The sequence below is a fragment of the Ixodes scapularis genome, unplaced genomic scaffold (genome assembly GCF_016920785.2).
Source record: "Ixodes scapularis isolate PalLabHiFi unplaced genomic scaffold, ASM1692078v2 PGA_scaffold5__190_contigs__length_132052651, whole genome shotgun sequence".
NCBI lineage: Eukaryota > Metazoa > Arthropoda > Arachnida > Ixodida > Ixodidae > Ixodes > Ixodes scapularis.
Window position 1 is genome coordinate 27962788 of NW_024609880.1, and position 71038 is coordinate 28033825.

The window sequence follows — 71038 nt, forward strand, 5'->3', positions numbered from 1 at the left end:
CTCTCGACGCTTGCTTCGTTCCAGGTTTTGGTACTTCCCACAACATGTCTGGATAAATGCAATCGTAACCTCTGGTGGTTAGCAACATCGACATGGTTCCACGTTTTGCGGATGCGGTTCGGATACGAATACAAAGTATGCAGATGCGGATCGAATACGGATATAATAATGTAAAAAATATGCGGATCCGGTTCGGATGCGGACACAGTCTGCGGATGCAGATACTCAAACTGTTATCCGCGCAGGGCCTAGTTATATGTACAACGTATCTACATGTCACTTAAATACACTTGGCGAATGTGTTTTCTTTTCTTTTTTTCCTTTTTAATAAAACGCGAAGCCGCCAGTTATGCGTAAAACGTATTACCTCTACATTCCCAGTCCTCAACGGAGTCATCCTTCTCGTCTGTGACCTCTTCACGTGCTGGATGATCAACCATTATAAGATCAGTCAAATCTTCTTAAAAAAAACCAAGGTAAAAAACGTTAACCTACCTATTAGTACGGAACTTAACTAAGGCAATACTAGTTTATTTACCGACCGGTCTTTCCTACAAACTAGTCGGTGCCAACACAACAGAATATTTTAGCATTTGTTGCCCGAAACGCTTTTGAACCACATTCTAAAACTTTTCCTCAATGCACCATTCTAATGTTTACAAACCCACAGTCCAGCATGCACATATTCGCGGCTTTGAAAAGCGAGCAAACCACGCGCCATATGCGCGAACTTAGAACATGAAGCCTGCCAGAGAATTTTTTTTTTTTTTAACGGATCTAGATACTTTGTTAGAGAACAGCAGACATGACAATTTCATATGGAAGCACCGAACGGAACTTACCTATTTCATTGTGTGGAGTTGGAGGATGTCCACAGTAAGCACACCAGTCGGGCTGCTGACTCCTACTGGTTCCTTCTCTCAAAACGTCCATACAGGAACAGTCGTGGCAAGCGCCACGACATATTCCCCGGGTATCCACGTTGGACGACATGAGTTCATCGACATGTGCATGTAGCTATAATATCTGCATAACATGCAAAAAAAAAGATAAAAAAAAAAAAACAGACCCGGAACACGCTTACAAACTGCCAGGAGCGCTCCGCTCTGGAAAAACGAAAAACTCGCCTCATCCAAACAGCAAAAATCACGGTTTTTCAAACTACCAAAAGCGCGTGAGAGCCGTTAGTTACGACGGGAGGCGCGCTAATTTAGAAAAAAACAAAAAAAACTAACGACATTCAAACCGCAAAGAGCGAGGCTTCCGAACATACCAAAAGCACGCGACAGCCGTTGGTTACGACGGGAGGCGCGCCACATGAAAACGAAAAACTCTCGAGATCTAAACAGCAAACAGCGCACGGCTTCCGAACATACCAAAAGCGCGCGAGAGCGGTTCGTTGCGACGGGAGGCGCGCCAAAGAACGGACACAAAGCGAAGAGCGGAGGCAAAGAAGTTCTGTCGCTGCATCTCATCCCCATTGAACTACTACGCAACAGCAAAAAGAAATGAATAAAGCTCGCGGCTCTCGTCACGGAAATGCAGATAATTGAATAACTCACCTACGATTCGGTGATCCGTATTAGTATCAGCGGGAGCCAAGACAAATAGCAATGGCATCTCAGTTCCGCCAGGACCAACAACGAGTCAACGACTCTGGAGTAAACTTCTTGGCGAAAAGCGGGAAAGCGCGGTACCCCTTTCTTCCTCCGAGAACTTTTGTGCGAGATGGGTAATTGGAACTTTTTGTAGAGCACCTATAAAGAATTCTCTCGTACTCGACGCCGGACTACATGCCAGTTCAAGGTCTCTCCCTTCGGCTCCTCGGGGAAAAAAAAAAAAGTCGGAGGGACGTTGCTTGACGTTTAAGAGGGATGGTTGCCTTTTTTCATCTGCGTTTTTTAAATCTAATTATGTCCCTCTTTACTCCGCTATTGTTCCCTTGAGAAACCCCGCCTTTTTTTGGGGTGCCCTCTTAAAAAAAAAGGTCCCTTTTATCTCGCCTATTTCCCTCATAAAATAAGAGGGCTTGAGAGTTTTAAGAGGGCCCAGTTTTAGAGTGTAGAGGGTCCTCAGGTGAATGCTGTGTTGCGTAGTTCCCGAAACCACGTGGCTCATCGGGGAGGTTGAGGGAACCTCCGGGAACGGTTGTGGCGGTAGCGGGACATGTCGAAGGTTCGAAAAGAACGAAAAAAATAATCAACAGTTGTCTCTGGAGAGGCTTCTACAAGAAAGCGTCGGTAGCGTTGAGCGCGGCAATAGACTAGCTAAATTTGCGAACACACTATCGGTGTCTGTCGCACAGAACTAGGCGCACAATCTGTATGGTGCTGAAACTAGTTCTCGCCAAAGCCTATTGCAGCACGTATCTTCTTAGTCTTCGTCTTCGTCACCAACATCAAAAAGAGTTCTCGCAGAATTGAGTTTATTTTTAAGTATAACCCGGATCGCCATCACTCTCCACCTGCGAGAGAAGTTCGTCATCCGATGCATAATACCGTTTGAGGTTGGTGACATGAACAACAGCGAGTCGTCCACACTGACAGTGAACGAGCGTGTACGTAAGGCGTGAGGCCTTGTCTCGCACTCGATATGGACCATCCCACCTGTTCACCGGGGAAGCTATGAAACCTCTGGGAGCGTCACTAAGTGGGTATGTCCGTCGGAGTACAAGGTCTCCAGCTTCAAATTGCACGTCCTGGTGGCCTCGATTGTACTGCTCAGCCTGCTGTAGACGTGTGACGTCCAAGCTATCCCGGGCATCACGAACGATGTCCCTGAGTCTGCGTCGTAGGCTTCCTGCACACTGACCATATATATGAGCGAGCAGCGCCAGGGTTGTTGGTGGGGCAAGTGTTTTCCAGCGGAAAAGTCAGCTCCTTTCCGAAAGGCAAGCTGGCGTGAAACCCAGCTTGCCTTAATTTCCGGTTAACGGTTGTGCGCGTTGCGAACGCGAGTTCTGGGAGCTTTGTGTCCCAGTCATGGTGACGTTCGGTGTGAGCTATTAATATCCATTTTAAGTTCCGGTTCACCAGCTCTGTGATGATAGATTGCGGATGATAAGGAGACGTGCGCCTGTGTTGAATGCCCAACACGGCACATGAGTCTTGGAACACTTTGCTGGCAAAATATGTAGCTAATCAATTTCGCCGGAAATCCGAAGCTTGCGAACGTGCGAAGTCGGCGAGGCATCACGGCTCGAAATGGAGTGTCTCTGGAGCCACCCTCCACGTCGTCGATGATCTGAGGTATGTACCGGAGCAGCAGACCGTCTTCGGCCAGCCAGTACGAGTCGAAACCCATGTCAGCGTCTCTGTTGCCACGTCGGTCACGTGAAGACAACCACTCGGAGACCCTGCGCCAAAGTACATCGTTCTGCTGTGCTGCACGAAGCTCATCTCGGCTCATCAAAGTACCACAGCGCGAGCCAACATCTATCGCAGCCACAACATTGGCATTCTCGTGCACGTGCTCTTTGCCAAGTGGAGCGCGTGACAAAGCGTCTGTGACTTTGTTTTGGGAACCTGGCTTGTGCACAAGGGTATAAGGAGTATTCACTGGGCGCCGTATTTGTGGGGGCTGTCTAGAGCGCATGCTGAGAACGAGCCCATGCCCGGAAAGCATTTTGCTGTGCCTCCGTCCAACGCCACTTGACGCCTTTGCGCAGCAATTCGTTCAAAGGCCGCGTTATCTCTGCACAGTGGGGGATAAACTGGCGGTGAAATCCAACCATGCCAAGAAATCGCTGCAAACTCTTTGCATTATGGGGGGGGGGGGAGGAAACTGTTATGGCCTTCAGCTTGTCCTCGTTAGGGCGAAGCATTCCATCGCCGATTACAAAACCGCGCGGGGTAATCTTGGAAGTTGCCAACTGCATTTTTCCTGGATGAACTGTCAAACCAGCATTTCCGCATGCGCTCGAGAATAGTCCGAAGGTGTACAAGATATTCTTCATTCATATTAAAAATAGCGCAAAAGAGACGGGACAAAAAGACGAAGAAGCACACAGGACAAACGCTAACTGGCAACTAAACTTTATTGAAAGCTTCCAACTTTGCTATCGCCATGCACGCGCTTAGTCTCGTTCAACAGAGACAGGGCGTAGCGCCAAATCCGCACAATCATACCGCCCACCGCCTGTTCCAAAAAGTCAGCAAAACAGCTACATCACCCCGCCGCACAATCCGAACAAGAAGAGAATAGAAAAAAACGCCGCGTTTTTTTTCTATTCTTCTCTTCTCGTTCGGATTGTGCGGCGGGGTGATGTAGCTGTTTTGCTGACTTTTTGGAACAGGCGGTGGGCGGTATGATTGTGCGGATTTGGCGCTACGCCCTGTCTCTGTTGAACGAGACTAAGCGCGTGCATGGCGATAGCAAAGTTGGAAGCTTTCAATAAAGTTTAGTTGCCAGTTAGCGTTTGTCCTGTGTGCTTCTTCGTCTTTTTGTCCCGTCTCTTTTGCGCTATTTTTAATATGAATGTCCATTACCAACTTGCCCAGCAGACCAAGCTTTTTAAGATATTCTTCAAACGAGCGTGAGAAGACTACTACGTCATTTATACACCGACACGCGGGCTTGACGTCACGGAGCTGCGGCGGCGCTGCGATCGCGCCGGAGCCGGGGGGTGTGGGCAAAGGCGCGCACGTTTCGCATGGGCGTCATAGCATTTCAGCATGTCGCGAAGCTGTGTTGCCGTTAGTTGCACCGAAATGTACAAGAAAAGCAGCGGAGTGAGTTTCCACAAGTTCCCGGCAGACTCTGAAAGGCATAGAAGGTGGATAATATCCGTGGATCGAAAAGAATGGTCGCCTCGCGCGAACGACCGTTTGTGCGGCAAACACTTTCTTGGAGGCAAGTGCGGCTTCCATTTCAATCCCCGTCGCGAGGCTTGCTTATGTGCAGGGAAACCGTCGTCTGATCAAGACCACCCGGATTTTGTTCCCACGGTGTTTGCGCACAACGCACCGGCCAAGCGCTCGTCGGAGGCTCGCTACGCACGTGCTACCGAGCAGAAGGGGATCGGCGACAGAACGGCAGAGTTGTAGGCGTTACCGAAAAAAAGTAACGAAATACGTCACTCGTTACTTGCAAATAGAAGGTGCGCGTTACTGAGCTAGGTCATCTAAAAATAAAAGCAACGCGTTACCGCTACTGATAAAAAGTAAGGCACGTTACTTCTGCGTTACTTTTTTTAAATTATGATTTAACACATTTTACGGTTTTGGCGATACAGGTCATATATCAAGCAGAAGCTGAACATAAATACTTTATCTCTTTTTACGGTTTCACCTAAATACTTACAAGAAAAAACGCAAAGAAAACATGGCTTGACGCCTAAAACACGGAAACAACTGAAATGTAATTTCTTTAAGACTTGGGAAGTATTAACGACTAACGTAACTACGTTACTTGGAATAGTAGGATAAGTACGTTACCCGCTACTGTGTCAAAAACGTAACGAGTAGGTCACTACGTTACTGAAAAAAGTAACGCGTTCCTGGTAACGCCGTTACTTGTAACCTGTTACCGCCAAGACTGCAGAACGGACAAACCTTTACTGGTTGTAATGCCTTGTGGTCACGAGGGTATGAAAAATATCATACCTTGACTTGAAGACGATCTGTGTATTTAATCAATTATAGAATACACACACTTCCGCACACCCACAGTCTGCTGATCCCGCCGGCAGTGCGGAAACCGACTCGATGTAATCGTAGGCCTCGAGAGACTTGTAGGCCTGCACCATGTCGGCCGTGAACTGACTTGGCGAAAACTAAATAAACGACGACCTGAGCCGTCGACTTCCGTGGCAGCAACTTTACGTCGGAAGTCCAGCATCTAAGCCTTGTTTACGGCGTACGGATCCTCGTAGGCAACGCCGTCCACGCACAGTTTGTTTCGGTACCGCTACCGTTCAGGCTCGGGCAACGAGCTCAAATAGTCGGGCATAGCATACGACATACGTTATGAGGAAATACGACACACAAATAAAGATACAAGCGTCCCTACAACGTCAACAACGAGCGCACGCCATAGAGCGCAATGGCGAAAACACGGAGAGCCGGGATGCTTTTGCCCACATAGCTACCGCGCATGCGCGGCCTCCTGGCCGTGTTGGTAAACAGAGCCGCTCCGCGTGTCGGTCTATATATGCCATGGCGTAGTTGTGCTGTGCGTCTCCAAGCACGATGTCCATAAGACGTTTTAATGTGGCAGGAAAGTTACTCAAGCCAAAAGGCATGCGCACAAACTCGTACAATCCTCTGTAGCATGTGAATGTTGTTTTCTCGATGTCAGCGGGGAAAAGTGGAGAAACTGCGACTGCAGTCAAGAGTCGTGAAAAAACTCGCGTTTCCCAAATTGTACATGATCGACTCAATCGAAGGGTACGTGTACGCGTCATGAACGGTTACCGCGTTCAGGCGCCGATTATCGACGCAAAGCCGAACCGTTCCATCCTTCTTGGGGGCAAGGACGATCGGGAAGGCCCAAGGGCTCTGCGACTCACGTACGGCACCTGCGTCGATCATCTCCTGGAGCACCTTGTCTAGTAGGCCTCGCTTGTGTACGCTGGTCGGTCGAGGGTTGCAGCGTAGAGGCCGCGTATTCCCGGTGTCAATTGAATGCTTTAAAACACCGGTTCTACCGGGGTTCTCCGTGAACATCGGCGAAAACTCGCGTCTTTGTAGACGCCGCTTTTGCTGATCCGTAGCAGGATACTTCTGCAAAAAATCGCTTACCGCACATGGAAGTCACAAAGCAGGCGTTCTAACGCCAACGTTATCGACACTGACAATACAATCCTCTCGTCTGGTAAACGGGATCAGTTTCGCGTCACTACCTAACCGGTAGCCTTTGTTCGGAAAGTCAAGAACCAGGTTCTCCCCGAAAATGGAATCTCGCCCCAAAATAATCGGTACCGTGAGACCAGGTAAGCAAACGAAACGCTGACGACGTTTTTTCTCGTTAAACCCGATCTGTAGCCTCACGGCATGACTCGCAAGCATATCTGGTCCCGACGCTAGCTGTAAGCGCACGTTAGTCTCGCGCAGGTTGGCTTTCTGCTCTTTGCAGCGTGCAGTCAGATAGACTCCAATAAGCGACAAACTCGCACTGGTATCAATCAGCGCTGTTACAGCTACTCCGAGCACTGTAACTATCATACGAGGCTCAATTAGCTGAAGGTCAGGTATGGATTCGACATACTGATGGAAGTTTTGCCGGGTGGTCCATGGTCACCGCGGCCGGCAGGCGTTCAGGGGCCAATCGTTTCCCGAAGCTGCAGAATGGTTGCGCCGCAAGTGGGGCAGTCACGCCGGAAGTGGCCATGGCGACCACAGCCGAAGCACCGCACTGAGTCATACCTCGGCAAACGCCACTCATGAGGGCCCTCACTCACCCTCACTCACCATCATCTTCACAGGTGAGGTGAGGGTGAGTGAGTTTCTGAACCACGAAAATTCATGAGTGTGAGGGTGAGTGAGGGCCGTGAGGGCTGTGAGGACCGTGAGTGCGTGAGGGCCGTGAGGGCGGTGAGTGCGCGAGGGGCGTGAGGGGTGTGAAGGCCATGAGTGCGTGAGGGCGATGAGTGGCATGAGGGCCATGAGTGCGTGAGGGGTATCAGGGCCGTGAGGGCGTTGAGTGCGTGAGGGGTGTGAGGGCGTGACCGTGAGTGCGTGAGGGGCGATGAGGGCAGTAAGTTTGTGAGTGGCATGAGGGGCGTGAGGGGTGTGAGGGCCGTGAGTGCGTGAGGGGTGTGAGGGCCATAACTGCGTGAGGCCCCCTTCAGACGAAGCAACTTTCCCAACAATTTTTGTTGCTGGCGGGTTCTTCACTAGCATTCCATAGATCGACACGAATTGCTGAGATGGGGTCCGGCTCGAAGCAAGCGAGCAACTCGGAGCAATTCGAAGACGTTTGAAGCGGCTGCATCCAATCAGAGACGCGATATTTTCACGTGATACCTCATGCCTGTGATGATGGCAACAAAAGAATTGGTTCTGGTTTGAAATTGATCGTTTTTAGAAATAAACTGTTTCAGAAAGATGCATTATAGCATTCTCAACGAGATTTAAATGCATAAAACACGTTTATAACGCGTAATTGTGTCTAAATTGTGCAAGAAAATAAAATTGCATGATGACGATGCAAATTGCAGCAATTGGCTGCTGCGTGTGAACGCGGGCGGCCCGTGTTGCTGGTGTTGCGACGTCAAGTTTCTGTGCGAAATTGCCCCATCTGAAGCGGGCCTGAGTGGCGTGAAGGGCGTGAGGGGTATGAGTGCGTGAGGGCCGTGAGGGCGGTGAGTGCGTGAGGGGCGTGAGAGCTATGAGTGCGTAAGGGCCGTGAGGACGGTGAGTGCGTGAGGGCGTGAGGGCCATAAGTGAGTGAGGGCGGTGAGGGCCATGAGGGGCGTGGGGGGTATGAGAGCGTGAGGGCGGTAAGTGCGTGAGGGGTGTGAGGGCCATGAGTGCGTGAGGGGCGTGAGGGCCGTGAGGTTCAGTGAGGGCGAGTGGAGGGCTCAAAGTGAATTTGATTGTGACGATGAGGGTGAGTGAGGGACTGAAGGTGAGTGTAGCTGTGAGGGTGAGGGTGAGTGAGGGGCTTAGGTGAGTGTGGATGTGATGGTGAGGGTGAGTGAAAGCGACCTAAAATGCCGACCTCTGCACTGAGTTGCGCCGGTCAGGGCCGTGCGTCGGGCTTGCCTGCGCTTGTGTTGCGGCCCTTCTTGGTGTCCCTCGTTGGACCAGCGATCGGCGCCCCGGTTGGCATTGCGCGGGAAGGGCCTTAAACGGCTTTCACCCTGCCGTAGTCTTGATCCAGCCGGCCGGGCACGTAGCCGGGGGTCCGAACAATCAAGTGGTCTCCCGCGCTCCCATTGCCCGAAAACGTAGGAGTCCAGCGCACGGGGGGGGGGGGGGGGGGGGGGGGGGGGGGGACGGACCGCGCCATCCAGGGTTTGGCGCTGAGTCGGACTTCTTCTGGGCCCAGGAGCTCGCCAGGCACAGGACGGCTCGAGAGCTTTTTCAGGCGGTGGCGGAGGCCGATACTGCAGCTCAGCCAGGAGCGTCTCTTGTATGCCGTAAGCGTCCCGGGCCAGGTGCTCCAGGGTGGAATGCGTGCGGCCATGCAGGTAGGGCCGGAATCTTGGGTGGCTGTGCTGCATCACCCGAGCAACCCTGTCCGACTCCGACGTCGTTGGGCAGGCCCTGTCATAGAGCTCCTGCATCACCCGTACACATTCGACGCGGGTCTCGTCCGGGTGCTGGGTCCGGCGCTCCAGTTCTCGCTGGACTCGAGACTGGTACCCAGGTGGAAGAAATTCATCTTGAAACTTCCGCCGAAAGTCTTCCTAGGTGAGGAGGGGGCCACGATGCGCCACCAGCGCAAGCGCTCGCTTGGAACGCCATGGGCAGAACCCGCGCGAGGGGTGTCACAAAAAAAAAAAATTACACGGTCTTTCTTACCGCAAAAATAAACTAGGCATCGCCGAACGCTCATTCTCCGCCCAAAGGTAGCGCTTGAGGTCACAACCAGATGCCTAAGTTTTAGCCCGATCTGATAATTTAATCGAAAGTTATAAGTGATTTTAAGCAGGAACGGCCGAGGCGCCGAGGGGATCAGTGTGCGCCTCGACCGTTTCTGCTCCGGCGTGGGGACGCAGCGGCATGGGGTGACACTAACTGAAACTGACGCGCGGCGGCTTCCTATCACTGCCGTTTCGGGTGGTTTTCTGCCTGGCTTCAAAGCTGGAATGCCTCAGATCGCGGCTTCGGGAATTTATCTGCCGTTTGGCGCGGCTGATGACGTCGGCTCGCTCCATGTAACAGTCTATGCTTTCGCATTAAAACAAGTGGTCCGAGGATACTTCCCCTGGGGAACTTCTGATAATATATTTAAAGGTGCTGATCTCTGATTTTTAATTGTCACAATTTGGAAGCGATACACAGTATGACTTCATAAGTCTGAGTATTAGGTCGTGAATGTATTAAGAAAATAATTTACCTAGCAGAAATAAATGATTTACGCAATCAAATGCCTCGCTAAAATCTAAAAACAGCCCAAGCGTCATTTTTTATTCAAAATTCCTGAGTATATGATTATTTTGAACTAATAAGGCTGTTTCTGTTCATCATTTTTTTCTTTGGAATCCGAATTGACAGTCAGTAATGAGCGAGTGTTTATCACAGAAATTAATAACGCGAGAGTCAATAATTTTTGCTAACCCTTTTGAAGACACTGGAAGAATGGATATAGGGCGGTAGTTTCCTAACTCATTTTTCTTTCTTGAATTTAATAAAGCTATATAATTTTCGCGGTTTGCATTTTTTTTAGGAAAAATACCGGATAATATTGCGAGGTTTCATAGGTATGTTAAATATGGGGCAATAATATATACTACATATTTTACAGGTTTAATTCGTAAATCATCCGCGTTACGATTGCCAATGTTACTCAGACACGTACCGTATTTTCCGGGCAATAGTCCGCACGCGGTGAGTGGTCCGCAGGGGCCCGTTTAGGTGGGAAAAAAAGATTTTGCTCAGATAGTCCTCACCAGGTGCATTGTCCGCATGCCGTGCATACTCGGCGCCTGGTGCTTCGCCGACACGAAAATCTTAGCATACACTGCACACCTTGAACAATGTCTGTTTTTTTAGCTCGCATAGAAACTTGTATTACACACAAATCATCCTTAACATACTGTTTCATTAACAAAAGTGATCACGTGTCGTCATAATGAACGATCTTGAAAACAAAGTTCATGTATAGTCGGCAGGCGTAGATAGTCCGCACAGTCAAATATTTCAATTTTTAAGCACGCATAGTCCGCGGACTATAATAGCCCGGAAAATACGGTAATAGAGGAAGACACTTCGGTCTCATATGTGGCTTATATAAAGAGTGATTTCGAGATTGGCCTAATATTTTCTGACGCCTGATGATAATAAGAGTTGCTCCCTATGTTTACAAAATAGTTGTCAAATACGTTTGCCAGATTTGAAGCACTAAAGACCTCTCCCCGTTATGTTTAAAGTTTTCAAAATGTTCTGACTTGTAAGACGTTTTATACGTCTTACAAGTCAGAAACACTATTTATACGTTTCCATAATATACCGGCCCTTTTTAGACACTCAGCATCAAATAGAACAGAGTAATAAATTATTGTAGACTTTCTCATTTCCGCGGTTAGTGGGTTTCTGTATCCTTCGAAATTGGCTAATGCAACTTCCTTATGTGTCGCAAGAAATTTTTTATAAAGTTTATATTTTCTACGCGTCCTTTTTTGGAGAGCTAGGGTCCATCCAAGGCTTTCGTCCTTTTTATAGAACGAAAGCCTCGTCGTCACACAAGATAATTGTATCGGTGGCATTTTGGTGCGTTTACTGACAATTTTACCGTGACTTTTCGCAGAAGTTGTGTGACGACGAGGTTGGGAATGGTAGCACGGAGCGGCCGCAGTCACGATACGCGAGTTTCGGTTTTGATGCCTCATCAGCGCAAGCCTGCAAGTATTTTTTTTTTTTTTTTTTTTTTTTGTAGTAAAGGCGGTAACACTGTGTTCTTACTTTCTCTGCGAGTCACCGCTTCGTGCGCGAAAATGAATGCAGTGGCCGCTGAGCCTTCACCAGAAGAGAGAACATTATTATTGTAAATATGCATGTTTTTTTCCGATTTGAGTCACGTGACACCAACCTTGTATGAAAGTGTGTGTCCTATATTCGCAACGTCTCGTTTTTAAGCTTAAAAATGCTGGTTTCTGGTGTTACGACACACGCGGACGTCCAGGAAGATGGTAAGAGTTAAGAGTGTCGGATATGCAACGTCAAGCATAATCGTTGTGTTTAGTTTTAGGCGGATAGATGAAAACCGCGAAATAACGCTAAATAAAAAGCAATATTATTTTTTTTTTTTTGCGCAAACTACTTGTGAGCCGAAGACAGGGTTGCTATAATGGCGAAGTGTGCTTTAAAGTATTTCTCAGTCAATGTTGCAACTGCCTCGATGCATTACTGGAAACATCAAATGAAGGTCGTCACTTGCGGAGTGGACTACGTCATTTCCTGGTTGCTCTTCTGTATTTGAGGCACAAAATATTTCAGAGACTCACACTCACAAAGGCTGACAAACACACAGTTACCATGTCACCTGCTCCGCACCTCCTCGTAACAGCTGGTAGTACTACCGGTACAACACTGCACCATGGTATCATGGTAATCGCACGACAGCACAACGTACATTTACAATCCATATCCCCGTAGCGCTGTCGCACGTGTACAGACGTTTGACGAATCTTCGCCGAACTCTTCTTCAAAAGTTCGGCATGTGCCGAACTTTGCCGAATCTTAAATTCGGCGGATTCGGTCCATCACTACCGCTCACCTCTAATTCTGAGACTGCAGGAAAGCTACGTCCTCGTTGGACCAGTCACACGCATCTCTTTCGCCACGTCATCACGCTCTCGCCCATACCCACGCGCGGAGAGCCGGGTCAGGTGATAACAGGGAGGCGGCTGATTGCTCCGGCGACCACGTGGCTGACGGTATAGGTCCAGAAACTGTAGGTAAAACTCAAACTGAAATCGCACGTATAAGAAATGTCTTTAACCTTACCTAACCACATCCTTTTCCTTATGGTGCTTAAACAAAAGTGGAAGGTCATCAGCAAGTCGAAACGCTTTTGTCACGGGGGTAGAGCTGTGGGAAAGTACAAGTGTGCAGTTCTACTCTAGCAAGGAAAATGACACTGAGAACAGGCACTACACTAGGTCTTTGTAACAAAACAGTTTATTTATCCTATAATGTAGAATAGAGGTTAAAGTTTAAGAGTTCCAGTAAGCACTCTGCAGAGACACCACTTGAGATCCAGAAAGATAGTTTATTATTAGACTCAATACAGGACTTTACAAATGCAATTAAAGGACACATGCAAAGGAAAAAAACATTTTTGTTAGACAGCTTAGATGGAAAAAGGATGTCATAAAACGATTTTACAACGAAGAAAAAAAATTTTTAGAGCTATATTTACGGCGCTATACGAATTTGTAGTTGGCGCTCGCGGGAGCCGCCGCTGGTCACGTGGTAGGCCCGCGCGCCGCCGCGCTGCGTCGCCGCCGCACGCTGAGCGTTGTGCGAACGCCGCTTCAACGCGTTTCTCCACGCCGCCGTCGCCGCCGCCGCACAAGTTCGTCTGCTTCGGGGCGCCGCCGCCGTCGTCTGACCGGCGCACAGGTCTATCGCGTCTGCTTGCGCTTTTTCAGGAGTTTCCTTTGGGCTCTAAAAGTTACTTATTCATCTTAGTTTTTTGTTTTACTTCAAACAAAGATGAATAAGTTACTGTTAGAGGCCATAGGAAGCTTCCGAAAGAACGCAAGCACCACGTGATAAATAAAGACCAGTCACGTGATAAATACAGACCACTTTTCCGCGGTGCCCGCGGGCGCCAACTACAAATTCGTTTTGCGCCGTAAATATAGCTCTAAAAATTTTTTTTCTTCGTTGTAAAATCGTTTTATGGCGTCCTTTTTCCATCTAAGCCGTTTAAAAAAAATGTTTTTTTCCTTTGCATGTGTCCTTTAAGGTGCCATGGAGAAGTGAGTAGAAGAGGTCTTAAACATCAATGCTAAAGAGGCCATGGTTGCCAAATTATTATAGTCGGTTACAAGTCAAGAAGGTAGGAGAAGCTCCTCCCACAAGTGTGATGCGCCCGTTTCAAATCTCTCCGCAGTCGAAAGAAGAGTTCACTGGAAACGCTCCTTGTTCCGCTTCAATAGATTCCAACTTGTCTCCGATCCTTTGTATTCATCGTAGAGGGAACCGAGCCCCTGAAAGCAGCCTTTGTATGCATCGGGGGGGAAGCTAATCCCCGAAAGTCGCATTTGTTTCCGTCGGTGGGGCAGAACTCTAATCTCCCTCTCGTGGCTTCCACAATGCTAAGTCAGATTCGAAAAATAAAGCAAATATGTACAGAAAGGCAAGACCGTCCTCGCGCGTTGGCCGCAACGTCACGGAAACGGTGGGACGCTATTGGATGCGGAGGTGGCGGAGGGATATCTGATTCCCTTTGAGGGGCATTTGCCGCTACCTTCTTGACCTGTAACTGACTATAGTTTTCTAAACTTCCACAACCATCCTCAAAGTTGTGTACCAGGTTGGTGTACTGTATCTGTAAACCAGAGAGGTGCTTTTGCGCAGTTCATCCCCATGTCCTGAGGGGTCTCCCGAGTTCCCGAATTTCCTTGATCATCCCTGCTTCCAATTAGTGTTTTCCATGTTCCGCTCAACTCCGCTAAATTCCGAAGATTTCGGGATAATGAGTGACTTCGAATTAAAAATCCCTAGTAAAAGACACTACGTCATTTGCTTCGCGAAAATTGGGTTATATATTTTTTAATCTAATTTTAAACACGAGCAGAAGTCAAAACCAAAAAATCGGCTCCGTCCGGCAACATGGGCCTCGGTCCGCCAGGTACATGGCCATTACGTGGTACGAGATGTCACGTGATCCTCGGCCCAACGACGGGCGGGATTGGGGCGGACGTGTGGCAGACGCGAGTGTCGTCTGCTCCACACTCTTCGCTACTTTTTGGTGTCTATGGCATTCGACGACGTGACAATAATCAATAAAGACAATAATCACAAACGGTGAGACGGCGACGGTGGTTGACCCGGGACAGGGCGGCAACGGTGGGACCACGGCGGGCGGCCGGACGGTTCCCAAGAAGCGCGCTGCGCAGGCGCGTTACGCCAATCACGTGGACACCGCTGAGCGCCGAGAGGCAACTTTGCTGACGTCATGCGCTACGCTCGCCCGGAGAAGTAAAAACAAGCAAAAAGGGGCCACAATCAAGACGTTTAGCTCAATGTTGGCTCCGCCCATGCCGTAGCCTTGACTGCGCTGTTAGTTGCGCCTGAATTCGCCCGCTCGAGTCAGCCGATTTCGGAGCTTGGCGAGTTGCAAGGTTGGCCGGACCGTTTAAGAAACACGATATACAGAACTGTGTCGTAATATTTGACGAGTGGTTTTCCTAGGCGATACTGAAGAGGACTGCATTGTTTTTTTTTCGAAACCAAAAATGAAGCGAAGTTGCCCTTTAAGGGGCCCTGCAGTCATATTTAAAGGGACACTGACACCCCCCAAAATTTTTTTTTAATTTTTTGCCAGGCGCTTCATTATGGTGTCGGAGGACTACCTAATTAATATTTTGCAACAGAGTAGCGTATTTTTTTAATAAAACCAAAAGACGCAACTGCTCGAAACCGAAACCGAAACCCGACGGAGGTCGGAGAAGTGGAGAGAAGAGAGTGAGTGGCGGAAGTCACGTGGCTACACCCGACCGTGTTTTTTTTTTTTTTTTTTGTTTTTTTCTCCTTCCCGGTAGCAGACGACATGCGGCGTATGGGAACTGCTCGCCGTGGGATTCTTTTGCAGTTATGTATGTTCCGCTCGTTGTTCTGTACTCCAAGATGAGTTGTTTTGTATATTGAGGAGTTGGAGATGAGTAGTGAGTGCCCGTGGTGAATCTTGATCGGCTCCGAAAAGAATACACCCAAGATGTTGCGTGAAGAGCTGGCTCACATGTCCCGCGTCCGAAACAGAAGTGGCATTGTGCGACAGAGTTTCCGAAAGATCAACGGGATCGGGACCAATGGCTGGCTGCAATTCCTGTAGACCATTTACGGGCACCTCGGAAAGCGGACGCTACCTGATTTATATGCTCCTTGCATTTTGTGGAAAGTGATTACATTGAGTTCGCAGGTGTCAAAAAGGAAATCCCATACCATTTAATTCAGCGACGTGCCGTTTACAACATTTGTTTCTTATATTTCTTTTTTGTTTGTTTCTTCAGTAATAATTGTAAAAAAAAAACAGAAATGTAAACATCAAAAAATATTTGAAAAAAAAAAAAAAAAAAAAAATTCGTTTTGCGGGGGATCGAACCCGGTCCTACCGCGTGCGAAGGGGACGTCTTTCCCACTGAGCTACTGGGGCATACCGAAACTGCTGTATCTCTTTCCTTAGTAATACTTCAGCCGATAAACTGTAAGTTGGAAAGTTTTCTGCCGATTTTCTTCTAGCAAAAGCACTCCCGGGTCGAAGTCGGGATGCACCACGCATTGGCGACATTCTCACCTAGTAAAGAAATCGTACGCGTGCATATTCAACTCGAAGTAGACACGTCGCGCTTGACGTTTGCGCGAGCGATGTCTTCAACCTCAAGAAGGGAGCGACGGCTCGGCGACGTCTTCGTGCAAATCAGCTTGGTGGTCGGGCGTGTCGTACGGGATGAATACCAATTCTTTTGACCAGTCCCAAATTTCTCTTTTAAAGGCAGACAAAATTCGCCGGTACCGCGAACGACAGTTCTGAAATAGAGGTCCCACGCCCGTCGTCCGCTGCCATCGCCGTCCCCGCGAGTCCCACGATACGCGAAACGACGCACGCACAGAATGTTTCCGGTTGTCTGTGGAACTTTTTTTTTCAATCAACGTATTTGCAGCTTTTTAGAAGCCGCAAAAAATGGGTTTCATATTTTTTTCTATTTTTAATATTGAGTGTGTGCCTTCAGTGACCCACGACTTTGAATAAATTTGGTGGTCGCATCGATACCTTAGAAAACGGTCCGTGACCGCGAAAAAGAGAGTGAGCGAGACTCGAACCGGCCAGTTCTTGATCGGCGGTTTTCGGGCGGAAAGAAACCGAATTTCGAGCCGCAAATTCTGTTCTGGGTAGTTGAGCTCTCATATGTCACGTACAACTAAAAACCTCGGCGAGCATAAATACCCTGTCAGTGTCCCTTTAAGTGTCTACCTTTTTTACGGTTTCCACGTCTCTCTAAGTTCGGACAAGCCAGCGGGCACGGAAAGAGTAAGTAAATATCGGTGCGTAATATTTTAACCGGACGACGGGAAAACCTCCTCCACCTACGGGGGCGACCCGCGGTGCCGAAAGCGCGTAATATGTGGGTGACGACATCGTGACGTTTTAGGTCCTGGCCTTTTTACTGATCAGAGCCACCAAAAGCTTCTTTTTAGTCGAAAGACAAAATATAAGTGGCGCGAGCCGTTTCAATTATTTATAAAAGTAGCTCTTTAGTATTTCTCCCGTCGACATACCCGCCACCAAGCGGTGGAAAAGGCGGCGCATATTAGAAAGGTGTAGTGGGATCAGGCACCGACGAGCGGCGAGCGTAGAAAGGTTCCGGATGTACGCGGCGGTGCTGCAGTCCAGGATCCGACCGGTTCCGAGCGTGCCGAAGGCCTTCGGCGAGCAGCTTGGGCTTGCGGTTTGGTCCTTTGGCGGAATGGCAGCGCGAAGTGGCTCCCATTCTGAACTTATCTTTACCCCGTGCTTGCTGTTGTTTGTGACCAATGATGTGTCATGCCGAATTAATGTTTAATCGCGCAGCAAATGCAATGCTAGCCGCCCTGGCTACCCGCTTCATACAGCCTATCCAAAAACACACTTCAATGGCGCCCTCTCAAGCCGTCAACACGGAGTGCGGCAGCCGTGAGCGCTCGCTGAGCTCACTACCGCTCCTCTTGTTCACGACCACTCAAGCAACCAAGGACGCCATTCATGACGGAGGTTATTTTTTGCTTGTTTTTGTAATATTAATTTACCTATAAATTTTCAAATTAAGTTACTGCGTTCAGTGCGCTCAGGTTCGGTGCAAATTAAAAACCAGTAAAAAAAGTCCTCGCAGGGCCCCTTTAACACATATAATCCAGCTACAGATTCACAACTCTGTGCCACATGCTCCCTGTAGCAACGGAGCGCAAGTTCGTCTGCCTCTTTGCACATTTGCGATGATGTCAGAACGCCAAGCTGTTGTTAGCTGATCGAAAGAAAAATAAAGACGTTTGCATTTACTTGTAATGCCGAATTAGAATGCAGCTCTTGAGGAGGAGGGGAGGGTATGGCCCTCCTCCTTTTCCGTACCCTCTCCCCCTCCTCCTCCTCTCTCGTAACGTCACTCGTGAAGATCGTAACCTTCACTGTGCAGGTTGTGACCTTCACGAGTGACCTTCGTGACGCCACTCGTGGCGTACGTGTGACGTCATTATGGGAACGTCCCATAATGCAACGCGCGGTTACGCGTGACGTCACTCGTGACCCTCGTGACGTGACGTCATTATGGGAAACGTACCATGATGCAACGCGCGGTTACGCCGACGGCGACGCCACGCAAGCCGGAGACGGGCGCCTAAGAGCTGCACTGTAAGAAAATAGTGGGTAGACCTCAAGGCGTCTAGCATTGAGGTCTACCCACTATCCCTTCAATGAAAGCCAATCAGAGCACGACGTGTTGTGACGTCACTGCAACTCCTGCGCTAGAAGCAGACAACTTTCTCACCACATAGGCTTCTGTACCATTTTATTGCGCTAATGCTGCGATGTATGGGTGGGTCCCCCGGCTATCGAAATATTCTCAAGACAGGGATGTTTGAGAACCATGTTGAATAAACCTGAGACTGACGCAGAAATTCCAAAAGTTTTTTTAAGAATATAATTGTTTGAGCGGTGTCGGCGTCACCGTAACCGTAATGCGTCGGCGTAACGCTTTTTCGTGACGCGTCGGCGTCGGCGTAACCGCGCGGTGCAATATGGGACGTTTCCCATAATGCACCGCGCGGGAGGGAGGTAGCAGGGGAGGAGAAAGAAGGAGGAGGAAGACAAAAGGGGTGGAGGCGAGGAGTAGATGAGGAGGAGGAGAGGCATGGGGTTGTAAACGTCTTTCATTTTTTAGTACGGGATGTGTGTACTGAACACCTTTGCCCCGTTTTCCAGGTTCAGTGTGTGTCATCCCTTCATTGCTGGCATAGGGTAATGATTTTTTTTTTTTTTGAAGGGGGAAGGAAGTTGTTTTTTTGTGGGCGCTTTTTTTTTTTTTTGTGCGGTGGAGAGGGCACCGTTTTTTATGTGAACCTTGGTTAGAATAGAACCGGTACTGATCAGGCACGTAGCCAGGATTTTGGTTCGGGGGGGAAGCCCGCCCATGACAAGGGGTGAAGAGGTCCCAGCAAAATGGGAGATTTTTCTTTTTTTTTTCCGGGGGGGGGGGGGGGGGGGGGGGGCGGCCCCATGTCCCCCCTGGCTACGTGCCTGGTGCTGATCCTTTTGTTAAATTTGGGGGGAGATTGCAGAGTTATCTTTGCGAGTCGGCCTGAAGGGCGGTCCATTGGAGGGTTTGACGTTTGGACTGTTCAGAGGTCGCCCCTTTGTGTCGCTGGTCGCTGGTTGGAGGGTTTGGCGGTTGAACTGGTTAGATGTTGCCCCTTTGTGTTGGTGGTGGCTGATTCACAGACGACGTCTTGTCCTTTTCTGCTCTTTCGACTTATATGTTAATTTCTGTCCCAGTCTCAGGTTTATACAACATGGTTAACATTCACCAGCTCGCCTGCTCGAGAGCGTTTTGGGAGTTCATTTTTGTTTTAGATTCGGTGTTAACTTTTGGTTTTGGAGAAAAACTGGGCATTTATAAGGGGCTTATGTTGAAGAAAGCAGGACATGGGTTCCCCAACGTCCAGAGAACTTGCACTTGACATTAGATAATGTCTCGGTACAGCTAAAGAAGCAAGGGGTTCCAAACAAATTCTTTAAACACATCAGTAAAGCTTGTTTTTTTTGTTTTGTTTTTAAGGAGATTTTTAGTTTTGGGTTTGGTTTTTCACCATTTTGATAAAACCAGCTCGGGGGTTAATTTTCAGGGTGGTATGTACCGATAACACAGAATCCTGTAGCGCCCAGCCAAGGGCACATATGCAAAAAAAAGCACCAAACGATTAGGCACTTATTCGACTCTTGTCGAGAACCAACAAAAGCAAAGACTGCGATAACATGTCATTGGCTTTATTCTCGAGTGTCTTACAAGCTTACCAGAGCTTCAGGCACATCGCAGCACACTGTCACCCAGCGATTTGATATCGCATACGTCGGAATACTCTCTTCGCACGGCGTTGCCGTTTCACGCAGGAGCCCCACACCGAACCGACATGTCCCCAACGCAGAGTTGACACAGCAAATGTCCAGGCGTCTCTCACTTAGAAAGAAAAACAGTTCCATCATAAATTAAAAAAGGGAGCAGTATAAAACTATAAAAATAGCAGAAATACTAGCAAACTATGACGATAAAAGGCAATTACGAAGGGGAAGGGGCCTCAAATGCATGGCAGAATGTCCGGCAAGGGGAAAACCCCTACCAACAGGTGAACTACGTCTTGAACCGCTGTAGCATACCCGAACGGCTTGCCACCACAAAGGTATCAAAGTCAAGTTGTGTATACAGTTTGTTACAACTAACCAGTATACAATGAGACAAAAATAAAGGGAAACCAAAAGGCTGCGCTCAATTTCTCTCTAGATGTTCTAGGACCAGACGACATTGAGAAAATCGGAAGAGTTCCAAGATTTAACCAAGCGCCCGTGGCTGCGAAACAGCGGCCTTGGATACATGACATGCATGCCATCCCCGATCTACCCTACAGAAAGAAAAAGGAGCTGGAACGACATCCTGTATGTTGTGTGCAGAAAAGTGAACAGAATCGAGACCAAGATAAATTTGCTATTGGTTGATGCATCTTCTTTTCGTGTTGGCACTGACAGAAAGTACTCAATATTGCCTCCATAAGCAAAACATCCTGCACATTTAAATGCCGTCGGTCGGTGGCAGCTGCGAAGGCGGTCATAACAATTCATGTCTGTGCTGTTGTGGCATTCTCGATGGACACAGCCATTAAAGCAGTTATCCTCAAACAAGTTTGCGAAACAAGATTCTAACAAAATTGGAAGCACTATGGCACGCTTCGAAATGGCAGTCAGCAATGGCAACCTAAAAGTGACCAAACACTTTTTGATTTCACCCGTGTAAAAAAATGAATGGACCATAGAACAGAAAAGCATGTGTCAGAGATGGCAAGGCAATATGTTATGAAGTTTCCTTACAGTAATTGTCTGCTTGGAGAGGTCATCCAGGATCTTACTTTGCCTAATTTTTGGTATAGATTTCACGTTTATGCTGTGCAATCTAAATTTAAAAGCAAATACATGATCTCTTTCTGTAGAACTTTGGATAAGTGCTGCGGCATGTCCCCTTTGCCTTTCCCAAATACCTTCAACTGTCCAGCGTCTCTTGAAACACATGCTTCCACATCTAGCAGTCAGCCATGCGTTATGATCAGGCATATTGAAGCACCGGCCACGCTTCTGAGAAAAAGCAAACACGGCAGTTCAAGAAAACCTGTCTCCACCATTCCTCTTTGGGCAAGTTGTGTATGCTTAGGAATTTCACAACAAGAACAACAGTGATAAAAGTGACCCAACTCTCAGAACAAGGAAATATAGATAGAACATCTCGAGGCCTGTACCGTAGCCATTGCATGACTGTTACCTTAGATGTGAAAGGGTTTGAGTAGATTGTTTGGGAAACCAGACTGCTCCTCACAGATCAAATACATCCGGCAAGTCATGCTTGCTTTTCTGAGTGAGCATGTGAAAGGACAGCTTAAAGAAACTTTGGAATCTTTTGCACAACGGCAAGAAATGGTTTCCCTTAAAGCAGTCCTTAAATGAAACTAACAAAGTGCTGCTATCATTTAAAATTAAGTATTTGTTGTCAGTAGTGAAGAATTAATTAATCTTAGTTTTTGATTAGCCTAAATATAGATGCTTGCACATAACAATCTAGTGTTCTGCACTCATTTCTGCTAAGCTAAGGAGTTCTTGGATAATGAAGCATTGGTAAATTAAAACTTGGTGATATGCGGTTGAATTTGTTTTCTACTAAGGGAAGATACACGACTTTGTTCCTGAAACTTATACGTCAAAAACTGTTGGAGCTAACCATAGCTGGAATTTCTTAGGAGACACAGAACATGTATGTACAAGCTCACGGACACTTATGAGGAAATGTGCACAATGACTCGCTAATATTTGTGCTGTTGATTTTGCATATTGAGACATGCAGTTCTATTCCATCAACATTCTCCACTCACACCAAGCAATCTTTTCAAATACCTGCACATGTCAATACAAGGGTTTTCATGCCTGAGGCTTTCCAGATAAATTTTATAAATAAATCGTAAACCGACTATTATTCAAATTATGCACTAGGTTTTCTAACAGATCCATTTGAAGTCAACTGTAACAAAAACTTTTAATGGTACTATTTTCTAAAGATAGTATATTGAACCTAGAAGAATGATGTGACCTAGAACACACAAGCTTTGGGAGGAAATGGCACACTAGAGAGTGAAGAATAAACTAAATGTGAGAAAGGCACCCACTCAATACAGTTGTGTGTAAAGCAATCGCTTGATGCACAAACCCACAGCTCCAGCCAAACCAGTGGCATATACATTAACCAGGAAACAGCTCTTTTTTTTTGTCATGACTAATGACATTCCAATAAGTTCATATAAAACCTAAAGAATTGCAAGCCAAATGGAGCTCCAAATGGGTTTAAACTTGATGCCACGCTACTTATTAAGTGCAAGATTTCAGTCAATTAGCACCCTCCTAAAGTTCTTTTTTATCAAAGACAGAGCTGACAAAACGGATATTAAAAAAGTTCCCACATTTAAGAACCAATTAGAAGCAAGATCATCATACTTTTCATAAATGACAGCTTCCTTCAATACCTGGTATTATTCTTTTCACATTATGATGCAAAAAATAAGGAAAGACAAACAAGCTACAGAAAAAAAAGCAGGTGAAGAGATCTGAAGCTCAATATAAAAGCCATGGCACAAAGTAAAAACAAAAAATTCTTTCGAGATTTTGAAGATTGCAAGAGCGAATAAAGTGTTTGTGGAAAACAAAAAACTGCTATCATTTAAAAGCCATCCGGCAAAATCCAATGCGCTTTCGATCTTGTGAACATCTGGTTTCCTTCTAAGCATTCAAAAGCCAGCTCATTAAGATCCTTACTTTCAGCACGAAAAACACTATGTGCTCCTTTGTTCATTCCAAAAGTCCAGGCACTCCACACACAGTTGCATACAATCTAGTTAAATAGGATATTTTAAAGTATTTCATCACCCCCCAAACCGAGTACACATTCCTTCCAATGACCCTCTGGCTGCGCAACCAGCAACTTGGTCTGTCTATCGGTTGGGTTGGTGAACGGGCTTAACCTAATGCCCCAAAACTGGACCACGCCTTTCCTCCAAATGGCGCTGGTACCAACGACAACCTCCTCCCCACGGTGCTTCCCCAAGGAAAAGTGGACATCCAATTTGCAGAAACAGCAATGACAAGGCTGTCGTCGCGTGCAACAACACCTCAAAACAGGCAAACAAGCAGCCTCTGCGTGGCACTTCAGTTCCTAGAGCACTGTGGCCGCTCAATGCGGAGGTTCCACGTTAGAAGCAAGACTAGCCCTCACGTGTCAGTCCCTAAAGCCTTCATGCCGCACACAGCTTCCACCCGTTTCTTTGCACTTTCAGCTGGCCGTAAGTTCAACTGAAAAAAAAAATGTGTAACACAACAAACGAGGCTAGGTGGCTGTGGACAGTCACGCCTTCACAATCCACAACGAACGGCGCTCGACGCCCTTCCGAACTTTCCCGAGACCGGCTCGTCGTTTGGAGGAGAATGGCGGCCTGCGCTTTAGGCGTTGCGTTCGGAGTCTCTCTTTCCCAGCATCAACACACCTTCCGCGAGAGGTGCGTGGCGTCACTCCGCTTCGGAGGCGGCGGTGGCGCTGTCTTGCGTCGCAGCGTTGTGTCCGCGCTGCTCTCTTCTGGCGCCAGGCAGCGCGGGTCCCTGAACCCCAGGATCTCGTGCGGTGTTGCCAGCGGTTCTGACGACAGCTGCTGCGCTACCTTCCACTTCTTCTCCATGACCCTGTGCAGGTCCTTGAGGAACACGTCGGGCGGACAGGGGATCTGGCCCGGGCCGGCCGGAGACGAAAACGAGCGCCGCGCCGGCGACGACAAACGCGTGCTTTCGCTCCGCTTCGGCGGGGGCGGTTTTCTCTTCACCGCAGGGGGAGGAGGTGGAGGTGGAGGGGGGGGAGGTGGAGGTGGGGGAGCCACTGACTGTGTGTCCCTACGCCGCTTGAGGGTCTCGTAGCCATCCACGATAAGCTGCGGGTCCGCGTAGATGGAGCCGGCCGAGACTTCCGAGGGCCTCCGGTACGGACATAGGGATCTTTGCGGGGACGTCGAGGACCGGTTTGAGAAAACTGGAGACAAATCCGGGGAAATCGGAGACCGAGGCGACTTTGGCTTCGGCGGAACGGCGGGCGGACTGTTGGTGGGTGTCGTGTGAGCGCTGCCAGGGGGTGGGCTATTTGTGGGGGTCGTGAAGGGGGACGGAGGGGGAGGGAGGGAGTTAAGGCTGGACGTGCTGGGCCAATAGGCCTCTCCGAGCTGCAGCGGCGGAGGAGGCGGTGGCAGAGAGTCCAGGCTCAGCGTGCTTCCGGCCAAGTTGTCCTGCCGCTCCGGAGAGTGGCACGGCGAGAGCTCGGTTGGAGACGGCCGCTCCAGATTCGGCGGAGTCTGAGGCGATTTGGGCGGAGAAGGGCTCGCGGGAGTCTCTTCTCGACTGCTCCTTGGCGACAAAGAGCGGCACTTGATTTCTGCCGCGGCCGAAGAAGATGGCAGGCTGCCCTGTCTGCTGCGCAGGAGCGTCCCACTGACGAACGCCGAGGCCGATATCCTTTCGTCCGTGTGCGAGCGGCGCAGACTCATTCGGGCGCCCGCATTGCGGCCCAGGCTGCCGACGAGGAGGGCCCCGCTCTTCCTTCCGATCGTGTCGTAGAGTCCCGCATCGTTCGGGAGTTCGTCCACCGACTGCTTCGCCAGCGTCCGCGTTGTGTTGGTCAGCGGAATCTTCGGGGTCATGGACGGCTTCCGCTTGATGGTTCCCACGGGCAGGTCTGCGTCGAAGAAGGCGATCTGCTGGTCTGTTGGAGTCGCGGCATCGGAGCGCTCCGAGGGGAACCCACTGCTCCCGCTGGAACTCGAGGCCACAGACTCCTGTCGCGCGAGGCCCGCACTCCGGCCTGTCGGAGGAGAGGGGTCCAAGTCGCTGGCTGTGATGGTGAGGCCAGAGTCCGAGTCCTGGCTTCCTCTCCGCTCCGGTCGGAGTCCTCCGAGCCCGTCCGAGGCCGGACTGGAGGGCCCCGAAGAGCCATTCTCGGGGCTGACTGCAGCCAGTGTCTTGGCCATGGAGCATATAGAGAAGCTCCGAGCGTGGGCCAGGGTTTCCAGGTCTTCCTCCACGATGTCCCGCATCAGGTTGTCGTAGTTGTCCTTCAGGTGGCGGCCATACTGCAAATGGGAGCAATGAATTCTTTTTTTAGTCATATTCAGTAGAGACACCACACTTTTGTGCGATGTTTTCACCCATGCTGTAAATAGGAAGAGTCAGATACCTGCCAAGCATTCTAGCACCACAACTTTGCTGGCTCCAACACCAAAGACATCTCTACATACCGAAGCACCACATAAACTGTAACTATTGAGCTGAGTAGTGGTCCTGAAATGAGGGTCTTCTCGCTCAACTGTTAAGATATTTGTAAACCACCGACTTATTGTATCAGGTGTACCCAGGTAAGGTACTACATAGCACGAGGCTGTTAGCGTACAGAAACAGTTGCTTCTGTAGTCTATGTTTCTCTTACAATCAAAAGGCTGTCGTCAAAGCTACTAGTGGGGTGCGAAGTGCTCATTTGGTGAATTAGGCTAAGCAGCAAAATTTGGTTTCCTCAAAGACAGTTTTCAAGTGAAACATAAAAAAACACGGCTGTTGTATATGCGACAACAGTGTTGCACAGTGACAACTGAGAGGCTGGTAAAAGTACAGATCCTACAATGCTGACCTCTCCTGTTGAGGAACTACTGAATTCACAAGCAATGACAAATGTCACAAAGCATTGGTCGACTAGCTGCTGCCAATAATATAAGACCTGGAAATCACTCGGCGCACAACCAAAAGAGCTGTACGGGTAATTGATGGGTCAAGCGCAGCGATCAGGATTTGTTTCGAGGATATATCCTCTGGATGTGCTACTCGGCATAGTCATGACCTAACAATAATTGCTTTTCGCTCGAGTAATAACTGCTTTATGTATTCCTTTTTCCCGCTAACAGTAAACGACTAAAATAACCTTACTACCGATATACCGTATGTAGTAAAGAATAAGACAAACTTTTTTTCCAGAAATGGGTGTCTCAAATTAGGGGGTTCAACCTATATGCGGGTTTAGCGGCATTCCGAGCGGAATGAAGGGTTCGAGAGACTTTTCCCTACATAAAGAGATAGTTTTGTATTCCTAGTCTAAGACAATGTCTGGATGACTTTATTTTGGAACTTCAAATGTATTTTAAGATCTAGTGATATATTTAAACAACAGAGAAATATTATACTGGCACGAAAAAGTGTTCATCATTGCCTGAGATACTGAATCGAGAACTTCGCAGGGAAAATGTGAGATTTTGTACCCAGGCACGCTGATAAGAAAACGCACATATCATCGTTGCAATTGCTTCTTTCTTCCCTCGTTGTCAAGTCTGCGTGGATCACGAAAATGTCACTGCAAGCTTGCCGCCAGTACAGCGGTGTGTTCAAACGGAAAGTCATCTTCTTTAAAAATTAAAACAGCGCAAGGACATGGACAAGAGCAAGAAGGTAGACAAACAAGGTGCTCTTCGTCTACCTTTTTGTTCTTGTCCACGTCCTTGCGCTGTTTTAAGTTTTAATCATGAAATACCAACTAGCCCAAACTTCTATGTTAGTCATCCTCTTTGCCAAAGCGGAAAACAACGTAGCAGCTCAGCGGTACTTCGGCGTCTCATAGAACTGTGTTAGAGGATGGCGGTGGCAATGCAATCAAATCTTCATACGCGCGGGTATGCGACACTCTTTTTGGGGGCCCAAGCAGGGACAGTATCCTGCCGTCGAAGAGGCTGTCTGAAAGTGGGTCGTTGACCAACGAAGCGAAAGCCACAGTGTTTCGTACGAAGATATTCAGTGCACGGCACATGCAGTCGCTACTGAACTGAACATTGCTTGCAGTGAGTTTAATATTTTGAGGAAGTGGATAACAAACTTCATGAAGCGCAACGAGCTAAGCCTGAGAAACCGAATGACTGTATGCCAGAATCTGCCGGATGCCTACGAGGAAAAGCTGCAGAGTTTCATCGCTATGTTGCTGACCTCCAAATGCGGAACAGCTTCATGCTCGGCCAGATCGGCAACGCCGATCAGACGCCGGTTTGGTTCGACATGCCGAGCAGAAGAATCGTCGCCGAAAAGGGTTGTCGCCAGGTGAACTTGCTAACCACGAGGAATGAACACAATCGCTCTACCGCGAAGTTGTGCTGCACGGCCGATGACCACAAGCTGCCCCCGTACCTGGTGTTTAAGTGGAAGACAACGCCGACCAATGAAAAGTTTCTGCCGAAGGCCATCATTTGCATCAATAAGAAAGGCTTTTTTAATGATGAGATTGTTTTAGGGTGGTTTCAGCTCGTCTGGTGTAGGCATTTGGGTGCCCTCTTAAAGGGATACTGAACCGAAATTTCGAGCTCACTAAACAAGGCCGGGTGGATAAGCGGGAAGCTGCAAAACCAAAAAATATCGCTGATACGGTGATATATCCAACGGATCGCCGTATTTTTTGGAAAAGAAATGCGCGATTGAACCCGGCCGACGAGACAAGGCACGTCACGATTCCCATTCTCTCTCCTCCTTGCTACGTTCCGTCAAGCTGGTGAACCGAAGCGAAGAGGAGAGAAGCGAGGCCGTTTCTCCTCATTCTCAAATTCTCCCAGGGGACAGTTACGTCAAAGAACTCGCTTGATCGTGCCCTTCTTTCCCTAAAGTACGGCTGGCCGTTTGAGATATCGATGTACGAGTGATGTTTAGGAGTTCGTAGCGTCCCGTTCAACACTTCTGCAGCCTTACTTTGTGAAATCCAAATTTCGGTTCAGTATCCCTTTAAAGTCCCGAAGCATGCTCGTCCCGGATTCTTTCCGTGGACACATCCCAGACCGTGTCAAGAAGACAATCGTGAATGAAGGATGCAATCTGGTGGTCATCCCGGGGGAATGACGTCCATCCTTCAACCTCTTAACGTGGTTCTCAATATGCCCTTCAAAGACCGCATCGGGGCCTTCTACAACGAGTGGATGGCCCAGGAGGACAACCCCAAGATGCCGGCAGGTCGTGTGAAGCGTGCCTCGTTGACCACTGTGGCCCAGTGGGCGAACGGTGCCTGGTATGGGCTGCCGGCAGACATGGTCCGTGCATCGTTCTCCAAGTGCAAGATTTTGAAGCCGCTTCCCCCCGTCTGGCCCTTGTGACCCACGAGACAGCGACAGCAGTGGCTGTGCCATCATGAGAAGCGACGAGGAGTGAGACACGAGCCCATAGGGAGACCTCACCTAAAGGTGATATTCATGTGGCATAACTGGCTTATTAAAAAAGAAAAAAAACTTTTTTGGGTTGGTGGTTGTCTAAAATTAGGGGGGTCGACTTATATTCGGATCGTCTTATATGCGACAATATACAGTAGTCATGCAGCCATCATTGCCAGAATTTGCCTCCCATCTAAATTAGTTCTATCACAATGGAAATTTTTCGTTAGCTTGTATGCTTTGTTTGTGTTTTGCCAGCATGTTCTACTTGCAGCAACGTACCCACGTGCTAAAATCCCAGCTAGGGACTGCAGTATTAATAAATAAATAAATCCAATGCAATAAAAGCTTACCAAAAGAGCTAACTTGATCGCTGTTCATCACACACCACTGACAGTACAGTGCGAGCTATGGTTAAATCGAACATGCAAGTACTGAATCTCTGGCTGCAAAAAGCCCAAGTGGAGACCAGAAACACAGATTTCAAAGAAATCTCAGCTCTTCCGAATTCCACTCACCTTAGCGATGCGACATCCGGTGACCCATCGTCGCAAAGTCTGCCGGTCTTCAGCACACAGGTACTTGATGTATTTGGATGACTTGGTTTGGATCTGGGGGTGCTGCGAAAGTCAAAGGAGACGGGAGTCAGCCCGCCTCCACAAGTTTACATGTGTTTCTCACCATCCAAATAAACGGACAAATGAACTGCACTGATCGAGTAAGACTGAAAGTTAGAAAGCTTCCGAGAAGCAATAATTGGCTGAGCTGAGATCCAAGAATGGGGTCGCTTGAGTAGTGGTTATCAGAATTATGCGACCGGGAATCAGGATTACGTGGTTAGTAGTCAGGACTACCTGACCGCTAATCAGGAGGCCCAGATTCATAAACTGGCTCATCCATTTATCGTATCTTGGTGGCTTTCTAAATTTCATTCCCACTGAATCAGTATACGGTTTATTCATATTGTACGTTTGGACGGCTTATTCTCTAGAGACCCGGGAAAAACGACAAAAATTACCTGCAATATTTGTGTTTTTTATAAACAGAGTGAATTAACTTGTTTTGAAAAAATCAAAGGGTATGCAAATGAAGGGGCTACTCAAATGAGCTGCATTGCGTACAGACTCCGATTCGATTAATTGTTTATTTGGATGCGCACATTAACAGCAAAGCCCTTGTGGTACGGCGCACATTTAGAGAGAATTAGAAGCAAACACTCGACTTGAAGTTGGAGAAGCGTGAAAGATGGGGCTGGGAATGTGCCCACTTTAGTACGAGATTCAGACTTCGATGGATTCATACTTTGATGAACACATTGAGCTCCAAGGCATGCTCCAAAACTGAGAGCATTGCCAGGAGGCATTACAGCCCATCTTTTATACCGACAATGATTTCATTAAAAGGACGATGCAACAATTTTGGAGCTTTCACTAAATACTGCTTAGAATGAATCCTTGATGTTCATAACCCTCAAAACATCTGATAAATTTTCTCTCCAAGCAATTGCAGTCATTAAAAATTAAAACAAAAACGAGCAGCGTTCACCCACTTAACTCGCAGCTAGAACAAGCGGTCTTGTGGCCTGACAGCAACTATATGCCGTGTCCATCACAGTCATGCACTGAAGTTGGCAAAGCAGAGGGCACATGCTGAGTTCCGGACATTGTTGGGGTTCAGCTAGTATTTCTGTCATTGCAGCGATCGAACACGAATCGAGTGCTCATTAAGTGCCCGTGTCCAACCTATGATCCGCATTCAAAACTCGTCTCAACGGAGAAATCCCCACGATAGTGTCAAAACTGCAATGCCCATTCCTATTGTATTTACACGATTGTAAATCGACCCCTCCCATATTGCACATCAGCAAAAAAAAAAAATCTTTACATGAGCATTTTACTGCGAACACGTGAGAACGGCAAAGTATCTGTTTCGAAAGCCCAGCCTCCAACACGCGATCGATACCTTCTGGCTTGCTTTGGCTGCGCATGCACGCGCGAGGTGCATGAGATGCCCAGGCATTATTGAAACTAGGAAGTTCACGCTGGAGGCGAGACAACTGAAACTGCTCCCTGTCATTCTCACTTTGTCCGCAACTAGACTACGACTCGTGCGCACTGGTGATGTCAGTCCCATCGTCATCACTGCTACTTTCTCGAAGTATGTCGTCGGCGTCGTCCAACAAAATCTTGCACTTCGCAAGTGACAGCATCAACCGTATCTTCCTCGCTTGCTCAGCGATCGCGTTGCACGTCATGGGTAGAGACCGACTGCACACTTTTGCTGCGTACGTTACAAGCCTGCCCTCCAACTCCGGAAGGCACCCCCACCTATCCAGACTTTGGCCTGAAAGCTTACCGTAAAATACCGAGCATGCGCACCCCCTCGTGCAAGCGCCCCCTCCCATTTTATGAAAATTTTACATTTTTATGGCCGCCATCTTGAATGTTATTCCCAAACCGAGTAAGGGCCCCCTGCCTATTTTGATTGGATAATCTCTAAATTTGGAGGGGGCACTTGCTTGGTATTTTACGGTATTCGTTTGCTGTCACAGTTTAAGATATCGCGCTATTGTAGACTCCACTGGAGCATCACCCGCTCCGACGGGTCGAAATAGTGTCCAACAGCGCAGCTGTTGGTTGCTTCTGGGTGAAGAATGGCCATAAAAGAGCACTGAAAACCTCACCTTCCCAAATCACTTGTATCAATACAAAAAAAACGTAGTTAGTGCTCCAGCATGATCTCCACACTTGATCAAACGACGTGTGACCGTGTATCGTGCGAAAAACTGAAGAGAAGCTGCAGGGAGAGTGAGCCATGAGGCTGTTCCAGCGTCCTCCAAAGTGGCTCTCACAAGAAGTGCTGCCACCCCTGGGAGTTTAGCGCATTGTGCGCTGTCGACTGCCATACATTCGGGTTATTTTGCGAATCGCTATAAATAATACTGGATCATGCAATTAAAAAAAAAAAAAAACTTGCAAAATGAGCACACAGAATAGCGCAATGCTACAGGTACAGCCGGCTAAACTTACAACAAGCCGAGGTGTTCCTGATATCGCGATTGCTTAGTTTTTGTTGGCGGTGGAGTGTTTCGGTTCGATTATAAGTTGGCCCCCTCCCCTTCAGATTTTAAAAATTTTAAAATGGCTCGACCTACATTTGTATAAATATGGTACGTCGTCAAGTTCTGCAACAAAGAGACTGAACAGAAAAGTATGCTTCTATCCCTGAAATTAGGCCATAGCAATGAAGCTCCTCAGCTGTACTCCGTCAGCCAGAGTCTACATGCGTCCCACTATAGTGCCAGTGAGCAAAAACAAAGTGAGGAATGTTTCAACCAAGCATCTTTGCAGATCCTCTTTACCTCACACCTGACAATTGTATGGTGAGAATACTATCTATTATAATGGGAGAGAAGTGGAGGCGTGGCAACTGCTCGCTTGTCCCAGAGGCTGAGAGTTGGTTTCGGGATTCAACCAATGAAAGTGAATGCGGATGAAATGATAATGTAAGCACTCGGGAAAACAAGACAGAACGTAGATCACACTGCTACGCAAGAGCAGATATGAGAGTAATCTCGAGACGCATATTTGGGAAGCCGAGGGGCTGCCTACCTTGATGGCGAAGCCGTACTCTGTCGGCGCCTTGTACTTCTTCTTCCAGCCAAAGCCCACATAAATGTTGTTCATCTCGAAAGTTGTCAAGCACACGAGGTCCTTGGAAAGCTGCAACGATCGAAGAGATGCAAACGCTAATTAACATGACCGAGCTCGCTTCAGGTTATATAGAATGGACTGCGGCGCGAAAGTCGCTTCCCGTCTTATCTACTCCTGCAAAAAGGCATTATCAGTCGTTGCACTTGCCCTGATCAAACAATTTTTTTGCAGTCCACTAGGAAGTGTTTTAAGACTCTAAAATGCCTCAACAAAATGTGCACCAATGAAAAAATTAATGTTGAAAATTAAAAAAAAAAGAAAAGTTACTTCTCTGTACACCTAATTTTGTAGCGAGCAGAGCAAGTCAATCTTGACGTGTGTCGGCATATCCTTATCGTCGCATATGTAACTGACTTTCTGTTTTCCACCAGCCCTTTCAGCGACCATTAAAAATAGTAAGGAAAAACAAAACACAGTGGCATTTGAGCAACTGGGCATGTGCATAGGATGCCAGTTTGAACATTGCACCCATAGCCGACAGTGACAAAACTTTGCGTTCCGGACAGGGTGGAGAATAAAAAGCAAGATGATTTAACTAGTGACCTAAGTTACGATGAGTAATAGCTGCACTATTTATGAACAACGCCCTTGCGTCTACTTTCCCACAGAACAAATATACAGCCAATCATTGCGTTGCGCATAAATAACATAGTGAATGACCAGATCGAGAACACGATTGTCCATACAAATGCAATCTGCACAGATAATATCTTCGCACGAAGACGTTATCCCTGTTCTGTAAACCACTGAAATCATGCTGTCGATCGAGATGATTGGCAATCCGCATGCCCCGCAAAAAAGCGAACCCTCAGGTTTTCTTCATAAACAGTGCGACTATAACTCGAGTAAATACGGTAATGATTTCAATCGCACCAGTTCTGCTGCAATGATCAAACCTTTCTTTCACAAATAATATGCAAAATATATTTTACTGAAAGTTTGTCTCTCATTTGATGCTTTCTCTGCGCAATTGTTTTGTATCGGAATCAAATAATTATCGAGCTAGAAATATTGTAGCAGGTTGAACACGAGCAAAAAGTAGTTTTCTGAGGAAATTGGAACGTTTAGCTTTCCTTCTACTGTCCACTTCAATCGCCAGTTACACCCCGTAACTGGCGATTGAAGTGGACAGTAGAAGGAAAGCTTTAGGGTTTTATGAACAGCGAATCATAGTCTGAGAGACAGAAACGAAAACGAGAAAAGTAATGTCACATTGCGAGCAAATCAGAACCTGAAAAGTGCCATTAAAACTTTTATACTAACAAAAAAAATATCGAAGTGCTTTTTTTCTGGTATGACAGGATTCACATGAATAAAAATTGTTAATAAAAGTGAACTCTTAATATACAGTAATTCGTTTGTCCACCTTGTTCTCAACAACAACAAAGGCGTGTACTTGAGACAGTTGCTGCAAGCTAGGTCGGTTGAGGAGATCTTCCTCTAAACACCTCGGTGAGCGCAGAACGACACGCACTCATTAAAATAGACGAGCTGCTCTCGTTGATCACTCCGCAAACGCCGGCAGCATCAAGACGTTGTCTGACTTACTTCTTTTCCTGTGTCTCCCACTTTTGGCTGTTTCAAGGTTTTTTCACACCCAGTCTCAGCTGTTTTAACATAAAAGTTATTTTGTAGATTTTTATAGATTGTAATTCTTATTTTTTTATTTTCATCTGGGATGGTTTTCAATGTTGCTGCCAGCCGGAAAGTGCAAGCTGCCACCCAAAATGTGTCCTTTCAAGCGTGCCTCCGTTTTTATTTTTTTTTGCTGTTGAGGTTGTTTTTGTTATTTCTTTTATTAATGGCGGGTGTTTCTTGAGAACTTTGCAGTATTTCTGACAACTCTTCCAGCACTCATTGTAGTACCTGGCTAGGATACAGCTGCCCCCCCACCGCCCGCCACCCGCCCCCGCCCCCGCCCCCCCCCTCTAAACTGGACAGTGCCATTCTGCGTATTTGAGCACCGAGAACATGTACAAAAGGACGACTCTGCCTCGGGGGTATGAGGAATTAATCGACCGAACGACTACAGACAGGAAAACATCCCATGTCCAAACAAAGAGGATGCCCCTTGTTGAGCGAGAAGGCGGCCGAACGACAGACACCCCACCTTTGACTTGCCCTTGGGGCAGTAGTAGAGGCCCGACGCCCTGAGCACAAAGAAGTGCTTCTTCCAGGCCTTCTTGCCATCGCTCTTCAGGTAGAGGACGCCCTCCACTTCGGGCACGCCCACGCTCGACCCAGAGAAGAACTCCTGCGAGGGAAGGAGGGACGTTTTCAAGCTCGAGCTGCGGCAGTAAATGGCTGGTCTGCAAGCTTGCGTTTCGTTGCGACTGAGTGCCTTGGGCAGGCCTTGCGCTTGGTCATGTCAAGAGAACACGCTGCCGCAACCTTTTGGGTAGCCCCAAAACAGTGGCCATTTACATATGTTGCCCCATCTTTTTTGCGCATCAGTCTTTCGCCATGAGCTTGAGAAACTTTCGACAATGTTATAAGAAGCATTATATGTTTTTGGATAAATCCGAAGAACTCCGAATTTCGAGGTCGTGATGACAAAATTGAAAGCAAAAAAGACGGCGTTTTACAAATAAACTTTATAAGAGCACGTGACCACAGGTCCCGAGGAGATCCCACTTCAGTTTCCTTCAAAATTTCGAACAACAGACAAAAGGGGTTTACCTTTTAGCTCGTCAAGGTTCTTTCAGGACAAGGGGTCAGTGTCCGGACTTCATTTATTTTATTTTTGAATTTTTATAAATTGCTTTCACACTAAAATAAGCTCTAAATTTCGGAGAATTAGCAATCCAACAAAAACAAACTATGAAAAACCTTCAGTTTTTAGCGAAAAATTAACTCCAAAAAACACTCTCTGAATTTCACGAGAAATACACTCGGAAAACACAGAATCCTAGTAACAAACGACATTTCCTCACAAACAGCATGTACGTTTGATCTCGCCAATACTGCGAAATTTTCACTTTCGATAAGCGCAGTTCCAGGGCTACCTCATAGATGGCGCCAACGTGTCGGTGTGCTTTCTCGTTGTAAGAAAACACAAGAATACACAATGCACGCAGTTTCAAACCAAATGCAAGCGTGTCAATCAGCCCCCAGATGACACAGGTCATCCAACGGTCGTCTCTAGGATGTCTACGGTATGTTACGACCTCCTGGAGACCCCCATGGGACTATGTGCGCTGTTAGGGAAACTGCAGAACATGTGCTCTCAAAATGAGATCTCAAGGACCAAGCAGTTTGCTGGAAAACAGACCCCCGGCACCCAAATTCTCTCGATGGTCAGCAGGAATTGAAACGATATTCAACAAAATTGTGCGAATCATCAAAGAGAAGATTAGAATAACGCGTTATTTGAACCTCTGCTTGGGACAAAATAATTTAACGATAGATTCATAAAATACGCTATTTGAAATTTGCCTCGGGATGAACAGTAATATTGATACCTTTTAAAGTGTGGGTGAAGTCACGGTAACGGCAGGTTAGTTACACCCGTTTGTCGCACTTCATGCAAAGCGTCGATGCACTGAAGTTATACCCACGGAGCGAATGCCACAATCCTGCAAACCTTGCTTTGCCATGGCGCAGCCACATGTTTAGGGGAAAAGCACGTCTTCGGCGCTACGGGGTGTTTCTGAGCACTACTTAGGCGGCAAAACATTTTTACAAATGAATCATTATACAGAGTGGAATGAAACTTTGAACAAAGGTGTCTTTAGGCGATGCATTTATTATACTCAAAGTTCTCAAGTGTAAGTTTCTGGGGGAAAGTACAAGAAAAAAAGCTTATTTTCTCTGCGTGAGAGGAAAACAGGAGCGAACTGATCGGGTGGACACTGCTACTCATCTATGCCATCAAATGGTGCAGAAACCTGAAACCTTCTTACAAATCAACACCCTAAAGCAGATTTAGTAGATCCGAGCATATCTGGTACAACATGTGAGTACCAGTGTCAACCAGGCAGATTGTTTGTGCTTTTCCTCTTGGAGAGAAAATATAGTTCTGATTTTCTTGCACTTCTGACAAGAACCTAGACTCACGAAATATGAGGGGGATAAAGTAGTACTCGAAGTAAAGAACAAAAAAAATACGAGGTTACATATGTTAAGTAAAGTAGCAAGGGCACATTTGTTGCACACTTGAAGTAAAGCGTTATCAGTAAATGTACCTTCAAAGGAAACTACACAAACTTCTTAACACAATCTTTCACAGCGGAAAGAGCATGACGTCAGCCCCGTAGCTTCCGCAAGCAATCCTCTCATGGAGGGATGTCCACTTCTAATATTTTTAAGCTCCTCGCTTGCCCTGACAGAGCGAGGAGTAGCGAGTTCGAAGTGCTGTGGTAAAGCACCCCCGGCAAAAACGGAGCGATGTATTTTCTGCAAGCGTTTCTGGTGGGAGTAGAATATCCTTCCCAGTTACTTCATCAGAGTTCAGAAAGCATCATTTTGGGACACAAATTTAACAAAAGCAAGCTTGGGGAATGTCCTTTGAAGTCAGGAGTTGTAAAGCTTTCCTCGGAAAGTACCAGGAAAAGTATTTTAAGTAAAGCACAAATACATCCTCCAAGAATGTACTTAAAAGTAAAGTACAAGTTTTCTAAACCTACTTTACTTCATTTGCAATATACTTAAAGTACTTCCCAACACTAACATAAATGCACCACCTTAAAGATCATTTGTGAGAAGTTTAATTGCACTCCATTCATTGCCTCAGTAGCTGCGTTTGATTTACTTAAACCTCCTGCACCAGCGCATAAAAGTGTAGGGTAGTCTACTTCCGGTATGTGTATTTAGATACGACCGGAAGTATATCGCCATACACTTTTCTGCACCGGTGCAGGAAGTGTGAGCAAATCAAACGCGGCCAGTGTTGACTTTGGCTGCCAATGTGGCTACCATCCCAGCTAATGTGCCGAGACATCCCCAGGTTTGAGTGCCGAGAAACTTCTTGGCTGCACCAGAGATTGAGCAGCTACATAACCACAGGTTCCGTGTCTCAGAATCAGCATCAGGGAGCACGGTACAAGAACAAAGGTACAACTGTCCCAAAACGTTCGTGGACAACTCTCACGTAAAAAAGGTGCTTTCCATTACATTATGTAGCTGCGCACTAAACTAAAAATATTGTCACTGGCAAAAACGTTTCCTGGCAGACACAGGCCAGGGGGGCCCCATAATTCAATACAGAAATAAGGCAAGGAGACAAGTATCCGACAACAGCTGAAGCAGTACAACAGCTGAGGTCGATATACTTTCACAATAAAGACTAGGGTTGTGTGAATGTTCGAAACTTTCGAATATCAAAGCAAAAGATGCCATATTCAATTCACTTTGAATCAATATTTGGCAACTTCGAATATTTGTGAAGTACAGTTGAATCTCGTTAATTTTAACTCTCTTAATTCAAACTTGTGGATAATTCAAACTAACGGTCAGGTCCCATCCTATGCATTTCCATGAGAGGAAACTCCTGGTAATTCAAACAAATTTTCAGTCTCACTCGAGTTCGAATAAATGAGATTCGACTTATTTCGAAGTTTACAATTCTGCAAAACATAACTTAATTTAAACAAAAAAACAGAAAAAAAAAAAAGCACACAGTATGTACTTGAAAGGAGTTCACGAAGGATGGACCAGATGGACCACAAGTAGCTATAAAAATAGGTGCAACAAATCTAATCACTTAAATTTATTTTGAAATAAGTTTTTAATGCGAAGAGAAAGTGGTAAAAAGGATTAGACTACAGCGCGTGCAGACGTCAGAACGTCGAGCTCTGATTCGAATGAAATGCGTTAGAATGCAAAAACTAAACGCAAGACGCCGGCGTTCCACGCTCCAATACGTTCGACGAGTGCAGTGTAGGCAAAGGGCTGCTAGCTTTGGGTCTACCCACTAATCATTCCAACCAAAGCTCGGCGTTCTGATCTCTGCGTGCGCTGTCGTCTCCTCCTCTCCCTCAGCTTGTTGGCGCATAGCTAACGTCAAAGTGTCTGCACAAACGAATCACAAAATTTTGTTCCCTAAATAAACTGTTTTTTGTGGTTACGCTTCTTGCTCACTATTTCTGATCTGGACCTTGATTACAGATGATTCTCATTATGGATCATCTTTTGGGGCTACAGAAGTGTCCATATTAATGAGACACAACTGTATTGAAATAAGAGTAATTGGGGAGGCAAGCTGGTGAACGATCATGGTAGAGATCCGTTCAAACTTTGTTGTGCTTGTTCTTTTTTTTTTTTTTCTTTTTTTTTCAGTCTGAAGGGTTTTTTATTGTGACAATTGATGGCCACAAACTATTCGCTAAGCTTCAGGATTATTTCATTCGGTTTGAAGTTATTCATACAAAGGAACTATTTGCTTCGAACTGAAAATCACTATTCCCTACTAAAGATGTCAAAATGGCTCCCAAGCTCACATCGATCAGCGCCATCTTCGAGTCGTCATCCAATTCAGCTCCACGTTCCGATGAGGAGCCTCCGAGCAGGTAGACCTGTGAAGGGAGGACACTATTTGTTTACTTTAGGCCCTCACAACGTTGGTCAATGCTCATGGATGCTTATTATTAAAATATGACGACCAACCAATCCCTGAATCAGGGGCCCAACGTTTCGAAACATGTTTGGCTTCTTCTTCAGGGGCGACTATGGAGGAAAGGAGCCGCTCAAACATCCAAAGCATCTTAAATAAAAGAAATTGAAAAAGAACGGAGCAGTCTTGCATTAATCTGCAGGACGGTCGCGGCGATATCTGCAACACGTCACGGCGAGGTCATCGGGCATCAGCGTCGCATTCGCGCACCGGGGTGTGCGCGAACAAAAGCTTTTGGAACAAAAATAGATGTCTGACCATTTTGCTTTCAACTCTCTTATTTCTTTTTTGTTCAGGAGCTTGTGAAAGCGCGTCTGCCGGCACGAGCTTTTGGAACTGAGAGTGCTATAATGGCGTTTTGTTATCGGCTATTTATTTTTCCAGGGAGTGCGTGCAGTGAACATCGGGTACTACAAAAACCCTAAATATAGAGCGGCTAGTTAACGCTGTGGTGTGGCTCAGTGGTAACGTCTCCGCTTAGCACGCGGCGGACCCAGGTCTGATTCCCACAGGTGGCAAACAATCTTTTTCGAGGATTTGGCCACGTCGACGACAGATGACCTACAACGCCAACTACAACATGAACAATGACAACAACTAGAGCATCAACAGCTACAACGGACGTCATTCCCAAAGGTGGGAATAGCCTACAACTATCGCCATAAAATGCCAATGAAATTCAGTAATGAGCCTCGAGAGTAGATTCAAGGTATCACCTACATTGCTGGATTAGATTTCTGATAGCAATAGCTACTGAAATTGACGTTGCAGCAGAATAAAAGAGCTGAGGAACACCATTAACACTTGGTCAGTTCTCTTGCAGACAAAGAGTTTTTAAAGTTTCACCCGTGTTGGCTGAGTAGTGCAGAGCACCTCTATGAAAAAACCAAGAAGACGAAATGAAATATTTGTTATACAATCGAACCTACGTAGTTATAACGAAAAAGCTGAGATCAGCAGCATGCTTGCCGTGTTCATATATTGCTATATCTGAACTACGAGAGAAATTGCAATTGTTTTATGCATACGGCATTTCAAGATAATACAGCATACAGCGTGGACTCTCTGAATAGCCACAGTCCCATTTGTTAGATTTTTAGTCTAAAGTAGCTATAGTAATGCCACATTTCTGTTTTGTACAATGATTGAATGTGCCTGGAGGTGGGCTTCCTGCTATGCATACTTTCACACTGCAGGAAACTGGTAGAGTTAGGGGGAGGGCACTTTGGGGAACCTACAGCTCGAGAACCTTTGACTTGGCAGACAACAGAAATGCGCGGACCTCTAACCCATGTGTTTCTGTCATCCCTTAAAGTCTGGTTCCCACATTTGCATTTGGTTGCAAACAAAAATGTTGCACAGCTTTGCGCCAAGAGAGCAGACTGGCACGCCGGAGCCATCCATGAGGCAGCCCTGGAACTGCCTTCAGCTAGAGCGAAAATTTCGTGGCATTTGCGAGATCAAATATAAGCGCAATCCACGAGAAATGGTTGCTCGTAACATTGACAACAGCTTTTCAAGCTCATGGTGCAAGAACGATGCGCGAGAAAGATGGGGAATATATGCAAGTGACTCAAAGCACGGAGAGCATTTGTAATTTAATGGCAGACGCCTCCTACGCCGATTGATTGCTGGTGCACATGTGCTGCATCGTTGCGTGGGAGGAGGAAAGCCAACGGAAAGGCGGAGACGCTCGCGGACGAACGACACGTTTGTAACCTCGTTACAGCTTGCATACTAGCAAACGCCGCCCACAAACGACGCGACCCCGGTCAAACAGTTAGGAACTTTCTGTAATACGGGCTTTCCATTCGCCGTAGGCGAGCTTGAGGCTGCACGGTGCATTCGGTTGCAATCAGATGCGAGTGTACAAACCACCCACGAGTCGGCAGAAGTCCAGGCTGGCAAAAAGTGACCGAGCCGGTGCCGCTTAGGTAAAAATGCAAATGCATAGGGCAGTATACTCGCACGGACTGCCACTGATTCAGAAGCTTCTTTGTCGCGGTAAAATTGCGAGGATAAAAGGGGACTATTTCTTTCCGTTTTACCTTCACAAAGCTGGATAGCGTAATTATGGGATCGAAACCAGCCACCTGATGACAGTCAAGTGCAGCTCATGGACTGGACACGAGAACTGCATGAGCACTCGACTTCGGCCCGCAACAATCAGTGCCTCGGCGGACACTTAGGTACTGGCTCGTGTTCAGCCACTGCGGTGATGAAAATATCCGAACTCTAACAATGCAGGGAGCTCATCACGTGTCCTCTACTTTGCCAACCCCAGTGCATGGCTATGATCAACGTTGGCAGCATAAGATAGGCACCGGGCCACGTGGCCGCTTGCTCTGGCTCCGAGTTGAGGGGATGAATGTTGCTCATATTCCTCAAATTTCTTTGGCGACTCCCATTGCCTGATAAAAACTAAGGAGAGTTCCTTCAGTTATTAACGTTAGGAAGTGATTCTAAGTAGTATTTAGCGAAAGTAGAAAAATCGTCTCATGGGTCCTTTAAGGCATATGGTGAACACATGACATGTGTAAAATGAGGAAACGTGCACACAGATCAGAAGTGTTCCAGCAGTGTACAATAGATGAAACCATTGTGCCAGAGCATTCTCTCGTCGCAAGACTGGACAACGCACTCGGCTGCAGCCAGATGCAAGTGGGTGAATCTGCCTTCCCTCGCACTTCCGCATCCCCATCTAAGAAGCAAAGCCTCACCTCCGGGTTGACGAAGAGGTCGTACTTCTCCTCCCTCTCGAGGAAGAGGATGCGGTTGCACGAGTCTCTTGTCCACAGCAGCAGGTTCTCCACCAGGTTCTCATGGTCCTCGTACATGCGCTCTGCAGCGACCAAGGCACAAGCAACATCGTTAGAGGGAAAAGGCATGAACGAAAGAAAGGGGAGTGCGCAACATATTGAGAGTTTTAGTGCAGAACGTGTTCAAGGGCTGGGGTTCAAGCGTTAAGAAATGTGGTAACAAAAATGCGATAACAGGAGAAGTTGCCCTTACAAAAGATTGTGTCTCTTGGTGGGAATCGGCCGCCGAGAGCTCTTGCCGAGTGACCCGACACCCTAACCCTCGCACTAGTGGAGCGGCTCTGGATAGCGCGCTTGTGCTCGGTATGTGCTGCCACAAATACTTTATTGCCCCAATGGTGACGGGAACTCAAAACATGTTGCACATTTCGTTGAACATTCCAGTGAACATTCTGTACCTCCCAATCTTACCCTTGGCACGAATGAACCCGAGACAGGTGCAGTCATGTCGCAGACAAGACAATGTGTGTTGTCCCCGTCTTTACGTGACTTACTCTTCCTTCTCTGTTCCCGGTTTAGTCATGCCACGTATTCACCAGCTTGCCTACATTTTCATTCTTCCTTCAGTCTTTATCCGTGGAATTGAGATACATTTAAGTCCCCATTTCTAGAGTTGCATTTCGGCAAAGTTTCGTCGTTTCAACAAGTCAACAAGACCTCGCTCACCCATGTAAAGCTGCGGGATGCTCTCCAGGATGGCCCACTTAGGGTCCATGGACACGTGGTTCTTGTCCGCGAGCAGCCGCATCACGTACACAATGCTCATCCGCTCGTCCACCAGCAGGCTCTTGGCACTGTTGTCCGCGCTGAATGCCTTGATGAACAGCTGCCGAGCATGCAACACCACCCACACGCTAAGGACCACAACACGGAGAAAACGTCCCATAGCCGAGACCGACAGACAAAGGAGTCTTCATCCAATTAAAAAAGCTCCCTCAAAAAAAGTTTTTTTTAAGCTGCTTGGATAGGACATATATAAGTATCCCATTGGACAGACTATAGTCTGGCAAACAGCAAACCTAGAACAAGGCTCGCCTCATTAGCAATCTACGAAGCATACCGAAATCATCACTAACCTAACCTGCCATTCACAAAATCCCCAATGTTTCGTAGTAATGAACCATCTGGGAGAAAGAAATCCTCATATAGTTTGCACCTGTTGACAGTCCATGCCATGTAAAATTAAAATTTTAGACGCGTAAACTAGGTAGTTTGCAAACTATAGTCCAAAAAATTATGGTAACAAAATGACTTTTCCATGTGGAGGAGGGTGTTGGCAGTTCCTAGATAATAATACCATGGTGCCGCATTTCCTACGTCACCTACCGGAGGCCAGCACGGGACGCAGATACCGGACACACTGACACAGCACTCATATCCAATCTTACTTCTGTGCTGGACACCGGCGGGTGACGTGGAAAATTCAACGCCTTTGTTACATAGGAGGGGCTGAGAGTATGTGAGGGTACACCGCACAAGATCATTTTCACAGTCGCGACTTCGGCACTTTTTGCAATCCGCTTCGAAGGCACAACGGCGGGCGTCAAATTTTACTGCCGGGGTCAGTGCCCCTCACTTGCTAGTACGACACTATAATAGTTTCTGCGACGGCCCTTCGATTCTAAGAGACCGACGGGATAAAGCGGCAACCGCTCGTTCGCACTAACGGTGTAGCGCCGTGTACGTGAGAATGGGAGCATCTCTCCTTCGCACTTCTTTCGGCCAGTGGGAGGCGTTACAAAGATGCTTGTATTCCGACGTCGTCGTGACGTCAGACACGAAATAAGAGTCATTTCTGAGTCAGCACACGTGCGCACGCAAAATCACTCCAAACCAGAAATGCGTCCTGCGAGATTAATGTTGAGTCAATAACCATTTGGTGCTTTCTCGGGAAAAGGTCATTTTGTGGCATGCATAGCCTATCCAGGAGGTGTTTAAAATACTTTCTTCGAAGGAGCAGTTTTCTTTGAATTGGATGTTCTAAATAAAATTGGTCAGGAAGCAAGCTCAAAACAAATGATTTTCGCATATATTTATGGTGCACAAAAGATACATATCTGAGCGAATATAATTTTTTAATGCACTGCAAATCCCAGTGAACAGCGTGCACATTACACATAAAAAAATGGTGAGAAGCAATGCCGCTTGTTATGCACAAAGCTTTTAGGTGTGCTTGCTTTGGGGTGACGAAAAATAAAACTCGGAGAGAAAAGTTGGTTTGGCTGAATATCCTTCATCCTGCATGGAATTTACATGACCACATACCATGACATGGTCACGTGATGGGATGTGTCTCTTTTTGTAGTGGTCTTTGTCTACGTAGCCTCCCCTATAATATATTTGTAGTTGCAACGGGACAAGATGGGGATATGCAGTACACATCCCCACACTCGCACTTGAATTTTTCAGCCATATTGTCTTGTGAAAACTGCAGTCCTCAGTTGGCCACACAAAACTGTGGGGAAGTTTTTACGTACAGGTACTGAGAAGTTAATGACACATTTTGACAAGTGTTTACAGACCTTAGACAACTAGGCCAAACATCTGTGACATGAGTATATATATGTTTTTATTTTAGTGTTTTGCTCAAAAGGCATAACTTATGTTTTTGACATACCCTCACAAGCTGCACATACCGTAAAATACTGGGGGAGCGCTCACTCCACTTTTACTGAAAACTGTGTTAATCTAGACATGGGTGCTTGTCCGGTCAAATCGAACGCTTAACGTGCAATTTGCAGGATTTCCCAAGTTTGGAACACGTTAATATTGGGCGCTTGAATGAAGTGTTCGCTTCCGCTGTCCTTCACGGCAATGTGCACACAATAATAAAAATGTAGTGATTTTGCAGGGTCTGTGGTGCATGCAGCCGCACGCTGTCCCCTGAAACTTGCAGCACACCAATGTGCGCTGATGGTAGTCGGCGCTATTAATCCATTGTACCCATTCATTGTTTGCGTACTCTTCTTGAAAAAGATTAATTCAAGCTCGAGGCATTTAGGCCCGCTTCAGACGGGGCAACTTTTCCAGCAATTTTGAGGTTGCTGGTGTGTTGTTCCCTAGCTTTCCCTAGATTGACACGAATTGCTGAGATCGGGTCTGGCTCGAAACGGACGAGCAACTCGAACAACTCGGAGCCACTTGAAGCGGCAGCAGCCAATCAGGGACGTAATATTTTCACGCGACACCCATGTGGTGGTGATGATGACAGCTAAAGACTGGGTTCTGGTTTGAAATCGATCGTTTTTTCGAAATAAACCTTTTCAGAAAGATGAGTTAGTATTCTCAAAGTCATTCAAAGATATAAAAACACGCTTTTAGCGCGTAGCTGTACGTCTAAATGGTGCAAGAAAATTCAAAGTGAATGATGATGATGGCAAGTCGTAGCAATTTGGTTGCTGCGTGTGAAAGCGGTCTGGCCGTGTTGCTGGTGTTGCGACGTCAAGTTGCTGGGTGAAATTGCTCCGTTGGAAGCGGGCCTTACAAACCTGTCAACCCACAGCCCGCTTCGTGACTCAGTGAAATGATGAATGCGAGTGGAGACAATGCATGATTGTCGCGTCGAGTATCGTATAGCTACAACACAGAGGGTTAGTATAGGAGGTGACAAGCACCACAAGTTCCACCATGGGAGAAAGAGGTGCAGAAAAAGCAAGATGGGTTAGAACAGCTTCACATGCTACAGGGAGCCCCGTTCTACGGAGCGCTGCGATAGGTTGCGTGCAGTAATTGGAAAAGGCGCCGGCAGAAGCGCCACGTTTCCTCGCATGTCAGACGACACTAGGTCGTAGTCACTTGATGAAAACTCCCCGGGTCAAATTCTAGAATCTCTGCTGTGGAGGTAGTGAGGTAGCTGCAATGATACCACAGGGCATTGCAGTGTGATAGCAGGATGAAGTAAACGGAAGCCACATTCTTTGACCATCATGAATTATAGCCGAGACTGTGGTAAGAAAAGGGAAACATCAGACAGCTGCAGAGACAGAAAGAAAGGGACAAGGCACGACATGTTCAAACTCAGCCGCTGCGTTTATTTTGTCTCATGTACCTCTAACGTATCCACATCCTACTGCCAAACAGAGGAAAATGTAAAAGAAACACAAAGAAACAAAAAAAAATTGCCAACTGTCGGAAAAAAAAAAAGAACAAATATTTTTTTTTTATTCTGAAAGGAGTCACCAACCTCAAGGCCTCATTAAACCCAAACCTAGCACCAGCTTATTAACTAGACGTGGCACATTGAACTTTAGAGAGACACTTCTTAACCAATCCCGGAACCATGAAGCAACAAACAAGGAAAACTTCAGACACTTCTCCTACCTCTTGTGTGCCCGAAGTTTCTTTGTTGCATCATGGTTCCAGGGTTGGTTAAGAACTGTCTGTTTGACCGTATCACTATTTTGGGGAAAGGGGATGATAAAACTGCATGCAAACTGCTGGAAGCTTTTGATATAGGAAAGGAAGGTGCAACAATGCGTCAGTCAAACTTTGGTTTGCTTACATGGCAATGAGGTGGCTTTTTTGAAGCACGTGTCGACGCGATAGTGATGTGGATAGTTAGTTTGATGTTTTTCGTTTTACTAAATATACAATTGAAGTGCAGGGCTTGTCCTGTCTACACATCCCTCGTCTTCGTTATTTGTGCGCTGTTTCCAGTTGTCTCTCTAAAGTTTGATGTGTCACAGCAAGGAGATAAGCTTTGCACCACGTGGTACTAGGTTTGGGTTCAATGAGGCTTTGAGGTTGGTGACTCATTTAAAGATAAAGACAAAAATTTTGAATTGTTCTTTTTATTCCAAAGAATTGTGAATTTGGTTTTTCTGTTTCTTTGAGTATGTTTTATTTTTTCCTGCATTTGGTGGTATGTATGTATGTTATGGGTAGATAAGGTGTGAAATCAAATTAACTATAGTAAAGCGGTCAGTTAGGCGAGTAGATACTGATTAAAAATGGTTAAGGTTGCGCGCGAAAAGACGGGGAAATGGGAGAAAAAGACATAGACAACAGAGAAGCACACTTTTACAGAGCGCTTGCCTGTTGTTTATGTGTTTCTCTCCTCCATCCCTCACTTTTTGTGCACAACCTTAACCATGTTTGACAAAATAAATGCACCAGCTGAGTTTGAGACGTTAGCCCTGTCCTCTTTCTCTTTCTGTCTCTTCGATTCTTTTAATGTTTTCTTTTTCTTACTCCAATCTAAGGTGTAGTTCATCATGGTTAACCTTCACCAGCTCACCTACGTGACTAGTACTTCTTCACATTCTTTGCAAAGTTTGTTAAATGCTAAATTCGTTTTCACGGACGAGGCCACTTTCTTTAAGTAAACGAACTGGTGGTTCCTTTTGCACAGAACCGATAGACAGTCAACCATTGTGATCTAAGCAACAAGGTAGAGAAAATTAAACTTAATACTGATCACGGTACTTTGCATGGGGGATGGGGACGATCCATCACATGCGCATTCGTCGCAGACCGACTGGTAAAAGGACGATTCATCACGGGGCGACTCGTCATGAGACAGTTGGCCACATCGGAAGTGCAGCGAAGAATATAATAAACTACAAACCACAGTTTTCAATAACTAGCCATGTTCCCTGACAATTAGTTAGAACAATAGGACGGGATGCTTTAATAAAAACTAATATGCGTGTCAACTGATGTACCGCTGAAGGATGTGCATAATTGTTCGAGCATGATGCTTTGCATGCATACAACATGATATTTGATTCAGACTGCTTTAATTTGTGTCTATGCACAAATATACCCGGAATAGAAAATACTTGGGAAAGAAACTTTACTACTCCGATATAAGAGGTTCAAGATATCAAAACACGGTGTTCTGGGCCCCACTGCCCTTAGGCTCTAAATGCAGCGGCTGCTGTCGTACTATCCAGCAATGAAGGGTATCATCCTGCTGCAGTCAGCGTGTTTATTTTATTTCTTAATGCACTTGTAAACGTGGTGCCATCTTCAGCCCGTGATGTCTTCATTTCATCGATGCCAAAGCGGTGACGAATTGGGCATTTAAGGCTAGGTGGCATCACTAACGGTAGAAGCAGTGTCCCATAAATGTTATGAGGGGTTTCATGGTTTTCCGCTGCAGCGTGAACACGTCACCGAAAAGGCAAATATTGTCAATGCTAAACATAAAAAAGGTTTTGGAACACACCCGCTCTTTAGACGACTTCTCATTATGCAAGTCTTGGTTCCGTCACCCCCGGAAAGGGTGTACGGTTGCTTGAAAGTGTAATAATCCAACAGGCAGACGAACCAGTTCTTTGTTCCACTTTCTATATTAAAATCTTTTGCAGCAAATCCGATAAGACGGTACGGAGTTTCTCCAGTTGCATGCATACGGAAACCCGTCGCAAAGCAGCATCTCTTCGTCGTTGAATAGAACAATCTTTTTTTTAGGGGACGAACCATTGTGCAACGGCTGCCCCTGTGACGAATCATCCTACGACCTATGTTCCGCTGTGACGAATTGCCAAGTGACGAATTGACCACATCCCTTTGCATACACAGTCTCAATTTAGGTCATATTTTTGTATAAAAATATTTTTCTAGGCATCGTAATTCCCCCGACTCCGTGCACAGATGCAGTTAGTGTTATCCGTAACCCACAACTTGTGACGAGGTAGTAAGTGTATGAAACCTGTTTATAGCACGCAGACCCAATTTATAGGCTATTACAGTGGTACATTGTAGCCCCTGCTTCAAACTGTTGCATGTATGTACAGTACATACTTAAATACAACTGGGCCTACAACATATAGTAAGGTTTCGCTGTAGAAGAGCCAAGGAAGAGAGTTGGCAATTTTTGTTATTTACGTTGTCAATGGCTTTGCCTTGCAAACAAACTAATTGTAAGTAAAGTGTTATGAGGAGTTTGTAGAGTCAATCTGACAAGTTCAATGACAAAATAACAATTAGATTATGTTTCCATAAGTGAATCTTCTTAATAACTCGACTCTTGGGAAGTTAGTTCTTAAGAAATGAAACGGTTGAATAACTCGATGAACTGTGGAGCTTAAACTTGACTAACTGAAACTCTGAACACAGTCATGCACAAAGGACTTATGGAAACAAGAGAAATTCAGGGACGTGCAGGTTCGGTCGGAATATCATGTCTACAGTCCCTCAATAAGGGCAACAAATCTCGTGCCTAAATACGAGCAATACAATGTCCACCTTGCAATCCAAGTCCAAAAGAAAAAAAAAACGAAGCAAAGGTGATTTCTACCTTCTGAATGCTGGCCTCCTTCATTTTCTCCAAAGCTATCTTAATTTTTTCCGCCTTGATGCGTGCAGCCTGCTCTGCCTGAAGGAGGAGACAAGGAGAGAGAAAGAGAGGAGGGAAAGGAAGGAAGGGAGAAACGGCACAGGGACACGGAAGGAACAAGACGGCGGCGTTAGACAAATCAACCACCACAAAGAGAGACAGTAAAGCACTGAGGAAAACATAACGTGACATATCACACGTTCATAAAAAAGTGCAAAGCATTCCAATACATTGAATAGAGAAAAAAAAAAAAAGTAACACCATAATAAACCTGAGATGTGGTTTGTGGTTGTTCAATTCTTTTCAACTACGGTATCTTGGTCTCAGGTCTATTATGAAGTTGCTTTACCAGGATGTCCAAGCTTTTACTTTTTCATGAAAAAGCAAGCTTTCTATTCCCGAATCTGCGAGCATTTCTATGATGCTGAATGATGCTTTTGGTGCCTTCCAGACTCATACAAGGTCAATAGTACCTAGTAGTCTCCTATATCAATCTTGTTTTTCTGAATACCATACAATAATGACAGAACCAAACAGTGGTTCTTACACTTAATTTTGACACGGGTTTTGGCTGAATGCCACGAGATGATGCTACAAATCTAGACCGTGTCAGACGTGGGATTGGTACCGGTAAAATGAAAGCATCTCAGCTTCAGCTGAGCAATGGGAAAGGGCCAGTAAAGCGCTATTTGGAGGATACACTAAAAATCGGTGGACGAATGACTGCATTTATAGAAAGCAAGATGAGCAATCCCATTCAAATTTACATCCGGTCTAGATTCCTTTAGGGTGCATCATAGGGATAGAGGCTTCACATACACTGCAGCCACGTGAAACACTCTGCAGTTTCAATGTACCATACGGCCTGCAGAAATGGAAACTATACACGTAGGTTGGTTCAGAGCCGTAACTGAAAGTGCCACTTTGGCAACATGCAAGTGAGCCTCACTTGTGAGACTCTCCTCCGTTTCACCTTACGATGGACTGCAGTGGATGCTACGAGTCACCCAAGCCAAGTCAGTGGTGCAAACGCATCACACGACTACCTGCACCGCCTGCCGCTGCACCCTTTCCATAGGTCGTGGGACATTCACATTCATGGGATTGGCTTCGATGGCTCGAAGCATCCCATACATTGTAATGTGGAACGAAATACTATAGAGTACTGGTTGACCAACCGAAAAGCTTATCGTGCAGTCCTGGCCCATACAAAGGGAAGCGGTCAAATAAGGACGGAAGCGGGGAAAGGGTCGGGAGAGACAGGGGGCCAAGGGTGCCACTCACAGGCGGCGTAGTGTCCAACTCAATGCCTGCCTGGATTGACCGCAGCTTGGCATTGATGGCCTCTAAAAGCTGCAAGTGCAAGCACAAACACAAGCATGCAAAGGGTGCACTGTGCAGGACACACCAAATACGCAAACACAGCAGTGCTGTTGCAACACCACAAGCAGTGAAAAGAAGAAGCAATATAAGTAGGAAAGGTAGGAACAATGGCATGTCACTTTCAGTAAACCAGTTCACATCTAGCTGCGTGCTTTCTCGCTGCATGTGAGCATTGAATGTGCAACAAACTTTTTGCACAGAAACTAACATCATGGAAACTGCCCACCACCGAAGGTAGAGCAACCGAAAGGGACACGTCATTATTCCCGCCTGCCCTTGGTTACAACAACATACATTTGAAAAATTAAAAAGATGGTCCATAGGGAAGCAGCTAGAACATGCGAAACTAGGGACAGTAACCCAAGAAAATGCGCACTGATGTGCAGAACACGTGAAACATTTTCAAAAGAGCTGTCATAGAACCAGATGGCTTTAATCGTAAAGTCGTGTGAACTAGGCATATAACAAAAAATGAAGCTGCTTTTCTTTATGAACTAGACGCTACAACACGAAACCTGCAACACTACAAGTCTAGAATCAATGCTCACAGTGTCCATGCAACTAAATTATAAAATATTTGGTCTAAGGATTTCAGAGTGATAAACAAATTGCTCACTCATACAATCCATTTGAAGGAGAAAAGTGCCTGAATGTGTTGTGTGTGTAGCATAAGTATAAAATGCAGTCAGGAATGGCATTAACAATTGATTTGAACTTTGAAAAGATTGTCCCATACTTTAAGCATAAATCGGAGAGTGGCAAAATGAGCATGTGCTCATAAAATTTCAAGAACTCACATAAAAGAACACAGCAAAACATATTACAGTAGCAACTATACTTTGTTTCAGCTTCGGTCCGAGCGCCGCCGATGTTATGAGCCAAAGGGCCAATCAAACACCTCAAAAAGTGCAGCGTCATGCCGTGCCTATCTGTTCTTGATAGGACTAGCCTGCGGAGGAGCGTGCACAGCGACACGGCGAATACCGGCGAATACCGGCTGGTCCTATCAACTGCAGAGAGCAGGGGCCCTAATCTAGACACTTGGCGGAAAAGTCGGCGCGAAATTGGGCAGCTATGATTGGCCGGCGTCAAGGTCAAGTGTGGCGTTGGCCAATCGCGGCCGCCAAATTTCTCGCTGTCGTTTTCGCCAAGCGTCCAGCTTAGGGCCCCAGGCCATGACGTTTCGCTTTTTGCGCTGTTTGATTGGCCCTTCTGCTCATAACATCGGCCGCGCTCGGACCGAAGTCGAAACAAAGTATAGATAAGTGTATTTATATAATTCCGTAAGAAAGATGAATGCATGATCCAGATTGTGAAACAAGCATTGTGAAGCATGCACGGATTTAACATCTGTTCAGAAGAAAACTGCTATAATTGTGCAACAAAAAAAAACTAGACTTGAGCTGTAAACTTAAAAAATGTGAGAAAGTCATGCAAAGGTTGTGATCGTCTCAGTAGAAAAGTGCAAAAGAAATGTTCCGCAACAATTGAGGGCCCAAAACTTTTTCGCCAAGTGTGCAGCTTCCGGGTGTCTAGATTCATTAGGCAAGTTTAAAAGCAGCATGAAAATACCTGTACAATGTATACGAATTGCCGAACGAAGGAACGACAGAAAGTCAACACGGATTTGCATTTTTTGGGTATTTATGAAACCATACTATTCAAGCCTAGAAAAATTCCCTGTCAGTTCAAACATTTCACACTGAACTGTTTGAACATACTGCATATTATTCCAGTATTGAAATAGATAAAAAAAAATGATAGCCTGATAGCACTTCCTTCTGTGTAAATTTTGAACATCACTAAAGCAGAACTAAAAAGTTACAGGAAGATCCATTGGTGGATTCTTAAGATGCGTTAGCATGACCCTTGGAAAAGACACACACGTCCCCTTATGGGAAACGCTAATGCTGACCCCTTACTTTTTTATTTTGGCATGGCTTTCTCTTTAGCTCCCTCTATTTGTAGCTGCCTTTTTTTGGCCCCGCTATGGGGTCAGCATTAGCGTTTCCCAAGAGGGGATGTGTGTGGCGTCTTTTAAGGGTCATGCGACGCCAATGGATTCCCTAAGAATCCACCAATGGATCGTGCTGTAATTCTTTCGCCCCCTTTTCTGTACTACCTGCCAGTCAGAGTATGTCGCCGCTCTTGGATACGGCCATTCATATCACTACTAGAAAGAACCGCATTCATACCACTCGTGGAAGGAACTGCATTCATTGTTTTAACTACACTCGCACATCACAGCCCATGCATCACCACCACAGAAACCCAGAGTGAGGAAAAACTGGCGACGGCAGACCGGCAACTATGCTGGTGCGCACAGTGGCATCACAAGGGTGGGGTGGGGAGGTCGCAGCGGGCTGCCATCCTGGACCCTACTGACGCCACTGCACACCCATTGCACCGTGTCGCGGCGTGACATTTTCTAGACAACAAATCCCTAGTGCTGAATGAGATGGCGTCATTAGAGAAGGCCAACGCTGGGCTCAGGTTGGACACAACGATTACGTCAACGTTTGGCTCAAAGTTCAAACTTGACATGAAGCCGAGCATGACGCGGCACATGTTTCCAATATGTGTCCAACGTTGGCTTTCTCTGATGACGCAATCTTATTCAGCACTAAGGCTCTGTTATCAGGGGGTGTTGCGCGGCGCCTCCTTCTCTCTGGCTCCGCACCAGCTGTGCACGTGACTTTCACGAAAACCAAAAAGCTCTTTTTGAGGAAAACCCAGCAATGTCTTTCAGTTTGTCCGCTACAAGGAGAGAGGAAGGAGGAGGGGGAAAGGTTGAAGCATGCCGACATCAGCACTTTGGACCAATGTAAGTGTCATACGCATCACCCTCCCCCCTTCCTTCTCTCTCTCTCTCTCTCTGTAGCTGACAAACAAAAGACACCACCAGGTTTTCGTCAAAAACGAGCGTTCTAATGCTAACACATTAAAAATCTGTGAACTATTGGTTCATGTAAGCCGGCTTAACATGCAAGGACATTCAAATGGAGCTTGCAGTAGGTTCATATTTTTACCGCAACAATCAAAACCCAACTTCGAGCAAGCAGGCTTGGCAAGCGCAGGATTGTTTGCAAGCAACACTGAGTGGGGGATGAATACGGCACAGACGCAGAGTGTACCTTGCACGAGCCAGGCACACAAACGAATCGGGTATGTACCTGGGTTGGCGAAGAGGCAAGTGCAGTGCCCCCCGTGCTGCCAACATCAGCCTTGACGAGCGAAGGTCCCTGGTTCGACGAAGAGCCTTCTGGAGCAGACGAGGACCGTGTGGCGTTGCCTCCACCCCCCGACGAAGCAGACGACTCCGAGGAGAGCATGGACACATTGTCGGAGAATGCCGAGTCGTTGTCCGGGCTCTCTGTCCTCGGCGCGCCGTTCGAGACTCCAGATGCATCCTGAAAGCATTAATGTCAATGTAATCATTAGAGGCAACAAGATTTTGGCTCCGAATTGTGAAGTGCAGCACTGAACCTGTGGTAGAGACAATCGCCAACACTCCAATGTTGCAATATTTGGTTGAAACACCTGTCTCTATGGTTTTCTTATTTACCAGTGTGATTGTGCATAAAAGTACATTCAAGGACTCTTGCCGACTGCTCATGAGCATTTTACTAGAAATGACAGTAACACATCAAATAGTCATTCCGTGGAAGGTTTTGTGTTTTAAAACTCTAACCCGGCAACAATGTATGTGCCCTTTCGACACTGCCATCTGCTATCTGGAAGCCAAGGCAATAGCCGGCATGTACTTCTAATAATGAGTCCAACTCTAAGTCAAAAGAACAAAAATGAGAGCAGGAAAAGTGAACCTGAAAAGTGACGCTGCTGACTAAAGTAATCAAACGACTGAGAGATCTGTGATGTTTGTTTAAAAACATATTTTAAACAAGCAGTCTCGCAGTAAGGCATAAGAAAGGTATTAGAGTGTTTATAACACTTTGATCAAGAAACTGACCGAATCAGTCACACAAGAGGCAGGGGAGAGTTACATTTTAGATGGTCAAGGGGGATTGGTAGATGAGTGGTCTAGCGTACACCATCTCGAAGTACGTGGAGCGAAAACTCGCGCTGCAGAACCCAGGGATCCTGGGCTCAATCCCCACCCCTGCCCGTTTCGATCTGGATGAGCATCGTACCGGCATGCGGTCATGTATCACTACTGCGTGGTGCACGTTAAAGACCCCCGGCTAGCGGTTGTACCGCACAGGCTAAAATGCTCATCTACAGCTGAGACACAAGTAGCCCATTGAGGCAGACTAACTTCAGGTTGTGTAAACATACACAACCCAATTTTTTAGACAGTCAGTTCTGCGACAGATCTGGGCAGGGTCAACCTTCCTCCAGATCACAATCAACCAATTCTCAGAAAATGAAATTCAAATTGCTTGATTCACCAATTGCTCCCACAAATCCAGTTGGTATACACAAAGTGCTATTCTGCGGCATTCCGTGGGATATTTATGTGGTTTTGAACCTATTTCTTTTTCTTTTTTTTCTCTTCAGTTATATACCACAAGTTTTTATTCTTCCCATGACATCAAATCACCTGATATTATCTAATAATTTTGTCCTGTGGTCATCTATATGCTTCTCCACTTCTCCACAGTTCTTTCTAGTCTTTTTTGTGACAACAAATCATGTGATAGGATCATATGTAGAGCCCTGTGTGAATAACAGTTTGGTCATTTGCATCCGAACCACATCCGTCAAATTCGAAACCGCATCCGACACGCAATCCGCACACCTCTTTTACATCATAAAATAAAGCATGAATAAAAGAAAAGAAAAGCATCTGGATAATACCTTATACACCATTTGCTTATCTTTGTACAGAGAACTCTTCGATTCAGAATACGGTGAAAGTAATTTTATCATACTTTGTTTCATATTTTCATGAGCTATATTCTATGCCAGAGGTGGCCAAGCTGCGGCCGCATGCGGCTCTTTGTGTGTTAAAGTGCGGCTCGCAGATCCCTCCCCTACCCCTCCACACTCCCCCGCCTCCCTCCCGGTTACACGAGCAGTTCCCCAAGAAGAGGAATGAAACACATTTTAAATCGAAAGACAGGTTGCGGTTTGGCAGTCTTGTGCTACTACTACCTTATGTACAGATGGACTGCTTTGACTCGGATAGATTGCTCTGAACAAGAGTACCCCTCCGCTGCGGCTCTTGGAATTTTCATGGTTTTTTATGCAACTCTTAGGCCGAGTCAGCCTGGCCACCCGTGTTCTATGCTAAAGTTGAGGCTTGGGCGAGTTGGTAAATACTTTGGAGTTCATGACAACGCAAGCATATATATTGCGATTTTGTGATCAATAAACTCGGTTGTAAGTCAGTGCTGCATCCGTGTTACTTCTTTGTCTGGTTCTCGCCTTTCGCGCTGTTCTTAATTCCAAACTATAATCTATCCATAGACACTTTGCATGGCTGGAAAGAAGATCGCAGTTATGAGGTTGTCTTGGGAGACTGCGACACTGCCCAGAAGATGCACTCAAAAGAAACAAAGTTTTAATATTTGTTTTAATTTTACTTTGTAACATTCGCTGACACATATGTTTAAAATGTGAAAATCAACAAAGGACAGACTAATAGCAATGAGTCGTTTTGTTTAGGTCAAACAACGAAAACGTGGGAAAAGAAAGGCGATCACTCACCGCAATGATGTAGTGCTCCTATATATGTGGTAAGATGCTAGTACACTATGGGAAAATATCCCAGTATTCAATGATGGCAACACCTTCTATCGGTTTCAGTTCTCAGCACTAACCTGCAACTGCATGCTCTGAATCAAATGTAGAGAAAAAAATGGACACACACGTTAAAGGGGTTAAGAGGCCTCTTCTACTTTCTCGTGGCTTGTAAGTTTGGACTTTTCTTTGTCCGAAGAAGGTCTTTTGCTCTTTCCCTATCAAACAAGAACACGCCTTCCCGGGACGATTGATGCCCCTGCATTCTTTACTTCTAGGGACAGCATTTACGGCAACATAGGATGCTCTACAGCGATCTTTGGTGAGAATCGGGTCTTTCTTGGTGTAAAGAACAATTTTTCTCCTTAGTTGGCACCTCTTTTCTAAGAGAGTAATTTTTTCCCAAAAAACATTCAATGATGTACTTCAAAGTATTGATTCCTCATACTATTCATCACTTATTCATTCTACAATCTGCGGTCGCGCAAGTTTTTTGGCTACCTCGGCAAAAATGAAGAACCGCACCTGCTAATGTTTTCATCCAATCTACATCCGCAGCCCCTGGCATCCACATTCAATCCGCAATTCGCCAAATCCAATTAATATTTATCCGCATCTGCCCGCTTACTGCAGATATCCGTGGATGATTTGCTGGTAATCCGTGAATATGCAGGGCTCTAATCATATGACATAGTCCAACAATTACCCCCACGCTTCCCGTGCTTCCTGCCCTTGGCACAGCAAGGTAGCTGTCGCTTCAGAAGTCTCGCTCTTGGCACAGAGGTAGAGCCGGGCTCAAAATCTTGGGGTCCTGATTTTGGATCTTGTCGAAAAATATTTGGAATTTCCTTCTTTCTTCACATGTTCTCTGGTAGATAAATTTTCCTCTGAAATCCATCTTAAACTTTCCCTGACGGTCTGTCATGTAGCCGCATAAAACTATCCTCGGAGATTTCGGCGAAATTTTAGTGGTCGTTCACAAGTCACAAAATTGACTGAACATATCAATTGACATGCTGAATGAGTAACCCAAATTCTAGGAAAAAAGTGTTTTTTTTCCCCAAAGTTAATTAATTTTCAAATTTCGTTCTCACTGTTCTTTTTTTTTACTGAGAGGCTATCTGCTGGCAACACTGAAAACATACTGACAGATGTAATTTGTGCCGTGTGACTTGTTCCCAATGGGTTACAAGAACCTTGACAATGTGAAATGAATGCTAAAAAAGCTCTCTCCAGCAAAACGAAAAAAAAAAAAAAATGTGCAAGATGCTGCGTTTTTTAGGCCGCATGCAAGTATTACGACATGTGACGCCACCCCACTGGAGAGTGCAGGAAAATTTGAACGTTGGTTTTGGCATCACCTCAATTTTCCAATTTGTCAATAGCTATTCTGAATTTAGAGACGGTAAAATAAGATGACGGGAAGAGCAAATTTTTCACATTCCGATAATTCAGTTATTATGCGTAACTAAAAACTCCTGTTTTAAAATAGACGAATGAACAGAAAGCCTGCCAAGGTGCACTCACCTGGAAGGGCCCCAAGTCCAGCTTGGACCTTCCCCCACTGGAAGAACTGGAGCGACTGTGGCCAGAGGAACGCTGGCTTGATCGGCCAGAGCTGAACGGAGACGTGGCGGTGGTTGCCGAGGACGGCACTGCCACCGCCGTCGGCGTGCTGGGGCCCAGGTTCAGCGTGACGGCCATGGTGCTGGCAACACTGCCATTGTAGGTCCTCGAGTGGCCCTTCTGGTTGATCTCACGCTCAAACTGGGTCTCCAGGGCACACAGTTCACCCAGGATGGCGTCCAGTTCCACGTCTTGGCTCTCTGCATCGGCGCGATTGTTGACACTTCGTAATAATGTTGTGACAACGTTGTTACTATGTCACAATGTTGTGGCATTGCTGTGACTATATCACAGCATTGTGACGACACTGTTACAATGTCACAACATTCTGACAACATTGTTGCAGTATTACAGCATTGTGATATCACAATTGACACAACATTGCGACAATGTTGTGCCAGTGTCATAATGTTGTGATGTTGTTATGATGTCACAACATTGAGACATTGTTAGGGTGTAGTGAGAATGTTGCAGCAGTGACTACACCACAACCAAAGGAGTTACCCTGCAGACGTCTTCGGGATGCCCCAATTAATGTCCCATGAATGTCGTGTGGGCGACCTCACAATGTTGTGACATTTGTAGGGTGTAGTTGGAAAGTTGCAGTAATGACTACACCCTAATGGAAGATATTCTCCTCGATGCCCTAACGTCCCACGAATGTTGTTTGGGTGTCACTGGGGCTATGTGGTCTGTGTGCACAGTTGCTGTCGAAGCATATTGTCAGGGTGTCTAACAAATTATTTTTTTGAAATTCCCTGACTTTTCTAGGTTTTCCCTGACGATTTCAGGAGAAAGTCCCTGAAAACTGTTGAGACGATTAAATATATAAGACTATTACAACACAAGGCATTGAGCATTAAAGGGGCCCTGCAATCATATTTAATCATCTACCTTTTTTGCGGTTTCCACGTTCCTTGGGGTTCGGGCAAGCCAGCGGGCACGGAGAGAGTAACTAAATATTAGTGCGTCATATCTTAACCGGACGACGTGGAAACCTCCTCCACCTAGGGGGGTGATCCACGGTGCCGAAAGCGCGCGAATTGTGACGTCTTACGTCCTGGGCTTACTACTGGCCGGAGCCGCTAAAAGCTTATTTTTTCTCGAAATACAAAATGTAAGTGGCGCAAAACGTTTCAAGTATTTATAAAAGTAGTTTTTGTTCACTATTTTAGATCAGAAAAGAAACAAATGCAGTTTAGAAAGTACGGAAACAAGAAATAACCCGTCGACATAGCCACCACCAAGCGGTGGGAAAGGCGGCCCATACTACAAAGGTGTAGTGGGATCAGGCGCCAACGAGCGGCGAGCGTAGAAAGGTCCCGGATGTATGCAGCGGTTGTACGGACTGGAGAATCCGACCGGTTCCGAGCGTTCCCAAGGCCTTCAGCAAGCAGCTTTGGCTTGCGGTTTAGCCCTTTGGAAATATGGCAGCGCAAAGTGGCTCCCGTTCTGAACTGATCTTTACCTCGTGTTTACCGTCGTTCGTGGCCAATGAAGTGTCATGCCAAATTAGTGTTTAATCGCGCAGCAAATGCAATGCGAGCTGCCCTGGCTGCCCGCTTCATACAGTCTATTCAGAACGCGCTTTAGTGGCGCCCTCTCGAGCCGTCGACACGGAGTACAGCAGCCGTGAACGCTCGCTGAGCTCACTACCCTCGTCTAGTTCACGGCCACTAGAGCAACCAAGGATGTCATGAAGGAGGTTATTTTTTACTTGTACTTGTAATTCTAATTTGCCTATAACTTTTAAAATAAAGCGAAACTCGAGAAAAGAAAAATTTCATTGAGTTACTACGTCCAGTGCGCTGAGGTTGGGTGCAAATTAAAAACAAGTAAAAAAGTCCTTGCAGGGCCCCTTTAAGCACTGTGAGGATCATTTTGCACGGGCATATTCCAAACTTGCATATTCCAAAATATTCGGGTTTGTCCAGTCCGGATTAAACAAGCACTTTCTTGGCGCCGACATCTTCAGTGAAGAGGCCACTTCCAGAAACACAATGAAAACATGACACTCAACCACACACGTCAATAACCGAATGGCAGCGTGGCCAGCATGGCCGCCAGAAGCACACTTTTGGATACTTTCGGCTTAAGGCTTGAATTAAATTGAGGTCTGCGGCTTTAAATTTGTTACTAAATCTAATAGCTCTAACTGGATCTAGCCTAGTGTCGTGCCCTCAATCCAATTCAATCCAATCCAAGGCTTAAGCTGGATTTGTCGGCTATTCGCTTTGCATCGAGTAGCACACTCTACACCGGGTGAGCAGAGCCCGCGATCCACTCTAAGCAGAATTTCTTCCCTATTTTTCTGCCCCCAAGTCATGAAATCTTTGCTCAGGCCACTCGATGGCATTTCCGGCCCATTTTCCCTGACTGGGCTCGCTTTTTGACGATTCCCTGATTTTTCCCGGACAATTAAAATTTCCCTGACAATTCCCGGTTTTCTCGGTCGCTAGACACACTGATTCAGCTTTAGGGTGAGTTAAAAATTCTTCAGGAACCTTGCGCATAAGATTCCTGGAGAGTGACAGAAATGACAATTGATAAGAGGTAGAAAAACATAATAAGTGTACATCTTTTTCTCTCAAACTTTTTATGTTTGCCAAAGCAGTGAAATGGGGTGCTTTGATTAATATGAACTTTACCTTCTCCCCCAAAGAAGAAAAACTAGAAGACAAACAGGAAAGCATTCAATGAAGAATCTCTAACGGGTAATATTGAGCATATATAAGTTACTCTGTCCCCTAGGAGATGAGCCTGTTGATGTCCGAGAATTGAGAGTCATCCTTTTTGTAGTTTCTTCAAAGAACTAGATCTGAAGATTCACACAAAACAGTTCAACAAGTGTGTGTATGTGATGAATGACTAAAGTCCTCAAGAAGAAAACGTGCACTCCAAAGACAAAAGTTCAACAGAGGCTCTAGCATACCCTCAAGGTTGACCATGGAGAAGCGGTAGCCGTCCAGCCTAGGAGTGGACACCAGGACCGGGTCCGAACCCACACCAAAGGTCGGTGCCCCAGCCCTGCCACAAGATGCCACACCGGGGCTGCCGCCATCTAGGCCCTGAAAGGTAAATTGCCAAACCAAGGTGAGAATCGATTCTGTTAAGGCAAGGCCTCTACGGTACAAAATTCACTCCCACGGCCTCCACAAAACATTTAAATTCTGTCTAAGAGCACTACCAAGACCCACTTCCGGCGAGATTTTACGACTTGATGCGAAAGATTTATAAAGCAGTTTGACAAACCAATAGGCTGAAGGGACAACAAAGCCATAGCAATGGGTTTTCTGAGTGACCCCCTGGAGGCCATCACAGGGGACAGATGGACACAGTGCTGAGTCAGCAATCAGCTGAGATCTAACCTGCCTGTGCTATCCTTTGGTGGGTGACAAAGAAAATCCAGTGCTACGGTCTCATTATCTAGGAGGTCTTGGGGAATGCAAGTCTCGAAAGAGGAAACGTCTGAGGGAAATTAACCTTTTATACTTGGCGTCAACCATTTTGTGCTGCACTGCCATGGCTAGAGCAGCTTCTGCAATGCTGTAGCCCCGCACTGCTGTGAGAGCCTCTTGTGTCTCATTTCCATGTGCTCACACAACTAGCTTCAATAGAATTGAAAAACTGCAAAAGCAACGCTAGCCTTGGCAACGTAGCACCATATAGTTTCACGCCGAGTATAGATTTTTAAGGCTTGAAAAGTTGCAAGATGTTACGAACAACATGTTCAAGGACAGACAAAAAATTGGAATAAGCTGTCCTGGGCCGGGCTGCTTCAAGTGTCTTCCAAGTTGGGGTGAGCCATTCACCCAAAGATTATTTTAGGTTCGAAGCAAGTTTCTTATGAATGGTTAAGAATATTCTTACAAAGATTTACATAAACCTTGCTTTCCTTTATAGATTACATTTTGGCATCCTAAGATTCTTGAATTATTTCTATGTTAAATATTTAACAGTATTAGGTGGAAACTAAAAGGAATTTTTTAAAACTCAGTGCAGCCAAATTTAATATAAACATATTTTAACTGACCATCTGGTCCACCCTTTGGTGGCATAATGAACTTGAAGACATCCGCAATCAAATTTTTCTCAAGCGCCTCTGTAATTAATAAAAAAAAAAATTGACTGTTCAGGGATTGCTGGAAATCACCGTGAAAGAAAAGTATTGCAAGCAACAGTAATCTGCCACACATTGCAAGGCCAGAGAAGAACCACAGTTCATTGCACTCTTGCATGGAACTCACTGAAGGTTACAGGTGCAAGCTGAAGTAGAACTGAGCACCACAGTCAAAAGCATTTACTGGCTCATTGAGATCTGCATAGATAAAAGTCCAAAGCAGTCAAAAGGCAGAAGCCCACAAAGCTTTATATCAGCAGCTAAAAGATGGCAGGAAAATGCATCAGCATACACATACAGCTGACGAAGAACAACTATGCAATGAAGCCGTAACTAAGCCCACCAGGGCTTCCCGGCTGGCAGAAATATGACGGGAGTTCTTTCTAAGTTTCAAGCCGTCAAGTTGGTCAGTTTTATCGCTTTTAGAGCGAAGCTCTTAGGCGCCCGTTTCCAGCTTGAGCGGCGTCACCATCAGCACAACCCCACGTTGCATTATGGGACGTTTCCCATAATGACGTCACACGTGACGTCACGAGGGTAAAATTTTCTTGGTTAATACAGCGAGAAAATTTTCTCGCTAAATGTAGAGGAGAAATTTTTTCGATAAATTCAGTGGGGAAATTTAGCGGGAAAATTTCCCAGCTAAATTTAGTGGGAAAATGTTTTCCAATAAATTTAGCGGGAAAAATTTTTCCACTAAATTTAGCAGGAAAAATTTTCCCGGGTTGAGTGGCATCACGTGTGACGTCACGATGGTAAAATTTGGCAGAGAAATTTTCCCGCTAAATTTAGTGGAAAAATTTAGTTCAGGAGCAAAATTTTCTGCAAAATTTAACAAAAAATCTAATTGAGCAAAAAAAAATTTTGCAAAATTTATCGGTAAAATTTTATCCTCGTGACGTCACACGTGACGCTCATACTCTCCCTTTCTAAGAGCTTCGCTCTAATTCGGCATTACAAAAAATTTCACACGTCTATTTTTTTTATGGCAAATGTTGAGGTGAAGACAGTAGGAATATATTTTATAGTTTAAAAAAAATCGCTTTGAGGCTCAAAAGCGGACTTGCCCAGTGCCGCGCGGTACGGGTACCCGTTTCAATGCCAAGTGCACGACAAGGCAACGGGAAGGGCGTCGCTGACTCGCTGCATACGATGAGGCGGGGTTACTAATATAGAACGCGGGGCGGAAGAGGATATGGCATTAGCAGTTGCCCGGTCTCTGCGCTCGCATTGCCCCTTCCTGCGTTTCGTTTCTTCAGAAGACGGCGTCGCGGCAGCGTCTGGTTTCGATATCGCCAGAGTCGGGCTCGCCCGTCGTCCGCTAATTGAGAAAGCTTGCCTGCCGGATGCCGACGACAGACGACCGGGCTCGCACAAAGCACGTCCCGAGCGTCCCAGATGACAGCCGTTACTGCTCGGAAGTTATGCGGCACTCTTGAAACGAGACAACCAAGAAAACCAGAGCGCCGTCGTTTATACGATGTCTTGCATATCCGCACTAGGTTCTGCGACACGCGGCACATGCACTGACAGGTCTCACCTGGCGGAGCACGCGTCTGCCAAGGTTCGAGTTTGACCAGGTTCAGGTTTTCGACGAAAGTTCGAAAATTCGACTTAACGCACGTGACACGCTCGTAAACACGCTCGTAAATAAAAATAGAAAACGAGCTGGAGCTGCCTGGCGGAAAATTGCTTTACCATCTTAAATGGTCACTAAAAAAAGTTTTTTTTCAGCTGTTTGGTTGGGACACGCGTGCCTAAGAACAAATTTTAGGCGAAAAAAAATTAGGGCAATATTGAGGGCGCGAGACGCAATTTATTCGATAGTCACCTCCTTTCCCCTTGTTTTCTCTCTCGGCATTTCGAGCGCGTGGAAGAGAGGTGGATCGGCGATCGGCTTCGCCATCACGTTGAAGTGGAAAGAGTGTATGACCATTCCGTGACGTCATGGACTTTGCGCGCAGAATTTAAAATAAATCTCGCGCCGTCGATATTGTTCTAAAAATTTTTTTTTACGCGTAAAATTATTTTTTTTTTGCAAAAACGTGTCCCAACCAAATTTTAAAAAAAAATTATTTTCAGTGTTTTTTTTTTAATGAGCGACCTAAATAATTAAAAAAATTATACGCTAGCTTTTATACTGTGTAAACATCGGCAACGCTTGCCCATTAAACTTCAAAACAAGCCATTGTATAAACAAGTTTTCCGCAAAAATCAAAATGTTTTTATTGAAATCGAGAAAAACTACTAAGGATTTCTAGCAGTTATAGCAGATCGTTCAGGTAACGATACCCAACACTCTGCCGGTGCCTTCGCGCATGTCTCGTATATTTATCGTTATAGAAGTTATCGGAACGATCTGCTAAAACTTTCTACTCTCGGGTCCATATCACATAAGCGAATGACGTTTTAGCAAACAATGCCATTTGAGCGAAAAATCGACGTTCTAGCGAACAACGGGCCGCGTGTTACCCCCCTGCGTTCGCGGCCGGCAGTCTGCGCTCATTACAAAAATGTTGACCCACTTGGCCTAACCGTAAACGCCGCTTCGCGGCGGTCGACTATTGGCTAAAGTGTCTTTCGATAAAAAAAAGTCGGCGTTCGCTGAAACGTCGTTCGACTAACTGAGTGCCGCCGTCACGCACTGGTAAAATCGTTTCCGTCGCCCGGGTTGAGTCTGGGCTTCTAAAGAACTGCAGATATGTGATTATTAATTCTTCTTGAGTTCGCAGAAGGCCTAGTTTTAGCAGATCGTTTTTTCGCCCCGATAACGATACCTCCTCTCCCTTCCGGCGGCCTTGGGCATGCATCTTATCGTTATCGGGACGAAAAAACGATCTACTAAAACTCTCTAATGCCAGACTGAAAAACACGACACTTCATGTGTTATTCTTTTTCACGACGTTAATACGCTTCGCAGAAGCTGTGCACCGGCGCCGCCATAACCGACCTTCAGTTTTTGTTTCCTCTCATTCCGTTTCCTTCACTTTATTATTAGCATGACAGGCCAGGTTATCACCATCATAGATTCTATTGAGTCACTCTCCCTATCATTGACCTTTGTGGAGACTCGTCGACGCCCGTTTCAGTGGCTCGGTATCTCGGTAAGACAAGAGGTCAGCAATGGCGGCCGTAATCTGCCGCATGTGTAATCGCAGAGCTTCCGGTGGGACGGCAGCACTTGAACGTGTGTTTTCCACCAACCATCACTTTACGAAGAAAAGACAGCGAGTGCGCGGGCGAGCTGTTGGTAATTAATCGTAGCGCGCAAAACCCGAGACTGTGATGAGGAAAAGAAGGCCGTTAGCGACCGTATGCGGATATACAAGGAGCGAGAGAAATAAGCGAGTTGGCTGAGTTTGAGATGGAAGTTCCCTTTTCTGACGCAGCAGTCGCGGATTTTACACGACGTGATCTACCCCTTTACCAGAAGGCGCTTTTGGTGCCTCGGTCACACTGCTACTACATCACATACAAGACAGTCTTGTAAGCAGACGTGTTCGAGCATGCACGAAGTTCCCGAGCTTCGAGCGTGCTTGGGTCGTGTCCGCCGATACTCGTGCCATTACGCGTGCAGCGAACACAGTGCGACGGCGGCTGTAGAAACGAACAAAGTAGTCGACACGTTGCCACCAGGAGCCCTAAGCTCGACAAACACAAAGCTGGAGCCGAATTTTTGCGATGCGCGCCGATTGAACGTCGCCGACAAAAGCGCCAAGTCATCGTCGAGATAGTCCAATCGGTGCGCTGCGTGAACTTCGGCCCAAACTTTGTGTTTGACGAGTTCTAGAGCCCCAGGGCGATGCTGACAGGGCCGTAACCAGGGGGGGGGGGGGGGGGGGGGGATAGGGGTTCTGACCCCCCCCCCCCCCCCCCCCCCCCGAAATTTTTTTCTGGGTACGGCCCTGGTTGGTGCACTGGCAGCCAGCCGATTTTAATCTCCACCTCTGCGCACGCGCAGTGGCGCCGGTCGGCCACCGGGTACCAAACCGGGACCGGTTCTCCGGTTTGCTGTAACTCTGCATTATATGCCACCGATGCACATGATTCATAGGCGAAAATAAGACAATAGACACTTTCAAAATGGCCGCCGTTGTCCCCAAAACCCCCCCCCCCCCCCCCCCCGAAATTTTTTTCTGGGTACGGCCCTGGATGCTGAGACGCGAATGACAGGCGAGTCATTAATGATCAGGTGGCACTGAACCCGCCTAAAAACGATGCACCCGCCTTTAAAGTCACCAAATCACACCGGATGATAAAAGATGCGAATTAAAAAAGAAGACAGAAAAAACACGGAGAATGACAGAGCCATCCCTCTGCACTCTTTACGAGAATCAGTCGTGTGCGACGGATTTGAGGGCAGCATTACATCGAGATGTCGCAAGCTCTCACGCACACGTGCTTCGCGGTCGCATCGAGATAAAAAGGAAGCGGTGTAAAAGTGATGATGCTAATTTTAGAGACGGCACGAGCCAAGCCCCCCGGCCGGAAATGGGCTCGGTTCTACATGAGCGGACATGAAGGAACGCTCCCGGTTGCGGGCGAGGTGCCCAAATTTAAAGCGGATGCAGCCGCCCGCATCAACGGAGACGTCGGCCTACCCCAGTTTCTTGTCACCCGCGGCCCCTCATCGGGACTATATAGAGCCGGCAAATGAGCTAGGGCGCAGACATCTTGAACGTCGATTTGGTCTCCCCACGTCGCTGGAAGGTGTTCATCAAGAAAAATGCCCGATTGTCGGACCATTCTTGTTTTCCCTCACCTATAAGTTTTCTCGCAAATTCCGGGTTGAAATACCTTATTATTTTTTCACGCGCGGCTCACACGTCACGCCTGCGCGGTGGCGCTGCTGTCGGCACGGTGCACGTGCAGACGCTTCACGCGAAATCGGTCTCTGCGCATGCGCAGTGCCCACATCAGGTGTGGGCAAAGGCGGGCACTCTATTCCCCGGCTGTAGGGTGGGCGCGGACATCTTGTTGCCTAGTGCAGAACGTGCCGCGAGGAACGCTATTGCGCACTCGAAAATCTTCCCGAGCTTCAGATAGGCTGTCAGGAAGCTCCGGAGACATCGTATTGTTCTTTCGCCAACAGTGTTACACCGTCTGGAGGACTAAAAAAAGGGTTGCCTTCGATTTTCGATAAAGCTCCAGATAACTGGCAACACTGATTTTACGCAACAAGATGGCAACGGGCGTACGTTCGCTCAATGGTGGATGTGACAGCGACTGCCTGGGGGACAAGAGACGCGATAACGGAGGGAGGACCCAATCTCCAGATGGAAAAGACGGTGGAAGTGTTAGAGGGGCCCACTGGCTATATCCAGATTTTCTGTGATCTCTCGCTACAAAGGGGAAGCCGAAGAAATCCAATCTAATAGATTTCGTTACACTCTAAGAAATAGGGGGTGTACGGGTACACCCCTTCTCCCATATGTAACAGTCCAAAACAACAATCCGACGTGTTCAGTCCACAGACGTTGAACCTTTGATACCAACTTTCAAGAGCGGCTTGAGAGTCGACCGATACAACATATTGAAATAGCTAATATAGGAATTAAAAACTACAGTAAGACATTGATGAAAATAATCCCTGGAGAAGGGGAACAAGAGGGACAATTAGGACAAACACAAATCTCCAAACACAGCTAAGTGACTGGTGAGCGACCGAAAAAAATCCGCCTGGTCCGGGTATCGAACCCGGGACCTCTCTATTACAAGTGGAGCGCTCTACCAACTGAGCTAACCAGGGGTTAGACGTCAGTAGAGCAAACGGGTTTTATCAGTTGCCACCAGCCTAACACCAACAAGGGTGAAGCTTGCAATTTAATGTTATAATTATAATGCAATTCAATGCAAAGGGGCAAGCGAGCTGGACAAGAATGATGAAAAAAAAAACGCAAATTGTTTTGCTTTGTCGTCTGCTATCCGTTTGTGCATCCCTACTGGGCGCGGAAGGCGTGTAGGGTGAAGCGAACAAATGACGAGACAACAATTAGAGAAAAAAAAAAATTACCGTTGTAAGTTTTTTCCGAGCACAGGGCCAGTGGGCCCGAGGAAATTTCTTTCTTGTCCAGCTCGCTTGCCCCTTTGCATTGAATTGCATTATAAGTAAGACAATCAAGGTTTTCTTGGTCCTGCTGCAAAACCTGTGTTTTTTTCTCTTCTAGTCTTTGTTACGCACATTAGCTATTTAGTACGTTATATACAACAGCTGTCAAGCCGCTCGTAAACTTTTGCATCGCCAGCTCGACGTCACTGGACTGAGCGTCCAAATGTAGTTTTGGGGTGCTACATATGGAACAAGGGGTGTACCCTTATACACCCCCTATTTCTAAGCGTGTATCTCTGAAGCGTAAATTAAATGGCACCTCTAATCGGGACAATATATATTTCGCTCGCAACGAAAAAGAGCACATGCTCAGCGCTCTGCGCAACGTCAGACAAACGACTGAGCTCCAACCATCTTCCCTAAGTTTCGCCAGATCGGGTTGGCGAGGAGTCCAAAGTTTCGTTGGTTTTAAACGCCGCCAACAGCCGCCCTACCCCCCTTGTTTTTCTGAAGGCACCCCCTTGATTCGCAACGACTCCTCTATTCGCCATGCCTCCCCCCCGCCCCTAAAAATTTAGACCCCCCCTAATTTCAATACCTGCGTAAACCCCTGGAAAGACGTGCGTCTTACCACGAAGACGTGACGAATATGGAACCGACCTCGAACAAGGAGCGCCCCTCCGCAACGATCCCGCGGACCAGCAGCCCAGGTAGGTTGACGCCAAGTAACCTCGTCGCCTAACGAACTGCGTCCACTCAGCGCTACGCGAGGCGTCCGCGGGACTCCCTTCGCGCGACACGCAGCGCAGTCTCAGGTGGGCTGACCGCCGCCGCCGTGTCGCCAACTGGGTGGGGAAACTCGGGAAACCTCTGAAGGGAAAACCTGCATCGATCCGAAAGACATCGAGGCCCCCGGCCCCACCCCCGCTGCGGTGGCACGGCGACCGTGGGCAGGGCCAAGGACAAACGAAGCTCTTCCGAGAACCCCAGTGCTGTTCCCTAGTGACTGCGATTCCGCCTTTTATGATTTTTCCCTTCCCACCCGAAAGTTTGGGGTTCATCGAAGTATGCTTTTGCTAGATTTCCAACTCTCCGAAATTAGAGTTCAATTTGCTGCGTTCCCAATCTTCTAAAATGAAAAATAAAGTGATTAGTCCACACACTAACAAACCCTAAAATCCCCTGTATCGAATTATATTTCTTTAGTTGGAAATGCCATTGGCGCCGTTGCCACTGTAAAAACAAACTGGCCAATAAAAATATGTAAAAAAAAATACCAAAAACGCTGCTCGAATAAGCGTCGAGACTTCAAAACCACCGTACACCTTAGCGAGCTGAATCATGAATCTCTAAAATTTATGGGTGCATATTTTTTTCTCCAGTTATAACAACACGACACCTCGTCCTCTAAGGAGCACAGATGGTGCGGTTCAAACTGGAAACCAGTGGCTTTGGCCGTGGACCCGAATTGCAATGACCCGTTGTCGTGAACGAAGCTTGTTGAGTCGGTAAATCGCTTTGGTTTGAAAGGACACTTAAGTGGCCTTTTCTCGGGCCCACTGGCCCTGTGCTCGGGAAAAACTTACCACGGTAAATTTTTTTTTCTCTAATTGTTGTCTCGTCATTTGTTCGCTCCACCCTACACGCCTTCCGCGCCCAGCAGGGATGCACGAACGGATAGCAGACGACAAAGTAAAACAACTTGCGTTCTTTTTTTTATTAAACGGAAGCGTTTTTTTTTTTTTTTTCAATTAAACGGAACAGCTTATTTGTTTCGAAATGTTAACTCAAAAGGCATCATCGTTCATATATTTTGTTAAAGCTTGTCATTGTTTCTCGCGGTTATGTTTCTCGTCCCCAGCCTCCCTTTTATGACGTTCTCGGAGTTTTTGCGTTCACCACGGCCTTTGGGAGCGCGCTTGCTAGCCAGTATGCAGACCAGGCCGGTATAGGACATAAGAAATTCACGGCTGCCGTCCTATGCTCTATGGTTACATTCCACCATCTCTGAGTGGAGCCCTAAAAAAAAATCACATAGACATGAAACTCATTGCGAAACGACGTTCGCGTGCCCAGTTTCCAGTAGGTACGTTTAAAATTCGAATTGTGCGAGGCATGCCAAATATGCCTGTCATTACGGCCTATGCGAGATCGGACAGTGGCTACTAAACCCGTCGTGATAATAGGCGAAGCATGCGGGGTACGCAGTGCCCCTGCACGTGTCACGTGAGGATCCGTCCCCTCACTTGGCAGAAAGAGAGGAGGCGCGCCAACTATCCGCAAAACGCCCCACAAGCACGGCAGAGCTGGGAGCGTCCACGAGCAGGCAGGGAACTCTTCGCCCCGGGAGCTCCCTCCCTTCACGGTGGGGAAGTGACGGGGATCGTGAGCTCATCATGCACCCGGGACTGCGTGCACGCCGGGTCAATCAGCCGCCTCTCTTTGATCAGCTGACCCCGCTCTCCGTGCGTGGGTACGGGCGGGAGCGCCGTGATCACGTGGCGAGAGATAGGCGCAGAACTGGTCCAACTAGAGTGCCTTCATAGGTCCAACGTAGCTTCCACCGCGCTGTCAGCTTAGGGCTGACAGCACGGTGGGGAGTGCAAGTTCGTCTGGTTCTTGCGCGGGGGTTGCGATGATTTCAGAACGCCATGCGCCTAACAGGTCATTGATGAAAAAACAATAGTCGGTAAACTTTAAGGCATTCCGCATTGAGGTCTGTCTACCCACTGTCCTTCCGATCCTAATCAATCAGAACTCGGCGTCGTTCTGAGGTGACCGCAACAGCAGACGACTTGCCCTCCGCATAGCTTCGTGTTTTACGCGAGTTCAGTACAGACAACCGGTGGTGTTTCTACAGAAGGGCTGCCTTTACTTGGATCCGCGTTAAAACGCCGAACACCCAATCGAATGTTTAGGGCTCGGTTTATTTCTAATTATAATGCAATCAAATGCGAAGGGGCGAGCGAGCTGGACAATAATGATGAAAATAATCCCTGGAGAAGGGGAACAAGAGGGACAAAGGACAAACACAAATCTCCAAACACAGCTAGCTGACTGGTGAGCGACCGAAAAAATCCGCCTGGTCCGGGTATCGAACCCGGGACCTCTCCATTACGAGTGGAGCGCTCTACCAACTGAGCTAACCAGGGGTTAGACGTCAGTAGAGCAAACGGGTGTTATCAGCTGCCACCAGTCTTTGCATTTAATTGCATTATAATTATAACATTAAACTGCAAGCTTCACCCTTGTTGGTGTTAGACTGGTGGCAGCTGATAACACCCCGTTTGCTCTACTGACGTCTAACCCCTGGTTAGCTCAGTTGGTAGAGCGCTCCACTGGTAATGGAGAGGTCCCGGGTTCCAT

The 71038-nt window shown here is 46.7% G+C and overlaps 1 protein-coding gene, 1 non-coding gene and 1 pseudogene across 2 annotated transcripts; all 3 read right to left on the reverse strand.

Moving 5' to 3' along the window:
• Positions 1-19838: 19838 nt before the first annotated feature.
• LOC121838087 lies at positions 19839-23426 on the reverse strand (annotated as a pseudogene).
• LOC8041802 (abnormal cell migration protein 10) lies at positions 19839-60566 on the reverse strand. Its single transcript, XM_040212698.2, has 11 exons — positions 60436-60566; positions 57405-57703; positions 53348-53584; positions 50076-50144; positions 42176-42335; positions 41411-41532; positions 38518-38592; positions 34191-34334; positions 31979-32089; positions 28886-28987; positions 19839-25277 (listed from the first exon to the last, which is right to left on the reverse strand). The coding sequence occupies exons 1-11, from the start codon at positions 60449-60451 to the stop codon at positions 23646-23648; spliced, it is 2967 nt and encodes a 988-aa protein (XP_040068632.1). The 5' UTR covers positions 60452-60566; the 3' UTR covers positions 19839-23645.
• A 10185-nt stretch (positions 60567-70751) lies between these two features.
• Trnat-cgu lies at positions 70752-70824 on the reverse strand. Its single transcript has one exon. It is a non-coding gene; the product is annotated as a tRNA-Thr (tRNA).
• Positions 70825-71038: the final 214 nt, after the last annotated feature.

What these genes read in the sequence shown, in the direction of transcription:
- LOC8041802 (XM_040212698.2), bottom strand. An exon ending in AGTTGGACACTACGCCGCCT is followed by an intron (nt 42,336 to 50,075) that starts GTGAGTGGCACC and finishes CATGCTCGGCAG; the next exon opens with CTGTTCATCAAGGCATTCAG. An exon ending in GCCCCAAGGGCAAGTCAAAG is followed by an intron (nt 32,090 to 34,190) that starts GTGGGGTGTCTG and finishes CGATCGTTGCAG; the next exon opens with CTTTCCAAGGACCTCGTGTG.